Consider the following 72,089-nt stretch of genomic DNA (forward strand, 5'->3'; position numbering starts at 1 on the left):
TCATGAGCAATGAAAAGGGCGGAAATTATGTTTATGTTGATATCTACTCCAATTTTCTGTACAGGTTCTGGAACTCTCGGAGTCGAGCTGATGCAAAACTCTTGTTGATGTGTGTAGAAGCTATTGCTAAAGACGTTAAGTGTAAGAAAAATGTGTTAGACTCAACGGCGGCATGAACCTCGAATATTTTGGTATACAGTGTGAGACTCATCCACTGAGTTCCCAAACCACACGAAGGGAAAGACTGAAAAATATGAACTAGATGTTTTGATCCGAATTCATCAACCAAAGTACGAGGAGCGTTCAGTTATAGGACACCGAGTAACATTCCAGCTTCAGCCCCTATAGTTTCATGAAGTTCCTATAGGTGGTAGTGCTATATGTAGCTTTCAGAACAGTGTATCTAACGGAGGTGCATTCCATACAGAGAGCTGTCGCTGAGGTTCTTTTAGCAGAAAAGCAGAGCATCGCATATATTCACTGGTGCTTGTACAATGAGATCTGGTAGTGAACAAAAGCAAGTCAGTCGTTGGTTGAGGTGTCTTCCATCATCGCAACAAGGCCGCACAGGCCTGTTCGATCTCCAACGTGCCGGCCGGCCGTACACAGCTGTGTCTCTTCCAACGTTGCAACGTCCAGACACTCATTCGAGGTGATCGAAGGATCACAATCAAACACCTCGCTGCTCAACTGGACGCCTGTGTGTTGGGTAGTGCTGACTAGTCCTGACACTCGTCCACCCGTTGGAGTACTCAAAGGTATTGCCCACTGAGTTCTTCGTCACCTAACAGAAGACCATGAAGTGCTACAAAGCACCGTCTTTGCAGAGTTGCTTGTGCATTACGAGGCTGATCGTGACAATTTTTTGTCGAACATCGTCACAGGCGATGAAAGTTGATTCCTCACTTCTATCCGGAAACAAAACGGCAATCTGTGGAGTGTCACGTCCAAAGAAAAGCTCAAAACCATGCCCTCAGCCGATAAAGCCATGGCGATGGTCCTCTGGGACTCTGAGGGGTTATTCGGTTTGATTTCCTCCCTGATGGTGCAGCTGTCAGCTCGAAAGTGAACTGTGCTACCCTCGCCACAAAAATGCAAACTAACTTCTCCTTCTCCATGACAAAACAAGGCCTCGCACCAATCTGCACACCCGAGAGGAGATCACAAAACTTTGTTGGACTGTCCTTCCTCATCCACCATAAAGTCCAGATCTCGTGCCTTCTGACTTCCGTCTTTTTGGACTCATGAAGGCTGCGCTCCACAGGAAGCAGTACGTGGATTGTGAGGACGTTACTGAGGCAGCAAGCCGTTGGCTCTGACGTCTACCAGTAGAGTGGTACCATGATGGCATACAGGCGCTCCCAGTAATGTGGCATTCAACGGAGGTTCTCTTGAAATAACGATTTTGTTGCCAAAAGAGTGGGAAATAATAAGGTGTGCTGGAGTTCTGAATAGAACGAATCTGCTTTCCGAAAAAGGTGTTGCATTACTTACTGAACGCCTCTGGGGTGGCGTCTACGTGTTCATCACAGAGTGCGGCCAGGAGCCGGCAGCGCTGAGGGGCGCGTAATTTGGGTGCAGCGGCTACTGGCGAGAGTGGACGTGTGCTGGCTAGCTGGGAGAGGACAGCTGTCCCGCCGGGCGCGGCCTTGTGCTGCCGGCGGCGCAGCCTTTGTGGCGGGATCTAATTACATCACGGCGCGGGAAGAGACACAATGGGGGCTGGCTCTTCGTCGCTGCGCATTACGCCCGCCCAGACTGGTCTAGCGCGCTCTAAAGTCACATGGCGACAGCCCTGGATCTCCCCACCATTGTGGAGCTTGCACTATCCCTGGCAACTAGCTAGTCGCACGTGGGGCCTCCATAGACACACCTCAGAACTGACACGGCAGTACCTACTAATTAGAACTATGGAGCGTCACAGACTCATATCTTCCCGTAACTCTTTCTTCTGTTCTTTCCCCTACAAACACATTCAAATCCCCAATGACAATATGAGTTTCATCTCCCTTTATGTACTAAATTACCAGTTCAGTCTTGAAATTTGGAGGGAATGTGTATTTTATACTGTATCTTTCAAGAAGGAATTATTCGAAATTTTACTCCTAAGGGGTTGAAATAGGGGATGAAACGCATTTTGAAAAACGTCTACTGATACTGGTATCCGGTTTCTCAGTCGGAAAAAAACACAGTACGTTTTCCAGCGTTTTTTTTCTTTTTTTTTTTTTTAAGTCAGCCACTAAGGGCGTAAAATATTGGGTCAAAGTTTTGTTCAAAATAAGTCATCATTAAAGAACTACAAAAGCATTTTTAAAGCTACGTCGATGAATATTGGTATTTGACTTCTCGGTTGGAAATAAAAATAATAAATGTTTCAGTGTTTTTGGAAACACAATATCGTATGGTTGTGAATAGGGGACGAAAAGTTTAATAAAATTATTTCATTATGAAGGCATTTTCAAAGAAATAATAAAACTCGTTTTTCACTGTTTTTGAAAACTCAACCGCTGAGGGGGTGAAATAGGGCTGACAATTTTAAAAAAATGTTTAGTTACATTAAAAGACTTTTGAAGCTAAATCTATGAAAACTGCTATTTCACTTCTCCGTTAGATATGAAGATATGTGTTAAGGGGTGAAAGTTACTATGCAAATATCTCCACAAGAACTCAAAAGGCATGATTAACAAAAACCTTGGACTCCAGCTAGTAGAATCACAAGTACATTCGGATAAGACCATGCTTCGATACCCTTAATTAGCCTAAAAAGTTTAGAAGGTGTTGCAATTTGTGAACAACATAAAAATTCAATTAAAGAAAACCTATAACAGTCTTTAGAGACTATATAGTCGATTCGAACGAAGCAGGTGGCGCTGAGTTAGTATCCTCATACACAAGGCTGTTGACAAAGAAGGAACAGATTTCAGACATTTATTGCTTCCAAAGTACAGAGATAGAAAAACACAGTCCCAACGGCCCTCAAAAGAAAAAGTTCAAATTCAATGCGAGCACTATGTGTTACGTGACAAATATCAAAACGGCGGCTCATTTCCTACCACAAACGAAGCAGTTATCTGTCATTATCGAATTCACAGCTTCAACAATGCGATGTCGCAGATTTTCAAGACTGCCAGGGATAGGGGGCATAGATAAAAACGCGGTCTTTTACGTAACCCCACACGTAAAGGTGAAAGGCGTGCGGTCAGGAAACATGGGAGGCCACCGGCGATGCAGTTCCTCTCCTGCTCCTACCAGGCCTCCAGACCTCACACCTTGTCATTTTTATCTTTGGGGTTACGTAAAAGACTGCATTTTTATTCCCCATATGCCTCACTCTCTAGAAAGTCTGCGACATCGCACTGTTGAAGCTGTGAATTCGATAACGAGAGACCGGCTGCTACGTGTGTGTTGGGAAATGAGACACAGTTATGATACACTACTGGCCATTGAAATTGTTACACCACGAAGATGACGTGCTACAGACGCGAAATTTAACCGACACGAAGAAGATGCTGTGATATGCAAATAATTAGCTTTTCAGAGCATTCATACAAGGTTGGCGCCGGTGGCGACACCTACAACGTGTTGACATGAGGAAAGTTTCTAACCGATTTCTCATTCACAAACAGCAGTTGACCGGCGTTGCCTGGTGAAACGTTGTTGTGATGTCTCGTGTAAGGAGGAGAAATGCCTACCATCACGTTTCCGACTTTGATAAAGATCGGGTTGTAGCCTATCGCGTCCGCGGTTTATCGTATCGCGACATTGCTGCTCGCGTTGGTCCAGATCCATTGACTGCTAGCAGAATTTGGAATCAGTGGGTTCAGTAGGGTAATACGGAACGCCGTGCTGAATCCCAACGGCCTCGTTTCACTGGCAGTCGAGATGACAGGCATCTTATCTGCATGGCTGTAACGGATCGTGCAGCCACGTCTCGATCCCTGAGTCAACAGGTGGGGACGTTTACAAGACAACAACCATCTGCACGAACAGTTCGACGACGTTTGCAGCAGCATGGACTATCAGCTAGGGGACCATTGCTGCGGTTACCCTTGACGCTGCATCACAGACAGGAGCGCCTGCGATGGTGTACTCAACGACAAACTTGACTGCACGAAAGGCAAAACGTCATTTTTTCGGATGAATTCAGGTTCTCTTTACAGTATCATGATGGTCGCATCCGTGTTTGACAACATCGCGGTGAACGCACATTGGAAGCGTGTATTCGTCATCGACATACTGGCGTATCACCCGGCGTTATGGTATTGGGTGGTATTGGTTACACGTCTCGGTCACGTCTTGTTCGCATTGACGGCACTTCGAACGGTGGACGTTACATTTCAGATGTGTTACGACCCGTGGCTCTACCCGTCATCCGATCCCTGCGAAACCCTACATTTCAGCAGGATAATGCACGACCGCATGTTGCAGGTCCTGTACGGGCCTTTCTGGATACAGAAAATGTTCGACTGCTGTCCTGGCCAGCACATTCTCCAGATCTCTCACCAAGTGACTCTGGTCAATGCTGGCCGAGCAACTGGCTCGTCACAATGCGCCAGTCACCACTCTTGATGAACTGTGGTATAGTGTTGAAACTGCATGGGCAGCTTTACCTGTGCACGCCATCCAAGTTCTGTTTGACTCAATGCCCAGGCGTATCAAGGCCGCTATTACGGGCAGAGGTGGTTGTTCTGGGTACTGATTTGTCAGGATCTATGCACCCAAATTGCGTGAAAATGTAATCGCATTTCAGTTCTAGTATAATATATTTGTTCAATGAATGCCCGTTTATCATCTGCATTTCTTCCTGGTGTAGCAATTTTAATGGCCACTAGTGTATTTGTCGTGTACATGGTGCTCACATAGAATGCATGAAGATTTGAACTTTTCACTTTCCAGGAACGTTGTAAATGTGTTTCTATCTTTTGAAGTTAGGAAGCGATAAATGCGTTGAAATCTGTCCCTTTGTTTTGGTTAGCCCTGCACTTTCTTTGCCTATTCATCTTCTGTTTGCGACGTCGGCATGTATACGTGAACTATTGTTGTCGTTGCTGGTTTGCTATCGATTGTGATGAGAACAACCATATCACTGAACTGTTCGCAGTAACTCAGTCTCTGCCCTACCTTCCCATTCCATGGAACCGTGCTCCCGTTATATCATTTTCTACTGCTGTTGATACTACGCTATATTCTTCTGAGCAGAAATCTTATCTTTCTTCCATTTCACTTCACTGATATCCAGTAAACTAGACTGAGCCTTTCTACTTTCCTTTTCAGATTTTGTAGCTTCGTTACAACATTCAAACTTCTGGCAGTCCATGCTCCGACTTGTAGTATTGTTATCCCTTCGTTGGTTAAATCTTTTTCTCAGTGTCTCCTCCCTCTTGGCAATCGCCTCCTGGAGATCCGAATGGGAGACTAATTCAGAAGCTTTTACAAAGGAGAGACCATCATGACTTTTTTTAACTGCAGTACACATATCCTGTTGTTGCGGTGGTTTCCGTTGGCTTGTGCTTCCTCATTTCGTTGATCGTTTCTTGTTCTTCAGCCATTTAGGGAGCAGTTTCCCACATGAAGTTCTTTCTGCTTCTCCGTCCTCTTTGACAAGGCCTTCGTCAGAACGAGGGTGACTTCATACACCAGAAGCCTTCCACCGCCATTGCTGATGATTCTTATTTAAAAATCAGTAACTAAGATCGAACCTGTGACCCAGGAATTTTGGATCACTAGTCAGAGACGGTACCCCTAGGCCACGGTTGACTTCACTCTGTTTTCCCGTCAAACAATCTGCCATCTAAACTGAGGAATACGACAGCCGACATGCTCACTAGAAACTTGCTTCTAACAATCAAGTTGTGGAAGACGTAGTGCATTGTTTGGATTTAACGTTATGCGGTTAATATTTGATATTCAGGAAAGAGATACCTTCACATATCGGAGTGACAAACATGGCAACAATACACGTAGAAATGGATGTTAACTTTATCCCTCTTCCAATCACAAGGATGGTTATAGAGAGGCTTTTTTTCGCAGTCAGCATCATACTGTGGTATCTTAAATCACATACAACGTGAGAGCAACACTACCATGAATATAGCTGAACTTTCAGAAGAACGATTGGAAAAAATAAGCATCCCACCTTGACAGCCTTGTCAGATGGATCCACCCATAAAAACTACAGTTCGGCACCATTGTTGGTTGGTTGGTTGATTTGGGGAAGGGGATCAAATAGTGAGGTCATCGGTTCCATCGGAGTAGAGAAGTATAGGGAAGAAAGACAGTTGTATCCTTTCAAAGAAACCATCCTAGAATTTTAGAGTGAAGGCTTTCACGACCTTCTTTTTATCTCTGCTCATCACGTCTCACTTTGACCACGCCCCCTTTCGTACAGTATTTACTGTATGTCGCTCTCGGGCGTCCGACGGGTCAGTCGGCAAGACACAGCGAAGGAGTGCCCCTGAGGACGTCCAGTGCATTCCTGGACGAAACGTCAGTAACAGAAGAGTTTCTTGGACCATTACCTCACATCCAGAAAGGTTTACCAACAGCCATCCCAGAATTTGCCTGAAGCGATTTAGGGAAATCACGGAAAACCTAAATCTGGATTGGCGGACACGGGTTTGAAAAGTCGTCCTCCCTCATGCGAGTCTAGTGTGCTAACCGCTGCGTCACCTCGCTCGGTCTGGCACATATGTGAAAACCACTCTCTTAACACGGAGTTTGTGCTGTGTCGTGGTGAGATGCTATGCTAACCTGTCAATAAGACTCCAGCCTTGCGTTTATAATTAGCAATACTTGTCAACAGTACGGGAGAAGTTAAATTTTAATCGAGGATTATTTATTGCGTTTACCTCCTGGTGGCTGCACGCAATTAACCCATATGCTATTGCTACACAGAAGAACATGGGCGCGAGCCAACAGTACATGGATGCCTGTCAGTAAAATTTAGGCACGTTGGAGGTGGTAAAAAGGTGTTAAGCGTCGGAACCAGTATATTCTCTGATAATAAATATTAATTAAATAAACATTGCACCCCTGGAACTTGTTAACTGAGTCTTGACTACGAACTATAATTCAATCGTATAATTTTAAATGGGCAGCAGTCAGAAATCTGGTGATTTTTAGTTTACTGTTGCTTCAGATACTTCGTGTATTGCTGCACCAACTGAGTTTAAAAGGGCTGCAGTCCGCCAGTTAGTGTGTATTTTATGAGATTCTGAAGAACAGTGTTTTTTTTTAATAGTGGCATCACTCAATGACTCCTACACTTTTAAAAAATGGAGCACCACGTGTTTTGACTTTTGCTCCTTTGAAAATGAAGCTTAGGTGGCGACACAAACTGATGTTGCATACCTGAAATGCTTTCTAGTCACACCACTAGCACTACTGGCAGTGTTGCCAATCGAACAGGATGCTGCAACTGCTTGGACTGCTATTTGTTGTCCTTGTTTTCCATGCTGTTAAACGTGCATTGCATTATATATTGCCATTAGTGTCTATTGACTGTTTTGTTATACAGTGTGTGCTTCCAAAAGGGATATTAAAATTGGAGAGTAAGGCTGTAATTCGAAAAATCGAAAGAAAATTAATCAATCGGAATGTTACAAAGCCAGTAAAGTAAAATCTACAAGGATACGAGATGAGACGTGTGAACCACCGAGGGAAAAGTATTCTAGCAAAAAAGCCTGCATTCACGTGCAAGTAAGTAGCAATTTTTTTATTTTCTTAGTAAATGTATAACATATTATGCCACCCAAATCCTAGACAGTCTTGTTGTGTAACCAGATCACATGATACCTGTAGTAACCAAAACCAACTGCGTTAACGCCTTGGACTGCGGACCGAAGCCGCCGGCGGTGGAGCACGCACCACCGGGTAAACACAGGACGAGTCGGACGACAGACCAACGACAACTGACAACAACAGACCACAACTGACTATGAGCGACACAACAAGAAAGAGATAGACAACGGAGGCTTGTGGAAACCACAACACCAAACACCAACAGTAAATCCACTCGGAACCAGAGCCAAGCAAATGTCAACAACGGGCAACGACCAGAACGCAGTACCGCCGAGATAGAAACGAAATTCAGAGCGAGTGGCAGACTGACTGGACTAGGGCAGAGCGGGTCCCTACATACGAAACCGGAGGGAGCGGCTATTGGCCGCTGTCTGCACGTGGCGTAGCGGTGGCGCCCTCGCTGCGCGAGGCGGAGCGGAGGTGGAGCCCTCTATGGGATGACCACGTCCATTCGTTCTGCCGCGTGTTCGACTTCCGCGGCGGAAGGTACTAGAATACCAGCATTTTTTGATGGTTGGTCGGGTATTGAGACAGCGTGCAGTGTACATTGAATGTGAATCATTCGTTGTTTCTTTGTGATCAGCATCTGTCCTTTATTTTTGTGTGTGCTATGTTTTTATTCACAAGACAGAAATATTTAATGTACAATATATTTTTAAGTCCCATGCTTCTGTGCTGAGTCTGTGCTATCGTGAATACAGACCATTCTTAAACAGTAGAATTTACTCCAACATATGTCAGTAACATTTTGTCACAAAGATGTTCAGCACCAAACACCTGTAGGTAATCAAATGGCTGTCAGAACTATGGGACGTAACTGCTGAGGTCATCAGTCCCCTAGAACTTAGAACTATTTAAACCTAACTAACCTAAGGACACCACACACATCCATGCCCGAGGCAGGATTCGAACCTGCGACCGTAGCGGTCATGCGGTTCCAGACTGAGGCGCCTAGAACCGCACTGCCACACCGGCAGCCCTGTAGGTAATCAAACGCGTTCATTTTATATAGGATTCGGTAAATAATTTGTATTTTTCGTGCATATATTACATTACCTGAAACTGATATTAACAAAATACATGTCTTATTAGTGTGCACAAAATTGCTTGGGAACAATAGGAGAAGAAAACTGCCCGGATATATTTACAAACTTTTACAATATTAAAGCAAAAAAAAAAAAAAAAAAAAAAAGAAATCAAGATGTACACTGATCAGTCAGAACATTATTACCAGTGACCTACTATCGACATAAACCTGTCCAGGCGATACCAGCGTCACTTGGCTAGGAATGACTGCTAGTCACACACACGCACGGTGCATGTAGTATCAGTGATCGTCCTGTTCGTGTGTAGAAAGGGGAAGGCGTGCGATCCATCTGAGTTCGACCGAGCGCAGATTGTCATGGCCCAGAGGCTGGACACGAGCATTTGGGAAACTGCATGACTTGTCGCGTGTTCGATGACTGCTGTGGTGAGTGTCTTCAATACGTGCTAAAACCAAGGAGAAACCACGGCTAGACGTCGTGGGTTTGGTGACCAACAGGCTTTATTGCTGGACAGAGTACAAGCACGTATGAACACACAGTGCACCGAAGACTTATAACGCTGGGTCTCTGGAGCCGACAACCCGTGCATGTGTCAGTGTTATCACATCGCCATCGAAAACTACGACTGAAAAGGGACGTGACACTTGGCACTGGACGTTGGTGCTGTGGCAGAGCGTTGCATGGTCTGATGAATCCCGATAATTTCTTCATCATGCTGATGGGAGGGTGCAAATCCGGCTTCTTGCAGGGTGGCAGCTCCTTGCGGAATGAAGACAAGCTGGCGGCGGCTCCATTATGCTCTGGGGAACATTTACGTGGGCACCCATGGATCCAGCAGAGTTATTGCAAGGCACAATGACGACGAAGGAGTATCGTACACTGGTTGCAGACCACGTACACCCCTTCATAAGGCTCAAGTATCCCGACGGCAGTGGCACTCTTCAACAAGAGATTGCACCGTGTTAGTTAGAAGGTCAGGTGTGTGATTAGAGTGGTTCGAGAAACGCAGTGGCGAGTAACAGTTGATGTGGTGGGTCCCCGACTCTCCAGATCTGAGCCAGATCGAACACATCTGGGACGTGATTAACGTGGTGTCAGCAGAGCTCATGCCCCCTCTCCCTCCTCCCCTCTCCCCCCCCCCCCCCCAGATGTGGTACCAACTCCCTCAAGCGGCCTACCAAGGCCTCATTGCTTCGACGCGTCGCCGTTGTTTTCCGTGCCAAAGGTGAAGATACAGGCCATTAGGTAGGTGGTCCTTATGTTCTGACTGATCCGTGTATATCTCCAATGACTGATGTGTATGATGTGCTTTAAGTATCATGAATACAACTGCAAGAGAGAGAGAGTATATTTTGTTGCATTCATTGGAGTTTTCAGCGTCAGCGTGAAGAGAATAAGAAGACCACGAGCACTGAAAAATGCGGGCGGAACGCCAGAAAACAAGAGAGGAAGGCATATTTCCCACAGCTTACCAACACCAGTGCATGATTTAATGTGAGATCGTATCTCATCTTTTCTGTAGAAATAATTCCATTACGTAGGTGGGCCAAAACGGTTACTTAAGTGCTAGCCTCAACATCAAACTGATGGAGAAATTATTGCTTGATAAACACGGTCAAGAAAAAGTACGTTATTACTTTTAGTGGACATACTCCATTAATTATCAATTAGGGAAGGCCACAAACAGCCACATGTTGCACGCGTGAGGAGCTAAACGTTCAGCTGGTAACTGCTCGACTAAATGATACAGCGAAGCGCGGAGTTGTGATTGAGCTACTTCCGCGTAAGTATAGGAACAGAAAATTTTATACTGCTCTTCAACGTGAGAAATGGGAAGCAGGGATTAGAAGACCACATTCTTTCTCTGTCTTTAGATTTTGCGCAGAACGTCTTCCTACCAATTTATTTAAGACAAATTACCGTTAATGTATTTTGCATACTCTATATAGGCTCAAGAAACACAGTATACGTCTACCACGAAGATTAAGGCAACAAAAATCCAAATGAATTGCGCTCATTTATAAATGATTATATAACGGATATACCACAAAAATACCCCGAACGTCATCTCTTTTCAGACAAATGCTCAGCTAAAAGTAAGAATCACACCCTCAAAAGATTTCTGTCGTACCTGACCGATTCTGGGAGATTCAGCAGAATTCAGCAATACTTCCCAGTGAGTGGGAACAGTTTTCTGCCATGTGATAGGAATTTTGGCATTTTAAAAAAGAAACTAAGAAAACAGGTCAGATGGATCATTGTGCATGGTGTTAGAGAGGTGATTCCTACAAGGTCTAAGGAAGGTAAATTTCTTGTTAAAGAAGCTGGTGCCACTGCGATATTAGTTTACAGGTCATGGTGGCCGCTGTATTACAGGAAGACCAGAATTTCTCAAGAAACTCACAACAGTGGAAGACACTGAAATGTAACTTATTCTGTCATCAATTTTTCACATTTTATTTTTGATTGTACCAGAGTGGGTTGTGTTGGAGGTTCTACAACGATCAATGGATACGCTTTTCTTCTGGGGCTTCCTCATCGTCCACTGAATGCTCCAAATAAAAACTAGCTCTCCCATCAGAAAGCAAAGTCCAATAGAACGAAAGACTTGGAAAAACTGCAACGTTATCTGTTGTAGAATTGTGCATAACTGTGGGAAAATGTAGAACTGTACATGTTATATTGTCTGTGTTAAAGGTAACGATAATATGAATAAAAAGGAGTATATGATTTCAGAATCTTTTCGTTTTTCTTCTGTTTTTGTTTTTTTATCGTCAGTTTTCTACTTTTAACGATTAATTGTTCTACCTTAATTAATCCAGTATTTCGTCAAACAATCACATTTGCATCATATTACACAAAAAAGTGAATACATATACCAATAAAAGGTATTTTAAGATTTCAACAGTTTTTATCGATTTCCCACAAATGTGTCCACTTAATAATGTACGATCCTGCTATACAGGACGTTGCTACGGTAATCTTCGTATCAACAACTCGTAGTGCAATTATTTTTGTGCAATATTATGTAAACTATGATACTGTCAAACAGAACAACTGAAGTTTCTATTATCTAAAGACATTTCTCAAGTTCTCTACGCCAGATAACTTCGGCTACTGCTGGTCTCTTATCAGAAATAAATGCTATCAATCGGTGAGATTACAATGGAGCAACTCAAATTACTTCATTAAACTCAGCATACTTTTACACACTTTATAAACGTTAATCGTAGTTGCTGCTAATATTACTTACGGTTACTACTGGGTAAATAGTATTCTCAAACATTAATTTCAATACTCGCATTTTATTACGCGAATTCCGAGCGATGCAGTCAAAGTTATAATATTACTGCGGACTAGCCATAAAGCATCAGCTACCTCTGACATAATATTTAACGCTATGATTTCTGATGTTTTTTTTATATTTTTACTCTCATTATCTTTATTTCCTTAAACCTTTGATATGACTTGTTACTTAGGGAAGTTATTATTTTACTTACTTATATCAATTGAAATTCTTGTTAAAACCTTTTCCAGTATTTAGTTAACTTTTCTGTAATTGAATACAACTACGATAAATAATTTTCCTTGTTTACTTATCTCTGACACTACTGAAAAAACTTCTTTTGCGATTTTCGCTTTTGAATACCTTGCGAATCCGAATAATATCATTTCCTTTAAAAACTACTTGCGTGTGTAACTTTAGCAGGCATTCCATCCTTTCCACTAAATGAATGTTCGTAACGCAAATTTTATTTTTACTTATTTCTTCTTCTTCAGGTGTTGGCTCACGCGTTCCGAGTAACAGCACCTATTTGAAAAGTCACTCGTCACCCTAACAAGCAATGGAATATCGTCGGCTTTTCTGTTTATTGGTTTTGCTAAGTTACTAAACTATCCACACTATTTGCAGTCATACATTGCACACTGCATTTCTGGTTGGGGGCTGCACTTCCCTGCCAGACTTTGGAATGATCTCCTACTCGACCATGGGTGAGGATCAATAGGCAATCTAACCGTACAGTAGGCTTAAGCACCTGGTGGAACGACCGACGTCGGTCGAGTTTCGCCTATTGTAAGCAGGGCGAAACGACCTGCGAGATGTCTGAGTGTCGCTGCAGTTTATTTGTTTACTGTTCCGGCGCGTCCTGAACGAAGACTCCTGGCACCGACTGACTGCAGTTGTCTTCTCGGTTCTGAGAATACTTGTGGACTGTGCCCTGCTGGGTGCGACTGTCTGGCGCTGGATGGCCGGTGGTCTAGGCAGGTTGTTTTCGTAGCCAGTCAAACGGCTAGTTCAGTGCTTTCAGCTGAATAGCAGAGGCTAGTTGACGTCATAAAGCCCTGCTCGAAATTGGAGGGGATGGTCGCTATTGGCGCGTATGATGTTCTGAGACAGTGTGGGGGAATTTTGGAATCAGACCTGAATGCTGATTCGCGGTTTTCGAGGAGAGTAGGGAGTTGAGCAATGTTGGCTTCACTCTTGCGTTGCGCGGGCAGGGGGATTTTCGAGATCTGATCTTCATCAGAGTCGGGCGGTCTTGTGACTTGGTCGCTCTTTTTCGGAAGAACTTATAATTCTTTGGACAGCCTTCGAGGCCAGGGGTTGACACAGAGCTGCTGCACGGCAGGAGTCGTCCCCTACATAATTAGGACACTGCCTACTGACGACGTGCTGCAGATTTCAGTACTGGTACAGTATTTTGCGGCTCCGGTATTGTAGGACCTTATCAATCTTATACTGAATCCTCAGCAGCATGTGCGCTCGCTTTGCTACAAGTCCACCTAACTTGTTTCTCCATGTGATCCCATTTGAACTCTCACTACTAATTGCGATACTGCTATCTACTCGGGAGATTAATATCTGATTCATTAGGACCTCCAGTCATTATCGTCAGTCTATTGCTTCACAGAGAGTAGGAGCCCCTTGTTCTCGAGCCAACTCCTGTACTCATAATATTTTAATATACCCTATTGTTTAACCTACTGTTTGTGTCGATAATCATGTGCATTTATGTTCTGATGTATAATAAATTTCATTGTAATATTCAATCCGCATATCATTTCGTAGATATATGCAGAATCCCATTTCTTGTTGTTTATTATGATAAAGTACTCTTTCTTCTGAGTAGATTATGATTTTTATTAAATTATTATGAGTGTGCACTCCTGATTTTACCAACTAGCAGGGTCCATCATCATTTTCTTCCGTTACCATTGTGCGCATAATTAATTAGTTGGTAGATAAGGAGGGAGTCGAGTGGATGTCTCGTTTTCATGCAAAATTCGTCTGAATTAAAGAGGTACAAACTCTTCTCCACGCCGGCACCTCGCAGAGTAGTCGTGGTCCTGGGTCTGTGGCCTAAAAGCACCGTACTCCTCCTCCATATCCTTTTCACCACCCTTCTGTCCATTGTACGGGTTTAGTTGCCGTATATTGCTGCTGATAGACACTCTGTAGCTAGTACGGTCTTAACTTTGTTCCTTCTTATAATATGATATGATTAAGTTTTTCTTCCATTTCTCTGAGATACTATTCTCCTGCCAAACTATTCGGAAAAGCTTAAAAATTACGATATTCCAGTGCCTGTGTTATTCAGAAGTACGATGCAATGTTCCTTTGGATACGAATGCATGTCCGAAGGAACAGGCACTGCGGCGACTAACGCCGTTATGAAATACGTGAAACGTATTCGAAGTTGCGAGTATGGACAACTATCAGTTACGTAATGGCGTGACGAGAAGGGAAATTTCTGTCGGATCGGGACTCAAACATGGGTTTTCCGCTTATCGCGAACGGTCGCTTTACCATTAGGCTAACCAAGTACGGCTCACGGCCAGACCCAAACTTCCAGTGTCTCCAGCCTGCCTCGTATATCTATTATGCATACCCCAGTACAGGGGAGACATTTTCATTGAGAGTCTCTTGCTGGGTCAGTGGATAAATACGATATTGTAGTAGCTGTGTTGTTCAGAGGTACGATACAGTGTTCCCTCGAACATGCAGGCACGACAACAGACGTAAGTTTTTGTTGGGCCATGAGTCGTGTTCTGATAGCTTATTGGTAAGGCGACCTCACACGATAAGCAGGACATCCCTGTCCAGCACAAATTTTCATTGTCGTCATTCCATTATACAGCTGATGCTTGTCGGTATTCGCGACTGTGAATACGTTTCATATACAGGGTGTTACAAAAAATTACGGCCAAACTTTCGGGAAACATTCCTCACACAAATAAAGAAAAGATGTTACGTTGACATGTGTCCGGAAACGCTTAATTTCCATATTAGAGCTCATTTTAGTTTCGTCAGTATGTACTGTACTTCCTCGATTCACCGCCAGTTGGCCCAACTGAAGGAAGGTAATGTTGACTTCGGTGCTTGTGTTGACATGCGACTCATTGCTCTACAGTACTAGCATCAAGCACATCAGTATGTTTCATCAACAGGTTAGTGTTCATCACGAACGTGGTTTTGCAGTCAGTGCAATGTAAACAAATGCGGAGTTGGCAGATGACCATTTGATGTATGGATTAGCACGGGGCATCGAGACAGATTTCCAGAACGAATGTGTCCCGACAGGAAGACGTTCGAAGCAATTGATCGGCATCTTAGGGAGCACGGAACATTCCAGCCTATGACTCGCGACTGGGGAAGACCTAGAACGACGAGGACACCTGCAGTGGACGAGGCAATTCTTCGTGCAGTTGACGATAACCCTAATGTCAGCGTCAGAGAAGTTTCTGTTGTACAAGGTAACGTTGACCACGTCACTGTATGGAGAGTGCTACGGGAGAACCAGTTGTTTCCGTACCATGTACAGCGTGTGCAGGCACTATCATCAGCTGATTGGCCTCCATGGGTACACTTGTGCGAATGGTTCATCCAACAATGTGTCAATCCTCATTTCAGTGCAAATGTTCTCTTTACGGATGAGGCTTCATTCCAACGTGATCAAATTGTAAATTTTCACAATCAACATGTGTGGGCTGACGAGAATCCGCACGCAATTGTGCAATCACGTCATCAACACAGATTTTCTGTGAACGTTTGGGCAGGCATTGTTGGTAATGCCTTGATTGGGCCCCATGTTCTTCCACCTACGCTCAATGGAGCACGTTATCATGATTTCATACTGGATACTCTACCTGTGCTGCTAGAACATGTGCCTTTACAAGTACGACACAACAAGTGGTTCATGCACGATGGAGCTCTTGCACATTTCAGTCGAAGTGTTCGTACGCTTCTCAACAACAGATTCGGTGACCGATGGATTGGTAAGGCGGTCCAATTCCATGGCCTCCACGCTCTGCTGACCTCAACCCTCTTGACTTTCATTTATGGGGGCATTTGAAAGCCCTCGTCTGCGCAACCCCGGTACCAAATGTAGAGACTCTTCGTGCTCGTATTGTGGACGGCTGTGATACAATACGCCATTCTCCAGGGATGCATCAGCGCATCAGGGATTCCATGCGACGGAGGGTGGATGCATGTATCCTCGCTAACGGAGGACATTTTGAACATTTCCTGCAACAAAGCGTTTGAAGTCACGCTGGTACGTTCTGTTACTGCGTGTTACCATTCCATGATTAATGTGATTTGAAGAGAAGTAATAAAATGAGATCTAACATGGGAAGTAAGCGTTTCCGGACACATGTCCACGTAACGTATTTTATTTCTTTGTGTGTGAGGAATGTCTCCTGAAAGTTTGGCCGTACCTTTTTGTTACACCCTGTATAACTTAATAAGTTCAATTACCACCTCTGCTCCACTATAGTTGATTAGTCCCGAAGTTATCCCATCAGGTTCTGCAGCCTTCCCTATTATAACTTGGTCAACCGCCATTTCTGTATCCTGTTGTTTTATCTCTCCTTCAGAGTCTTGCAAAGTTGTAAACCTTCCCCTCTTCTTTGTTTTTTATTAATTAATTCAGTTTCGAAACATTTTGGGCTGGCGAGGTATGTGTTGGTATGGCAAAATTAGAACTGCGAGTCACGTGTAGAACGGGCTACATGAAGTTTGCTATCTGACATCGCACATGAAACTGATTGCCCATTTTTTAGGCGAGTGTACAAAGTTTTCCCGAAAGAGAGGAGATTAAGAACAATCTATAAGAATATAGCGTATAGCATTGTTCGAAAATGAATAACTGCTCGTTCTAAAATAAAATTCCGTGTACCTGACTGCGAACGGGCACTGATAGTAAAACGTAAAACAGCGGAGAAGGCGCCCGTCGCTTCTGGTGACAATCTCCGCCGTGTTGTGCGATTTTAAAACACGTAAACACTGGTGACAGAGCAGGTCCCACGAGCGCTGAAATATTCATATATTTCATTTGCTGTTCGTCCCGTTTGTTGCGCGCTTGCGTGAATTTTTCCGCCACGTATATTTTTTTCGCGAACCAATAGCGATTCCAGAATTTACATAGGAAAACACGATTAGAGGCAACGGGAAAAAGTGACAAACTGCTCCTACGTGGTGGAAAATGGGTGAGAGAAGCTCAGTGGTGTGGTGGTAGGGGTGGAAGAGGAGAGGGTGGTGGTGGGGAGGGGGTAGGGGGGGTGGCGACGTGCTGTGCTGCAGTCAGTTGTCTAATCATGAATTCATCGTACGTTGCGCGAAAAATGCGAGTAATTTTGTTTCTGCGCGACCCCCATTCCCTGCTCACACGGCTTGTCCGCGGAAATGTGCTAAAGCTTTTGGCGCTGCAACGTGGAGGCAATAAAGCGGGGACACCAGAGAAGTGGGAGTGGAGGAGGGGTGGGTGTCGCATTATGATTAGCATTTAGAACGGCTGTGCAGTGTGCCGCCTGGCGGGGCCGAGAACTTTTCAGACTGCACGGTGAAGCGCTCGCGAAACTCGGCATGTTGTGCTGGAGAACCGAGTCTTCTTGTACCAGCCTACTTCAGCGTGGTACACAGGGGCAAACGTCGTGTCCAAGGCGGCTAAGGTCGGAACGAGACACGGCCTCTTCTGGTGAGTGTTCTGTTGATATTGCAAACAGTTGCTCTTTCCCATAGTGTTTGCGTGATACACAAATTCGCTATTGCAATGCGGGAAGCCTCTTACATAAACACTACTGGCCATTAAAATTGCTACATCAAGAACAAATGCAGGTGATAACGGGTATTCATTGAACAAATATATTATACTAAAACTGACATGTGATTACATTTTTACGCAATTTGGGTGCATAGATCCTGACAAATCAGTACCCAGAACAACCACCTCTGGCCGAAATAAAGGCCTTGATACGCCTGGGCGTTGAGTCAAACAGAGCTTGGATGGCGTGTGCAGGTACAGCTGCCCATGCAGATTCAACACGATACCACAGTTCATCAAGAGTAGTGACTGGCATATTGTGACGAGCCAGTTGCTCGGCCACCATTGACCAGAGTCACTTGGTGAGAGATCTGGAGAATGTGCTGGTCAGGGCAGCAATCGAACATTTTCTGTATCCAGAAAGGCCCGTACAGGACCTGGAATATGCGGTCGTGCATTATTCTGCTGAAATGTAGGGTTTCCCAGGGATCGAATGAAGGGTAGAGCCACGGGTCGTAACACATTTCAAATGTAAAGTTCACTGTTCAAATTGCCGTCAATGCGAACAAGACGTGACCGAGACGTGTAACCAATGGCACCCCATACCATCACGTTGGGTGATACGCCAGTATGTCGATGACGAATACACGCTTCCAATGTGCGTTCACTGCTATGCCGCCAAACACGGAAGCGACCATCACGATGCTGTAAACAGAACCTGGATTCATCCGAAAAAACGACGTTTTGCCATTCGTGCACCCAGGTTCGTCGTTGAGTACACCATCGCAGGCGCTCCTGTCTGTGATGCAGCGTCTAGGGTAACCGCAGCCATGGTCTCCGAGCTGATAGTCCATGCTGCTGCAAACGTCGTCGAACTGTTCGTGCAGATGGTTATTGTCTTGCAGACGTCCCCATCTGTTGACTCAGGGATCGAGACGTGGCTGCACGATCCGTTGCAGCCATGCGGATAAGATGCCTGTCATCTCGACTGCTAGTGATACGAGGCCGTTGGGATCCAGCACGGCGTTCCGTATTACCCTCCTGGACCCACAGATTCCATTATCTGATAACAGTCACTGGATCTCGACCAACGCGAGCAGCAGTGTCGCGATACGATAAGCCGCAATCGCGATAGGCTGCAATCCGACCTTTATCAAAGTCGGAAACGTGATGGTAGGCATTTTTCCTCCTTACACGAGGCATCACAACAACGTTTCACCAGGCAACGCCGGTCAACTGCTGTTTGTGTATGAGAAATCGGTTGGAAACATTCCTCATGTCAGCACGTTGTTAGGTGTCGCCACCGGCGCCAACCTTGTGTGAATGCTTTGAAAAGCTAGCCATTTGCATATCACAGCATCTTCTTCCTGTCGGTTAAATTTCGCGTCTGTAGCACTTCATCTTCGTGATGTAGCAATTTTAATGGCCAGTAGTGTATGAACTATGCCATACTCGTGTACGACAATACGTCTTCTTAACTACAGGTTGCCAGGTGTTCCTTATACAATTGAAGATCTAATGACAAAATTAGGCCTTACCAAAACTTAACATTTTCAGGAAAGTGAGAAAACTGTAAGTCATTGTACAGGCTGTTTATAAGTTAGTTATACAAATATGTAATAAGGACATGCCGTTCTGCCTTGATCAAATACAATTCGTCTTGTTTTACTACCCATACATGTTTCGGATAAGTTTCTCCATCTTCAGCGGGTTTTATTTATTATCTGTGGAACAATATGCAAAGGATTTATGTATTATGATTGTTGTGTACATAGTTCCGCGTAGTCAGCGCGTACACAACTTTCCCACTAGAGCGCGCCCCGCTAAGCACAACAGCGCAGGCGCTGCGCTCGTCCGTCTCCGCTCTACGAGATGGCGCTGTCTTAGAGACGGACTAAATTCTGCTTCCACCGATCCGCGTATTAATATGTCACGCAGCCAATGAGATTGCTGCTAACGTAGAACCTTTTCTCCTCGCGGATCACACTCGCGCAGTGACACCTGAACGCGCGAGGTATTATAACGAGTGTACAGACCTCCGATTAGTCAGTCTGCATTAGTCTGCATGTGTTTGTACCAGTCTGCGCCTAATAAGATAATCATATTCCTGTACATAGCCATGGAGAGAAATTTATAGACACTTTGTCAAGTTACGTAATGTCTATATTTTTATTATTTTAATAAATGTGTGAGAAAATTAATCAAGTTCTGTTTTAAGTTGGTCACCGTCAATCTGCTACCGTAAGCGTGCAAGTGGCATTTCTATCGACTGACCTAACGGTAGAAGATAAACACGCCACGATAAGACCACGAGACATATTGCTGACACTCGCCTACTTCGTTAGAGCGACAAGTCAAATAATCTGATGGTGTGTGTACCGAAGGTCTTACAGTGAGCACACCATAATGATATTTATCAGTTTTTTGTGGTTATAGTATTTACGCTACTGTAAGTAATGACAGAAATATTAACATGAAGGATAAATACATACCTTATTATTACATATTGCTATTCACAAATTTGTTTGGTATTCGCAGCACAGCTACAATTATTGCCTTCCATTATGTCATCTACAATTAATAAGCGTTTATCATTGTTTTGTTACATAATTTCTCACAACTTGTTAAGGCCTAAATTGTCATTTTATTCTTATTTCTATAGCACTTCTGTCGTTATAATCTCACAGTGTAATAAATACAGTTGCGACACTCTATGGTCCGAAAACTGTTACCGTTTGAGCGAAGGAGCGACACTAGCGCTCCAAGCGGTGAGAAAGTAGACATTCACGTGCATCGCAAGAATGATGGTTTTCACTATTTTCCGCTTAAGTGAGGAAATAATTGCTGAATTTTTGTGTTCCAGGCGTTAGTAAATGACCAAGAGACAATAATTATCGTCAAATTCATGTAAAACAGCTGAATTACACTGATTCAGTGACATAAACTATAACTTACTTGCGAAGAAGTACTTTATAATATGTGCTTAATTGCATATTACTCCGCTGAAAGCAAGAGAATGTAAACGTATATTTCATACATGAGACGGATATACTTCTGTTGTCTGGTTGTTATTGTCATAAACATTTCAAAATTTTTGATGGAGTCTAATGATTCGCCCGTCCTTCACTCGACTTCCTAATGCACGAACGTTTTTGTGAATGTAATTACTTTTGCTTCAAGAGGGAATGTGCTGAAGATTCTTGTCCTTTGTCGGTCAGATTTAGCAAAACAGTGAAATCGGTTTCTTCATGTGTTAGGAAACACTTTTATTGCTTTTGACGATTTATTATCACGTCTGTGTTACTTGGCCTTAAGCTACAAGAGTGGTGGTTTATTTGGTACCTTAAGTAATGTAGGTATTATATTCCAAAGAAGTTTCATACGTTCCACATTCACTGATTCGGCTGAAAGTGTAGCGAGAAAAACTTCGCTTCGTTGGGTAGATATACGATGTCTTTCTGCAAAAGATCGGCTGTTATTGTGTTTACTAGCAGTTTTCTGTTATTAGAGGAAAACATTAGTCAGTAAATACCTGTACGCTACAAGATAACCGTAAATAAACTATCGTATAGTGTAATGTTTCGTACATCCCAAAAGTCCTTCGGAAACTAGAAAATGACAAACGAGGTATCATTTTCTACTTATTGTCGATTTTCGTAGCACTAGATACGCTCTCAATTGCAGAAACTATGTTACAAATCAATATAAGCGATAGTACTTGCACTCATCCGATGTCGTACTCCGAGGTGTCACTTGCTGGCTGCTTGGGGCGCTGCTATCGCGACTATTATGTTAGACTGTGATAATACGTTGTTTTGTAGCCAAAGAATCTCTATTTTACTCTTTGACTAGCACTTTTAGGTTACAGTAATATTTTTGGAAAGTGTGTTGAAATGTATGCTGATTGTGATAAGGCTTTCTGAAATGTTGACAGGGATGGGAAGCAGACTATGTATGTAAATGTGTGTACTTACTTTTTGTAGATATCGCGATTTAGTGCTTGTACAAGGTGTGTGAGTGGAGCTTCCTAACACCCACTGTTTGACTGTGTGTATGATGTTCATATGTTGCGCCATCTTGTTCCGGATGTTCTGGGCGAGAATTTTGAGTTTTGCTGTGACTTTTGGCTGTGGTTCTCTCTCTCTCTCTCTCTCTCTTACTCTCTCTCTCTCTCTCTCTCTCTCTCTCTCTCTCTCTCTGTGTGTGTGTGTGTGTGTGTGTGTGTGTGTGTGTGTGTGTGTGTGTGTGTGCGTAATATCTGTTGGTTTCCGGATAATTCCTTTAGAGCTGAGAGCAGATTCCACTGCATAGTGCTATGAATTCATTCATTACTTCTTTTCCTGTGCAGGTGAAGATAAATTAATTAAGTTTTGTTTTCAGGACAAAATGTCTCGATGACAAAGCTATTCGTTAATGGTCGAACAAGTTTCGAAATTCAGAATGCGTGTTGAAAGGACAATTACAGGCCGGCCGAGAACGTGTGAAGACGAAATAGAAGTTCACTCCTCCCGAGTGCGAGTCCAGTGTCCTAACCACTGCGCCACCTCGCTCGGGACTGGGACCTTTAAATTACTAATATTAACGAAATAAAAAAATAAAATAATCTGACTGACTATTCTGATAGCGTAAGACGGCGACAGGATATTCAAAACGTCGCGCGACGCACATGCGACGTAGTTTAGGTGGTTTTAGTCGTTCAGTTAGGGGTACTTAGGCTGCTTCATAGACGGTAAGTCTTCTGCATCTTCATTTTGACTCACCCTACACTACTGTGATAAGTTCTAAACAGTCCTCGTTTATGCCGCATATATTGAGGGTTTCTGCTGTGCACGACACGCCTCCTTCTTTGGAAACACACACACACACACACACACACACATATACACACACGCAGGGGGAGAGAGAGAGAGAGAGAGAAAGAGATATGAAGAGAGGGGAATATCGACTAGGGCTGGACGTCAAACAGAAGTGTGCGTAAGCGACGCGAATCAATGTTTTAACCGGCACAAACGAATAAGTGGGTGAGGCGGTCCTTTTTGTTCAGGAATAGCCCCGGAAGACGTAAAACAGAAGGCGCGCTCGTGCGATCCGGAGTTATTTCGCAGCAGCAGTAGCAGCTAATGCGTGCGTTTGTTTCTATTTAAACAGCGACTGGGCACGATTAACCGCGTCTCGGCGACTGGAAAGTGTTTACGAGGCAAGCCGTCCGCACTGCACTGAGTCACGGCACTCTTTAGCAGTTCGAGTGTAAACACTAATCGTTTTACTTGTGGTAGGACAGAAACGTTTTCTCGTCTCCCATTGGATATCCTCCAAAAGGAATCGTTACATTTCCTGGCCCCTGATTAGCTGACACAAGAACTGAGGGTCCAGAATAGCTGGACACTAGGATCGTGGTGTCACTTTGAAATACGACTAGTACTTTTCATATATATTGACGAAATGTGTCACCTGTGTGACATGCCGATGGCACTGTATAATGTCTGCCATGCTAAGCTTTACCTTGGCGAGACTGTAAAGCCTGCTGAAAGGAAGATGGGGCCAGTAAGTGTTTTATTTCATTTAAATTTTTTTCATTCCTTACTCTACATCCGACAGCAGTTGGGCAATTGTGTGGCTAGTTGGAAATTAACAGATGATTGTAGCACAGTAAGCGAAAATGGTAACGAAAATTTCCCCCACTCCAAAACAGAACCTTATCTCCAGTGTGACAATGACGTGACTCGTTTGAAGAAGAAGGCAGACTTTAACGAAAATCTCTCCCCACCTCCTGAAAGGTAATGTTACTTTGGAAGTAAGAAAGAGGTCATTGCTTGAGGGAAGTGGCCAAACCAGAGAACCAGTGGCGGGTTCAAATTCTAACGTGTGTGTGTGTGTGTGTGTGTGTGTGTGTGTGTGTGTGTGAGAGAGAGAGAGAGAGAGAGAGAGAGAGAGAGAGAGAGAGAGACAGAGACAGTTTTGGACGTGAGAGAAATATGCACGACCGGAAAGAGCCATGCACGGCCCATGATAGGAGTGATTCAAATCCACCGTACACCTCCCTCTCTCTGCTTGCGACCGAGTGCCATTTAAAGGGGGAGTGAATAGAAAATTAATGCTTTTTCAAGTAACATAAAGCACATAACATATAAAAATTTCTCTAAGGTTACAGAGAATTGAATGCCTAACAACTGTGTTGTTAATAAAATAAAAATAAGTTAATAAATTAGTGAAAAAATCTCTTGGAAGTGTGAGCTCAACGGGAGAGGGCTATTATGGGGGAGAGGGGGGGGGGCTATGTAAACTGTTGACTGATTCTACTAATGATTCAATAGAAGGGTAGAAGGTTCAAAGATGCCTGAGCATCAACGTGTAATAGAAAAAATGAAGGAATATATCCCATGGACTGTAGGATGATTGGAAACTATCTGTTATTTAAAAAGAGATTTGCGCCACGGAATTGTCAAAAGAAACAGAGTCCCTCAGTTATAAGTGTAGCTGATGGCCTTAGTTAATCTATATTCAAGTGCCATGACTGACTACCGAAATGAAATCAAGACGAATTCGGTTACTGCACATTTATTTCACAAAGGCCTACACACAAGGCAAAAATTAAATACAACGTACGTCTCCTTTCAAAACAACAAGAAACACATAAAGCGTTAAACTATCTTAGTTAGTAGTATTTTGGATCAGCAGAGTACTGGGAAACGTCGAGAGATCACTGGTAAATCGACTTTAAATTATGGGCAGAAATAATTGTTTTATTGTTCATCTATCTGGAGCCACTACCATTTCGGAATGATAGAAGAGTTAAAGAAGATCCAAAGAAGAGCGGCGCGTTTCGTCACGGGATCGCTTAGCCGACGCGAGAGCGTTATGGAGGTTCTAAAAAAACTCCATTGGCAGATTTACAAGAGAGACGTTGTACATCACGGTGAGATTTACTACTGAAATTTCGAAGCAGTACTTTCCGGGAAGAGGCGGACAACATATTACTTCCCCCAGTTACGTCTCGCGTAATGACTACGAGGAGAACATTCATCTACGCGCTGTTGGCAAGTGAAATGGGGTTGGAGTAGTGAGTTAGTAGTACGAAGACTACCCTCCGCCACACACCATGAGGTAAGAGTATGACGTAGATGTACCCATGGTATTAAGGAGAGTTTAGACATACACCGGAATCAACATGCGCACTTGGCAAGTTAACGAGCAAGTCATGGTAACTCAAGATTCATTGTAATAAACATTGAGACCCACATCACGAATACTGAAATGATAAGCTAAAAATCATGACTGTAGCTGTAAAACGACTCTAACGCGATTGCAGCTCGGTTCTCCAACGAACACTAACTGTTCTCCATAGAACTTGGAGCCGGAAAGCTGGTGTCCTGCACCATCTGCGGAACCAGAGTACTTTCCCCATCGATCCCCGGGCCGGAACCCAATTTTCCTTTCCCTACCTCCAGCGTCTCACCGAAATTAATTCCACCAAAAACCTCCGTTAGCCATCCAGGGCTCGTAATTATTAGCTGGCCTATCGGAAGAGACAAAGCTGACCACGTGACTCCCCTCCACCCATCTTATGAGTCTCAGAAATATATTCGCCACACATTAGCGGCCGATGAGAGCTCTAGTTTCAGCTTTAGCTTATGGGACAGAGAAAATTCTCGCATCTTCCCCCTACCATTCACACTACTTTGGAAAGCATCTCAACTCAGCCACGAAAGTTTTCACGGTTCTTGTAAACATCCTTTTCATCGGTATATCTCACGGGGCGTAAATTCACACTGTCAACTCTCGGTTGGTGCGGGCAAGCCTGTCGTGGGCATAACCCATCGCCAGTTTCAAAGCTGCCTCTTTGCGACTGGTGCCAATGTGTCTGCAGGAGGCATCACTATGGTATTAATCAGAAGCGTAACTACCAACGCACATTCCACCAACCTTAAACCATGACGTACTTCTGGCGTATTTGAAAAGAACTCTAAAGGCGCGGTCGCCAGATTATCCTGTATACGTTACGTGAGGGTCTCCATTGACTGAGCCGGCCGCTGTGACCGAGCGGTTTTAGACGCTTCAGTCTGGAACCGCTCGACTGCTATAGTCGCAGGTTCGAATCCTGCCTCGGGCATGGATGTGTGTGATGTCCTTAGGTTAGTTAGGTTTAAGCAGTTCTAAGTATAGCAGACTGATGGCCTCAGATGTTAAGTTCAAAAATGGTTCAAATGGATCTGAGCACTATGGGACTTAACATATATGGTCATCAGTCCCCTAGAACTTAGAACTGCTTAAACCTAACTAAGCTAAGGACATCACACACATCCATGCCCGAGGCAGGATTCGAACCTGCGACCGTAGCAGTCGCGCGGCTCCGGACTGAGCGCCTAGAACCGCTAGACCACCGCGGCCGGCTCAGATGTTAAGTCCCATAGTGCTTAGAGCCAATTTTTTCCATTGACTGAGCCACCCAACAGGCCGCTCTGCATTCAGAGCAGGGATTTGTCAAAGTTAAAACTTTACATGAGAGGAAAAATACTGTTGTTTCAATAGAGTAGTATTGAATTATCTGTGACGATTCTATTATAAGGAGGTAATTACTAGAGTGATTGCAGTTAGTTCTGCCTTATCCATAACTGAAGGAAACCGAGCTTAAATGACAGCAGGCAGATGTCTGACTGAAAATGCACTTTTAGTGAGACGGACGTCAGTATCTTCATACATGTTATCCGTTGTCGGATTTGGATCTCATATTAGCTTCATTAGGAAACTGGTCAGGAGTGAGGATCCATATTATCATTTATCAAACACGCAATCCTAAAGAATACAATGGCACACATCTTTCCGAGAGGCTAGTTATGTCCGAAACCATTTACCAGGTGCCAGATGAATGAATAAAAAAGTAGAAAGACACGGAAGATATCTCTCAAAGGGAGACGGATGCAGCCAAGTGTGAGAGAGACAGGGGGACGTAAAGCTGTAAGCCGTAGGATGAGTTGGCATTTTAAAACCTAATGAGCTTTTACCCTTTCCGTTTGGGTGCGAAAGTAACGCCAGGGAAAGGACAGGGGCTGCGGCAGACAGTATGATTGGTCTCTTTCTACTTTAACGCATTTTGTTGTCCTCCAGTCCTGAGGAGCGCGGAATGACCTGACTTGCGCAGGTGATCCTGAGGCAGAGTGTGTCCAGCCAGAAGCGAGTGTCGGGCGCTGACGGACGGAAGAGAAACAAATGGTGCTGTATAGGCTGACTGTTGTCGGAAAGCCTGTCGAAGCGAGTTTGCGACGTCTCCTGCTGTTCTTAGGAGAACCAAGTTTGAAACATGTTACATCGCGTTTCCGTCATTTCGTTTGTGTCTATTTTATTCAGTCAAACCTGATAGACGTTTCGGGTCTTCCTTACACCTCATAATGACTTTGGTTGAAGCCACAGTGTCCGGATGGTCTGTTCCACGCTAGGCCGTCATTTTTCCTGACTCTGCCACCAGTATTTGAAATAGTAGTTTCTCTTTTTATACTTAAGAATTTCCTTAGTTTAATCCCTGCATGAATGTTTTCTCGATGTCTTTACTGAGTTAACGGGACCATTCTTTGTTGTACATGGTTTTGTGTTCATTCATTGTTAGTGAAATGATGGTCAGATTGTTCATATTTATTGGACTAATTGATCATGTCTTCTGCGAAGAACGATCACTTGTCATGTTAAAGCAAAGTGTCAGCCATCTTCCGCCACCTGCCCAGTAGTATTCATTTGCGTTGAGCGACTTCCGATGATTACTATTTTAATATTTTTTGTGGGATCTGAAATTTAAAAACCTCTCTCACATCGGCCTGATTGAGCTTCACTGATCAGGATAGTAAAAAACATGCGTATATTAAGGGAATTTTCATTCACAAAGCAGGCTTATCACATTCACACAGTTCAGTACTGTTCTATCCTGATTACATTGAGCTTAACTTAAATTCCATAAGGCAGTGAAGCAATTTCGAAGTCTCGGTGCGACGAAAGTTGTCAGTCGATCTCCTGAAAACATTTGTAATAATTATTAACTTTCGGTGATCACATGGGGAAGATCGGAGACCTGCTGGTAAGACCGTGTTAGCCTATTTATTGGAAGTAATAAACTGGATATCTTGAGAATACAAAACAGCAGGTTCGTCCAGTGTAAATCAGACGTTCCCCACTGATCCCGTGCAACACAGCGTAGTAAGCAGACACTGTCAATAATAATCAGTTAAATAATACGCGAACACACTTACTTTAGTTTAGTTCATGTATTAAATTCCTTCTCATACAGAATCTCATCAAGATGGCGACTAGCTCAACAATTTATACATATACATCTTCGTTCTTTCACGGCTAATCGGCAAGATCTCCTTCATTCTTTTCATAAGAGAAAACATAGATAGCAGAGAAGCTATTCCATGGAGTAAATGGACGCTCCAAGGAATAATAAGGCTTGAAACTTCTTTGCATTGATAATCATCGTATTTTAAAGTTTAGGAATCGGTAAGATAAGAAGAGATATTTCGAGATATGTACTGAGTTATATAATTTATAAAATTTCTGAAAATATCGCGGAGAGACCGCTGCAAGAGACAGTACACTATCTGGGCCGTGATTTAATTGCTCATTCTAATTTATAAAGCAACAGGGAAGGAAGCTGGACTGGACGCGCATTTAGCCTATTCCACTGGAAACTATTTTAAACACGTTAGATACTCTGCAGACGTACTTTCAGTTAAGTTTTCCCACCTGCACGAGTATTAAAGACGGAACAGTAAGCTTGAGTTTTAAGTTCACTCTTGGTATAGGTTGCTCTGACAAGTACATAAAGCGGTTTTAATTCATGTGTAATCATTGACTTATGATTGTGAGGAAGTGTTATGGCTCACACTGCACCAGTGCAATAAATTATCCTGGCATCCGAAAAAATTACGAAATAATTTGTACATTAAGAGAATCCATGATTCTCATTACGGTCACGACGCGTGTAATGAACAGACCTACAACTGTGCAATACCGGTAAAGGAAATAATAAATCTTACCCCAATGTAAACACATTTCTGCCTAACGCAATGAAAAAACTGCTGCCTGCCGGACGCAAGACTCGAACACTCAAACCCACGAGCTGAAGCGGCGCACTGTGGCACAGAGCCGCACTGGCGTGAATACTCGACGTGTGTTGCGACGATCAGCTGCGACAGACCGATAGTTTCAAACGCTGCACTTGCGGCGAGGTACGTCATGTGGTAACGTCACATCTTTAACATTTGTCATCCGTTTTTGGGGTATTTCCAGACATTTGCAATACCATGTGACTTTTGTCCCTCCATCGTCTACGTCTCTTCGGGGTTCTTTGAACGTTAATTAGGATCACCCTGTATATGTCTTGAGGCAATGGAACAACAAAATTTACGCTAACTTAAAACCTTTTCCTGTTTACTCCCTTTTTATTTATTTACTGTTCAGGTTTTTACTTTTTACATTGCATTACCACCACACTATTAAAGATGTTATTTACTGCACGTTTCTGCTTCAATGTAGATGTGTAATTTCTCTTCCAATGTTGTTTACAAACATCGTAACTTTTTTAGTGACAATATTCAGAAAAATGTTGGAAGATGGCCTAGTAAGCTGAAAATCGCTTAACGGAATAAAAATAATACTGTAGAACAAAAGCAGACTTTCGCTTATCATTTATTATAATGTTGTTCTACTAAGACCGACGGAAGGTTCAGTTCACATGGTCCTTAAGTCATTTGTTAAGTAATCAGAAGTTTGAAGGTATTTTTTACATGGGAGTTCGATTCTTCAAACAATAGGGGGTTTACTGGTACTTCAAGAAAGTACGTTTCTCTAAAAAATATTTTAGTCAGGGAAATCACTTTAAAATTCTGCAGCTGCCCGGTGTAGCACTGTCATTACATTTGATACCTGAGGTGCTTGTTTATATTAGCAGGAATTTTTCAAGTACCTTTTCATTGGTGTTATATGGTGGACTCAGCACTACATAGAACGGTGTTCCGAACACAACTGAGTTTGCAGTGTGTTAAGGACACTGCGCACGTGGCGTTTGTGGTCAAATACAACAGTGCAACACGCAGGCTTGGCTAGCATCTGCATTTGTGTTCAAGCATGCATTTGTCACGGTGTTTCTATATTTTTTTCCACCCCCTTTATGTTTTCAATATCTCTTCAACTTTGTACATCAACCATCGTCGTGAACCCTAACATGTGGAATAATACGATACATCATAATTCTAAATGTCCTGTATCAGTACAGTCTGTGATAAAATCATTAGCATTAAAGCCTCTGCAAACAATGGATGTGCAGTTAATGTTGCGAGATTTTATTAATACGCTATCTTAGAGCTTACGAAAGTAAATAAATGTGAACTGCTTGCTCACTGTGCACTGTAGCTACTATACTAGCTTGTATGTTTACATGTCAGCTATTATGACACAGAATTGAAAGCTGCTCGTTATTATCTAGGACAGTGAACAAAACTCTGTATTTTGTGCGTTCGGAGTTCCATTCACATTTTACTAGTTTCACGATAATAGGATATCACTTTGTATTATTCTTGGTGTATTTGGGCAATTTCAGTGATTTCCATATAATGTTATGCTAGGTATGGCACATCGGATGATATTCCATTTCTTCTTTCAGTTACAGAAATTCTTTGTGGAAGTTCGTCCAGATGTTTATTTTTATTTCTATAAGGGATGTAATGGAGTCGTTTGAAATACCAGTATAAATGATTACTACAGTCCTGAAAGTAGTTCTCATCAGAAGCATTCAGGAACGAGTCATGTGGTGTTTGATGCGACTGTGAGGGATAAGGAGCTATTCACAGACAGGTTTGAAAACATTGTCTCCTGTGCATCTCCTGAACGACTATGCACGCTGCACAACAAGAAGTTCCTGTCTGAACGATTCAGTGTTGGCACCACTTGAACAGTGACACAGTCTTCACACCAGTGTGATAAGTATTCCAACAGTGATCTCGGCTTAAACACATTAGTTGCCTGGTGTTCTGTACCAAAACAGTAACGCATCAGTTCTTTCATTCACTGCCCATTGTTACCATCTAGCCATTAGCCCAACTTGTCTATCGCATTCGTCTCCTTCCTTGCCTCAGCTTTATTTTTATTTATCTATTTTTTGGATCATCAGTCTTCTGACTGTGTTGATGCCACGACTTTGCCTCTCCTGTTCCTACTAATTCATATCAGAGTATCAGTTGCTCACAACGTCCTCAGTGATTTGTTTGAGTATTCTAATCTCTTTCTTCCCTTACAGTTTTTCCCTTCTACTGCTCTCTCTAGTACTGTGGAAGTTATACCCTGATGTTCTATCATTTTGTCTCTTTTCACTATCAGTGTTCTCCATGATTTATTCCCTAGCCTATTCTGCAGAGAACCTCCTCATTTCTCATATTATTAGTCCACATAATTTTGAAATTCTTCTGTAGTACCACATTTCAAACCTTTAGATTTTCTCCTTTTCCGACATTCCCGAAGTCTATGATCCGCTTCCATACAATGCTGTGATTCAAATATATACTCCCTGAAATTTTATTCCCCGTGTTGAGGCTGATGTAACTGATGATACTTGTTTTGACCTGAGCCAGTTTGATTTTTATATCCTCTTTAATTCGTCTATTATATCTTATTTTTCTTCCAAGATATCATAATTTCTTCACTTTATCTAATTCGTGGTCACTAATTTTTATATATTCTAGGTAATCTCATTTCTGATACTCCTGACTACTTTCGTCTTTCTTCGGTTTACTCTCGATCCATATTTTGTATTCATTGGACTGGTAATTCCGTTCAACATGTCATGCAGTTATCCTTCCCATTCACTGACGATAGCGATGGTATCAGCAAATCTTATCATTAATATTGCTTCACACTAATTTTAATCCCACCCACGAACTTTACTTTTATTTCCATCAATTGAACAGTAAGGGCGAAAGACTGCATCCTTGTGCAGCACTCTTCTTAATCCAAACACTTTCTTCTTGCTCTTCCATTCTTATTGTTCCCTTTTGGTTTTTGTACATATTTTGTATTATTTTTCGTACCCTACAACTCACACTTTTTTCTGAGAATCGAACATTTTGTACCATTTTACACTGTCGAACGCTTTTTCTGGGTGGAAAAATTCTATAAATGTCCCAAGTTTCTAAATCACCGACGGAGGTATACAGAGGTCCAAAAAAGTATCGAATACTTTGAGAGGTGGTAGTACTCATCGAAACAAGAAAAATAAGTAAACATGGGTCCAGAAATGTATACTTTCTGCGATGAACACGTGTTTAAAGAACGTCTTCAGCGTGGCGTCCATTCATAACAATGCGCATCTCTCCCCTCCGACGTAAGGAATGACGCATCCCTGCCGGCACACATTGAAGACGCGACCCTATAGTGTCCACACGTCGTTGATTGGAGTGGCGTAGACCAATTCCTTCATGTGCTCCATAGCCAAAGGTCTAGGGGATTCATGTCTGGGAAAGACACAGGCCAAGCTGTTGGGCCCCCAGCGGTCATGAAATGTCTGCGTCAGATGTTCGCGCACAGTGTGACGAATGTGTGCTGGTGCGCCATCATGCATGAACCAAATTTCTATTCGTTGCTGCAGTGGCACAGCCTCCAACAAAGTAGGCAGTACATTAATGAGAAAGTCCAGATAATTTGCCCCAGTTGACCTTTTTGATAGGACGTATGGCCTTATTAATCTCTTTCCAAATTCGCCTGCCCGTACGTTGATTGACAATCGGTGTTTATGCGTTCTTCCTAGAGTTGCTTGGGGTTTCACATCTGCACATACATGCTCGTTATAGACGTTCACAACACCATCTCTTGTGAACCATGCCTCATAGGTAAATATGCTGTGAACAGTGGATTCGCGGCATACTTCTCTTACAGCTTGTGACAGAACATCCGTCTGCCTTGATGAACCTGTGGCCTTAGGGCCTGAGCGCTAGGTAGATGATATGATTACAGCAAATCTTCATGGAGTTCCCCCAGATAGGAGACACAACTTTTGCTGATGTTAATCGTCACACACTGGTCGCAGGGGTTTCTTCCACCGAACGAGAATACGCTCCTCCACGTCAGGCGTGCGGACTGTGCGTGGTCTACGTCTGTCAGCCTTCCAAAGTGCAAAGGTACCTGTCTGAATGCAGACGCAGGGAAAGTCTGCTGAACAGTTTACCAGAGGGCACTGCGCTGTAAACATTTTTCAGCGTAGAGGGCACGAGCTCGCAAGCTGGGTCCATTTGCTAAATCATAGTAGAATATCATATCCGCCATTTGACTTGTCGAGTAGTAGGCTTCCACCGCTAACAAATGATGTAAGAGAGAAAATGTAACTGTCTACACCATTTGTACGCACAAACTGCACAATAACAGTAAACACAGAAGTGAATATGCGTTTGGAAGAAGGTAAAACACGCTGTTACGTACCCAAGGTACGCACACAAACACAACGAAAGCTAACGTAGCCCATGACACGACTCGGACAACACAATTGACTGCAGAACTTCTAATGGTAGGTAGAGTACTGTGAGTAAGAATACCCTGCCGACACATCTGACGGAGTGCCAATGCAACGACTGTACTAATATCCGCACCGAAGCGTCGCGGAGCCTTTCCTATAAACACGTGTTTATCTCTGAAAGTATGTGTTTTTATTGGATTATTTCTTGTTTCTATTACTACGACCTCTCAAACTATTCGACACTTTTTTTGAACACCCTGTATAACTGGGAAACGCAAGACTGGCGCAGTCACCTCAATCGTTGCTTTGCATCCGAATTTTGGACATTATGAGAGTCTAGTGATCGATCGAACTTTTAGCGTAACAGCTGAAGCGCGCAGTTGTTCCAACCTGTCAGTACAACTACAAATCAAGTTGGAGTTTTACAGTTATTAACTCCTGTTCAATAGTTGTATAGCGATAGCAGCAATCATTAAATCGAAAAAAATATATGAAAATATTCTTCTCTAGAAGTACAGTATGGCATGATGTATGAAAATATGCTGAGTTACATACCTGACGAGATATGCTGCCCATTTTGTCAAAATAAATATTGCTTTAATCGTTTGCTTGGATTTATTTCTCTCAGAAAGCAGTCGTTATGAAAGCGCTAAATGCAGCTTTTTTTTTAAATTTACATTGTCTTGAAGTTCAAATTATTCATTGAAAGATAGTAGTTTACATAATTTCTTAAGATGATTTTTACTTTTAGGCACCTTGTTTACTGAAAGTTATACATGAATTACATTGTTACAATAATTTGTAAATGAAGATTTTTGTGCGTTAACAGTTTGTGAAATAGTAACTCTCCAATAAAAAGTAATATTTCCAGTTTTTTCCAGAGGTTAAGGTCACGTTACTTCAGTGGAAAAACAATTATAAAATCTTATTACATAAATAATATACACTCCTGGAAATTGAAATAAGAACACCGTGAATTCATTGTCCCAGAAAGGGGAAACTTTATTGACACATTCCTGGGGTCAGATACATCACATGATCACACTGACAGAACCACAGGCACATACACACAGGCAACAGAGCATGCACAATGTCGGCACTAGTACAGTGTATATCTACCTTTCGCAGCTATGCAGGCTGCTATTCTCCCATGGAGACGATTGTAGAGATGCTGGATGTAGTCCTGTGGAACGGCTTGCCATGCCATTTCCACCTGGCGCCTCAGTTGGACCAGCGTTCGTGCTGGACGTGCAGACCGCGTGAGACGACGCTTCATCCAGTCCCAAACATGCTCAATGGGGGACAGATCCGGAGATCTTGCTGGCCAGGGTAGTTGACTTACACCTTCTAGAGCACGTTGGGTGGCACGGGATACATGAGGACGTGCATTGTCCTGTTGGAACAGCAAGTTCCCTTGCCGGTCTAGGAATGGTAGAACGATGGGTTCAATGATGTACCGTGCACTATTCAGTGTCCCCTCGACGATCACCAGTGGTGTACGGCCAGTGTAGGAGATCGCTCCCCACACCATGATGCCGGGTGTTGGCCCTGTGTGCCTCGGTCGTATGCAGTCCTGATTGTGGCGCTCACCTGCACGGCGACTCTCATCGCTGAAGACGACACGTCTCCATTCGTCCCTCCATTCACGCCTGTCGCGACACCACTGGAGGCGGGCTGCACGATGTTGGGGCGTGAGCGGAAGACGGCCTAACGGTGTGCGGGACCGTAGCCCAGCTTCATGGAGACGGTTGCGAATGGTCCTCGCCGCTACCCCAGGAGCAACAGTGTCCCTAATTTGCTGGGAAGTGGCGGTGCGGTCCCCTACGGCACTGCGTAGGACCCTACGGTCTTGGCGAGCATCCGTGCGTCGCTGCGGTCCGGTCCCAGGTCGACGGGCACGTGCACCTTCCGCCGACCACTGGCGACAACATCGATGTACTGTGGAGACCTCACGCCCCACGTGTTGAGCAATTCGGCGGTACGTCCACCCGGCCTCCCGCATCCCCACTATACGCCCTCGCTCAAAGTCCGTCAACTGCACATACGGTTCACGTCCCCGCTGTCGCGGCATGCTACCAGTGTTAAAGACTGCGATGGAGCTCCGTATGCCACGGCAAACTGGCGGACACTGACGGCGGCGGTGCACAAATGCTGCGCAGCTAGCGCCATTCGACGGCCAACACCGCGGTTCCTGGTGTGTCCGCTGTGCCGTGCGTGTGATCATTGCTTGTACAGCCCTCTCGCAGTGTCCGGAGCAAGTATGGTGGGTCTGACACACCGGTGTCAATGTGTTCTTTTTTCCATTTCCAGGAGTGTATAATAACTTTATGGACAGTTTTCCTTCCCATCTTCTAATATGATACTTTCTACTGATCTTGATTATGAGAGAATGTTATATTAAAAAATGAAAGGAAAGTTAGAATTTAACAAATACATATCTAGATGCGATTATGCAGCAGAGTCTATAACTACAAATACACCAAAATTAAACATTTGTAATCATTAACAATTATATACTGAAATTTTTGCTGCTTTTAAGGAACTATCCATCACGTGGAAAATGAAAAGCACGAAGAAAGATTTGGGCAACTAAACCACAGCGCCACGTCGTGTTCACAAATTAGAGCCGCAGGGGAAGAGAGCGATGCCAGACGTTGGCAGCGGGGAGCGTATATGAAGAGCCCGCCAGTAATTACATTCCAGTGCTTTCGTGTTTGTGATATTCATCTCTGTGCAGGTCTGACAGAGATAATCAAGAACGTGTTTTGAATACTCCAGAGAATTTCAGAAGCAATCGTACTCACTGTGTGATCAATTACATGAAATTAATGAATCGTTTTTAAAATAATATTTTCCATTTAAAACCAGTTATCAGCGTTGTATGATTTCTTACTGTAATCGGCATTTGTTGTTTCTTTTGCACTGTTCTTGTTTTACCAGAATACACGTGTAACTGTTATTTTTCTAATCCCCGATCTACTCTCTCTGTATTCCTGTGGAAGAAGGCCATTCCTGTAGTTGTATAATGAGGTTAAACCAAAACTGATACGAAGCCGAAGTATGTTATACGACTGGACATCGAGTAAAGTTTGTTGCGTGTTTTCGTATTTTGTTTGGGTGCTGTTTTGCAGGTGTAGAGAAACGGGAACATCATTGTTTCTCCCTTACTGACTGATACCTCCTAAAACCCACCCCCAGGTTGACCAGTCACTAGGCCAACGATGATTAGTCTAGATTCTATCTGTGTATGGCTTTTTTCTTGTCTCGAAAGCTAGCACTCGCTACGTTAAAGTATAAAATTTCCCCTGCAGACTGCCAAAAATTAGTTTGGATTCAGATAAATTAAACGCAGCCAGAGACGAAAACTCCTTACAACTTTGTGTTAGTACACAGATTACAGCGCATATTTTACGTTTCTGTGCTTGTAGATAAATTTGTGGTACTAAAAAGTTGTCGGTTTATTTCCAGTGTCTGAGATAGACAGGTTGAAAAGAAGGATTCTGCAACCAAATCCATATCGTCAGGCAACCTCGAGACCCACAAATCCCACCAGACATCATTGACACTTTACGCGAGGACGCAGCCACATGATGTTCTGGAGTAACGAATATGGGGCCGTGAATCACACTTATTGTGTTTAGTTTCTTTATAGTGCTGATATATAGGATATGAATAAATCATATGTTAACTACCTACAGCAATAAAAGATGCATGGCAGCTCTTAATGTTCTGCATCAATTAACCATCATGGTTTGGGACAAGTCCTCCAATTTCTGGACAAACGCACAATGGTTGTCAGCTATAACATGTATTAATGGTATTATGCTTGCAGTCTTACTGCCTAGAGTCTCCCTCACATGTTCATCCAGATTTAGTGCAGGGAGTGGGGTGACCATTCTAGACACATGCTGTCCTCATTTTGTAAGCACCCATCCACCAGGTCAGTTCTTTGTGGTACAATATTCTTTTATTTTTATTTATTTGTTGCAATGACTTCATGATCTGCCAGCCAGATACTATAACAGACCCTACATTCCATCAGTGACGCAACTGACAATCATAGTCACAACAACAAAATCATATACAATTATTGCATTCAATTACAGTTCATATACACAATTTGGTTTGAAAGTAAAATAATAGTATGAAGAGCAACTGTTATTTTAGAGGTTTGTTCAGATTACTGATATTTCGTTTAAAAGATATAAGCTGTACTGAAAACTGAAGAAATCTAACTAAAAGATTGGGAGGACAGCACGCTAAGCTGCAGCGGGCAGTCCACCACGCCATGGAGTTGCTGCACTAACCACTGATACTGCAATGACTGTGATACGCCCGCTAAACCCGCTGGCCAGAACAGGTAATTAGGATTGTGGAAAGGGCCAAGTAAGGTGGGGGTCAGTTTCACCTTCTAATTGTAATTTATTGTAATTTAATACACTTCTACAACCAAAAAGGCACATAGCCGGACCTTTGCCGAATGCAACTCTTTCTCGGCTGAAGGCCTCCAAACAAGAAATCTTAACAAATTAACAAGATTAAAAAAGTCCAATTAAGTTGCAATAAAATAATTACCAAAAAACATCACATCAAAGTAGATAGAACAAACATAAGCAAGGCGCAATACCATAGGGTGAAGACCACCATTAAGTTTCAAAATTTTAGGATATATTACCATAGACTTTTAAAGGCAGAAGGCCGCAATGTTTAAACTTGAAAGATAAAGTAAAGAATTAATTTTGCAAAATTTTTAAGAAAAAGAAAAAAATAACCATAAGCCTTAAATTTTAAACAGTCGAAAACAGATAATTAAACACTGGTGGCACTCAGAAGCCTCCAGGGAGATCGGTCTACCCTGGTTTACTTACGTGAGACAGGTGGTGAGCCCAACTACACTTGATCCGTCGGAACCCAACCACGGGACAGCCACAGACCGACCGACACAATGACTTGCTTCCCACCAATCAGTACATGAGGTTACAAACGTGATAATCCACAATTGATTAAGTATTAGGCGTCAAAATTACACACGATCTTGGACAACGACAACAAATGAGGAAAGCACGTATACCTGAAATTACGTTAGTGGCCAGGGCAGGTAACCGGAACACTACCGACCACAAGACAGAAGATTCCACTGGTGCACTCGAATTGTACTCAAGCAAAATAGTTAATTGCACCGCATGGAGGCTAAATTTTAGCAGTAGAAACACTCAGTGTTGTTCACAGGAAAACCTCCCCAAAAGCAAGCTACCGAAACGAACCAACATGAATGGACGTGGCTTGGGTAGTTGAAACCACTACTCACAACCTTGACGTCCTGGGTCGGTGAACCACGAAGCTCGTAGCGATCGGACAGCTCCACACACACTCCGACACAGTGCAGGGACTGCCAGCGAACCCAGCCGACTGCACCGCGCGGAGATAACTTCCCCCGTCCACAATAACCGACCGACTCTTCTCAGAATGCCGCCAACATCTAAAATAGCCGTCAGTGGACACAACACCAAATACACACACAAGCTGACAAACACTAGCACGAGACCTGAACGACATGCGACAGTAACTAATCACACTCGAAGACAAATCGGGAGTCGATGCGCGCACACACACAGACACGCACAGCCGACTCATGAACGATCGGCGAGCCAAAACGCGTCGTCCGGAAGGACGACCGACCGACGATCCACCAAGACCGCGGCCCGGCTCAAGTGATGCGTGGCGGCAATGGTCGGGCGAGCCATGTCGACGCAGACCTCACTGCTGCTCCAATCCGACTGCACTAGTGCTACATTGCAACTCCCTAACTGGCAGGTCCGGACTGCACTTCAGATGCGTTCCAACTGACTGGCAGACCCGAACTCGCAACCCGAACTCGCTTGCCGGCCGAAGTGGCCGTGCGGTTAAAGGCGCTGCAGTCTGGAACCGCAAGACCGCTACGTCGCAGGTTCGAATCCTGCCTCGGGCATGGATGTTTGTGATGTCCTTAGGTTAGTTAGGTTTAACTAGTTCTAAGTTCTAGGGGACTAATGACCTCAGCTGTTGAGTCCCATAGTGCTCATAGCCGAACTCGCTTACGACAGACAACGACCGGGAAGCAATAGTAGTCAAGCAAAGATACTACGCGAGGGAAAAAAATGATTCAAATGCCTCTGAGCGCTATTGGACTTAACTTCTGAGGTCATCAGTCCCCTAGAGCTTAGAACTACTTAAACCTAAGGACATCACGCACATCCATGCCCGAGGTAGGATTCGAACCTGCGACCGTAGCGGTTGCGTGGTTCCAGACTGTACCGCCCAGAACCGCTCGGCACGAGAGGGGGTATAGCGATACGCGCTGCTAACGCCCCTCACGGTCAGGCAAAGCAGCAACTCAGTGACAGCAGTAATTTAAATTAACGTAGGGAGATGGAAGTACGTTAAAAACAGGGTGTAAAATACATGATGGCGGGAACACGAACCACGCACGGCTCAGACTGCCTGGTTCGGGATTTATAACTCATAGATCAATTGATCTTACTTGAAATCCTCAATCTGTAGTACGTCTATTACAACCATGTTTGAGAACAGAATCACTTGGAAACAAATAACACTTGAACCTACACGGTAACTAAAAAATGACTTCGAAAAAACAAATTTAGCTTTTTATTTCCTTTCTGTCATGACAGCTCGCTCGCTCCTGCAACCACACTCTGCTACCATTGAAACACAGTAGCTAGCAAGGTGTTGGGAATAAAAGAGGCCTGAAAGACCTGCAAAAAATACTAATCGCTACATCTGGAAAAAATAATTTATTAAAAATTTTCTACAAAGTTTTTATGAATTTCTTTTTGTGACATGAAATTAGACAGATACAATTAAATACAAGAATATTACCAATGAATCATTAATATTTGTACGAGGGTTGGAACTTTAATAGTGGCAACTATTTATTTACAGATAGTACAAAATAGATACGTGTTTCAAAGTTTTACTGACCTTCAGAGTAGTCACCGGCATTGCGTATAACCCGTTGCCAGCAATGTGGAAGTCGCAGGATACTTTAGAAGTTCCAGTTGTGTTGAGAGTTCGAGCGGCGCGGTCTGTTGCCCGACAGTTCTGAAGCGAATGCCATGAAGTGTTTCCTTCGGTTTAGAAATCGAGTTGAACTCACGAAGGCTTAAGTCAGGGGAGTGCAGTAGGTGGTATAGCACTTAGTTGCCCCATCAGTCAAACAAATCAGTAACAGCTTGCACTGTACGTGCTTCAGAATTGTCCGGCATAATGATGGTCAGGTCCTGCAGACCAAGCTGGTCGTAGGTTGTGTTCCAAAAATGAACAGCATAGAGACAGAAGTGATGACACTTTCTGCAGGAACTGACAATCATTTTGCAGGACAATTCTCAAGCACGTACAGTGCAAGCTGTACTGATTTTTTTGATGGGGCTGCTAAGTGCTATACCACCTACTGCTCTCCCCTGACTTAAGTCCTCGTGAGTTCAACTCGACTTCTAAACCGAAGGAAACACTTCACGGCATTCGCTTCAGAACTGCTACAAATTCGTCGGGCAGTAGACCGCGTCACTCGAACTGTCAACACAACTGGCGCTGCTAAGACTATCCTACAACTTCCACATCGCTGGCAACGTGTTATATGCAATGCTGGTGACTAATTTGAAAGTCAGTAAAAACGTGAAACACGTATCTATTTTTTACGAGCTGTAAATAAAAAGTAGCCACTATTAGAGTTCCAACTCTCGTAATTTATACGATTTTCAGTTTAGGTTTGAAAACTTGGCGTTATGTCAACTTTCTGACAAACTAATTTCAACAGGACACAGTCTGAAAATTCAGTCACTACTAGAACACACACAAAATTTTCAGTTAACGCGTACCACAAGTAAAAATACATCTATAATCAACACAACTGAGGCCTGTAAGCCCAACAAATCAAACAAGCAATGGACAACACATAGATCTTCACTAAATTGGAGAATAATTCCTGAACTCTTTAGATAAAATAGATAAGAGAATACACAAATAAAATTTAAACAACAGTACCCACAACTTTCCATTAAAACGACAAGGAATTACGTTAGTTCTGACATAACAAAATATTTTCTCGCTGTATCTGGTTGGGTTCACAATGAAAATTTCTCTAAGTTGTTTTGAGAGAATTTTTTTTTATTATAACAGTGAGGCTTGGAAATAAAAAACCTGAAATGATCGGCACAGCTGGTTTCCATGGTCAGTCATTAAATGGGTGATGTGAGACCATGTACCATTAATAAATTTTTTTTATCTCCAATGGTAGAGAGCATAAAAATGCATTCAAGAAACTGTAATTGGGCTTCGTATGTGATGAAATGATAATGAAGCCAGGTTCTTTGACTGGACATGCAAATATACGTATAGGCCGCTATAATGGCACCTGAACAGTCGCATCAACGTATAAAGACTTCCGCGTCGCCTCGTCTTAGAAATTCTGAAATAAATAAGAAACGGGTTAGGACAAGGAAAATTTGAATGTCAGTAAGCATCATAATTCGATTTTAACATATATACTGTCATAAAATGTACAAGCTTGAAAAACTACCGCACCTCATTGAAACATTGTATTTCTACGAAGAGATAGAAGACGAGACTGAGTATTTGTCACAAAACAGCAGAAAAGAGAGTCACTGCGTAGGAGACAAAAATCCCTTGCTAAAATAATTTGATGTTCATAATTTGTTTCATCCTATCCGTAGGGTTACTGTATCCATTGAATGATGGATAACGCAATTAATTTTGAAAAAGGGGGTATTACACTGAATTCCAAGTTAAATGATGCAAAGGCACCTCAGATAGTAAAGAATTAATACGTGGGTTCAAACCTACTAAACCAGAATGACTGTGTCACTAACAGACAGATAGCTTAAGCAGTGCTTGGTAGCCACGAATAAGGAATCAAATTAACTTAAACCTAAAATACATATTCTAATTCTCCATGTTCGTACAGTCTGCCTCTTACTGACCTCATCACGCCAGTCCAATGGACGCCGATCACTATGTTTCCTATGATTTGATGATTCCACTTTGTCCATGCATTCCGTAGCCATAAACAACAGTTTAATTTCCAGGAGCATCATCCATCAAATCAGGGCGACGTACTTCTCGGGTGTGTAAGTTGATAGAATAGCGTCACCCACTCGCTAGAAATAATATTCACTTCCAGCAATTGCTTCTAGCGTGCATGTCTCTCACGACTGCCAGAACTTACCGTTGGTCGGCCGTCCTCCAATTATCGGTGGTGAACGACAGAGAGCAAGCTGAGGCGGGTAGCAGTTAAGTCAGCGGTGCAGAGCTCTCGGGCACGCCCAGGCGATGCGTGAAGCAGGCAGTAGCTCAGCCACAGGCAAAGAGGTTATATCGCGCTTTCAATTAGATGTAGAAACAGCGCACAGGTCAGACGGCAAGAGAATGGAATGAACAGAAAAGAGGAACAAATGTGGATGAGTGCTCATTACAGCTGCAGGGGCTCCCGCCTAGGGATATCGTACATAGATTCTACACCCCACTGCAACACCTCTACTCGTTACTGCTGTCGAAAACATCATGATGTGAGGTGATTGTAACAGCTGTAAGTAGGGGCTGTTTAGGTTTTTATGTTGGTAACGCCACGTAGCGCTCTGTGTGAAAATCACTGGCTGTGCTGTGTGCAGTCTGTGGCTGGTTGTCATTGTTGGAATATTCGCTATTGTAGCGTTGCGCAGTTGGAGGTGAGCCACCAGCAGTGGCGGATGTGGGGAGAGAGATGGCAGAGTTTTGAGAGCGGACGATCTGGACGTGTGTCCGTCAGAAAAACTAAATTTGTAAGACTGGATGTCATGAACTGATATATATAAAATGACTTTTGGACATTATTAAGGTAGAGACGTTGTTTGTTCTCTATCAAAGTCTTTCATTTGCTAACTATGCCTACCGGTAGTTAGTGCCTTCAGTAGTTAGAATCTTTTATTCAGCTGCCAGTATTGGCGCACGCTGTGTTGCAGTAGTTTGAGTAACGAAGATTTTTGTGAGGTAAGTGATTCATGAAAGGTATAGGTTATTGTTAGTCAGGGCCATATTTTTGTAGGGATTATTGGAAGTCAGAATGCGTTGCGCTAAAAAAAATATTGTGTGTCAGTTTGGTGATGATCAGAATAAGTAAAGAGAGAAATGTCTGAGTACGTTCAGTTTTGGTCAGCGATTTGAAAATCAAATAACGTAGAGGTTGTCCAGCATTGTCATTAATAAAAATTTTCTAGGGGGATGTTTCACACCCAATCATTTAACGTAAACGTTGTAGGTGGACTTGTACACTTCAAGCACACGTCACCATTGTCCTTTCTATTAACGGAGCTTCTTTTGCAGCTGTTTCCATTACGCAGAAGCTATCGCACAGTCGTAGGCCAGTTGATAGCACTCTCCTTGACTGTACTGAGGCTCGGTACAAATGACTGACAGGCTGCTTGGCTATTGGCAACGATTATTCATACATTTTTAGGGATGACAACATACTTTTTTTATACATCACAAGAACTATCCTTGTAATATGTATATCATTTATATTCACTAACACTTTGTCCCCCCCCCCCGGTAGCTGAGTGGTAAGCGCGACAGGATATCAATCCAGAGGTTCCGGGTTCGATTCCTGGCTGGGTCGTAGATTTTCTCCGCTCAGGGACTAGGTGATGTGTTGTCCTAGTCATCATCATTTCATCCCGTGCAAGTCGTCAAAGTGGCATCAAATCGAAAGACTTGCACTTGGCGAACGGTCTACCCGACGGGAGGCCCTAGTCAAACGACATTTACACTTTGAATAATAATAACGCGCGCCTGAATTAAAACGTTAATAAAATCAGTACTGTTTATAGCGCGCGTTTGTATTACGTACATCTTTCTCCTTGCAGCACCACGCTCACGCTGCCTAGCCCTTCCTTCATCTTAGGCTGTTCTGGAGTCTGCATTCTCGAATGCTCATCAGTCAGAGGACAGAAAAGGCAACGCTTCCAAATAAGGGACGCCGTGGTGACGAGACACGAGTGTCCCAGTTGTTTCACGTGTTCGACTACACACAATACGTAATCACGACACAATAGGAGTCGCTCGGTTTAGTTGATCCTATACTGCACAACATAAAAAAAAACATATTTCAGATTTAGCAGGTGATGGCATAGGGATATCAGGCAAAAATATTAAACCACGACTAGTTGCTGTCCCACTTGTGTGTGGTGCCGCAGGTGGCTTAGGATCTGATAGCGTCTTTCCTCCCCTTTCATGGCCGTTGTTAGTTGTTCAAATGGCTCTGAGCACTATGCGACTTAACTTCTGATGTCATCACACACATCCATGCCCGAGGCAGGATTCGAACCTGCGACCGTAGCGGGAGCTCGGCTCCAGGCTGTAGCGCGTAGAACCGCACGGCCACTCCGGTTGGCGCCGTTGTTAGTACTAAGAAATATCACACTATAGTATAAAGTTACAACTGCACTTTACAATGTAAATATGCTGTAGCTACAGTTATTCTATCTGTAACATTACATCTGATTTTAGTGACTATGCCGCGCGGGGTGGCCGCACGGTCGAGTCCTCCCTCGGGCATGGGTGTGTGTGTTGTCCACAGCGTAAATTAGTTTAAGTTAGGTTAAGTAGTGTGTAGGCTTAGGGACCGATGACCTAAACAGTTTGGTCCCATAAGATCTTACCACAAATTTACAAATTTTCTTTAGTGACTACAAAATCCTCTTTGACCTGTGCCAGTTACTTTTTTCCCATAGTTCAGGTAGTATTATAATTGTGAGTTCGTGAAGGGGCGGGCTTCTAGCTATGAGCTCCGTAAGTGTATTGCAGTCACTGTGCACTTCAATGCCAGTACATGACTCTTCTTGTCCATTCGCTCTCACTTTAGGGTTCGACTCCGTGTTTTGCACATAGAAAATCTTGGAAACGTGCAGTTACAAGCCGCGCGGGATTAGCCGAGCGGTCTAGGGCGCTGCAGCCATGGACTGTGAGGCTGGCCCTGGCGGAGATTCGAGGACTCCCTCGGGCATGGCTGTGTGTGTTTGTCCTTAGGATAATTTAGGTTAAGTAGTGTGTAAGCTCAGGGACTGATGACCCCTAGCAGTTAAGTCCCATAAGATTTCACACATACTTTTTTTTTTTTGCAGTTACAAAATGCCATGTACTTTATTAACTATCCATTTGATCCTCCCAGCAGTGTACAAATCTGATTTAGATGAAACATTCCCTCTAGAGATGTTATAAAAGTACGTTCAATGGAAGACAACGCGTTTCTGAGTTCCTACATCTCCGCACTCGTTGATGCCTCTTTGCCTGTCCTTGAATCGTGCAAGAGAAGCGGTATAAAGATTGTCTGCTGTCAGAAGATGCACCATTCTCTGACTGAGCATTTTCAGCAGCATTAGCAAACATCAGATGGCATCCACGTCCACGTGCGCCATGAACAAGGCGCAGGCACCTTTGCATAGCGTCAGGTCTGCAGGCTGCAGCAGCCACCGCAGTACCCTAGGAAATATCTTTCCACAATCCTGTAGTAACGTCTGCCAGGGACCGCGCAGCATGTACAGAAGCCGAGAATTACTCTTCAAGAAAAACATTGTGTCACCTACGAACAGGTCACAATCCTGTTCTGTGGCCACTCACATCGGACAACAAATCACACTTGCAAAATCACGCATCGCCACGAGGGGATACCATACGTCAGCAACTGACCGTACAAAAAAACTCTTGAAGAAGTCATTGCTACAGAGTGTGATAGGAATTGTACGACCCAGAGATCACCACGACGTCTTAAAAAACTTGTTGCGACGACTGGATGTCTTAGCAAGACAGTGAATCATTGCCCAAGGTTGTGCCATGTGATGGATATTTTTCATACTGCCGACGGGATCATCTTCTTAGTAGCAAAATGCTGCTGCTGGAGACATTAACTCTGTATAGTAGTGGTTAGCACACTGGACTCACACTCGGGAGTACGGCGGCTCAAGTCCGCCTCCGGCCTTCCAGATACAGATTTTCCGTGATTTCCCTACATCGTTCCAGGCAAACGCCGGGATTTTCCGTGATGTATTCTTTGAAATGGTACTGCCGATTTCCTTCCCCATCCTCAACAAAACAATCCAAGATGTCTAACAACCTCGTAGTCGATGGTACGTTAAACGCTAATCTTCCCTCCTTCACTCTGTATGCCCAGGGCGCTAATCTGCCAGTGACCGACCCAAACTATGAGTAATTTCATCCACTTGTTGTCAGCGTGCCGTCCTCCTCGGTTATGAAGATGCAGTCAAAACCACTGTACCCAACACAGTTGTTTCCATGCATTGTTGCAGACGCACTAAACCGTCAAAAATGGAAAAGAAAAACAATACTGCTATCAAACGTAAGTGAAGGTCGAGATAAGTAATTGATAAACACGTAAGAAACTGCTACGTCTCTCTCAGTCAACAGATCGTGTACTTAAGTGTAAACTAAAGGATTTAATTGACACAGTTAGGCATTTGGGAATCCGTCAGAAGACTTGCACCACGGAATTGTCATAAGAAACAAAGTCAAAAAAGTTCGAATATCAGATTACTTTCAAATCTTCCGCTTCGTGGTAAGCATGCAGCAGAGGCAATGGGCTGTGCCCGTGTGCTCTAGAGATGCCCGGCCATGGCATGGGCAATGTTTCGAGTACTCACCATCGGGTTCCCTTCTACGTGGCGAAGAAAGTCCTCTTCAAAGTCGAGAGTGCGGAGCTTTCGTTCAACACCAAAAGCAGTCCTCCGAGCTGAAACGTACCGGTTTCACGCAGCCATTGTTGTAGCCGCACTAAGATTGTATGTGGTATCATAATTAGGCTACAACAGGGACGGAAGGCGGCGTCCCCGTCACCGTTTGTGTGCTTGCTGTCAAGGGGGAGATTTGAGCATGATCCGCTCTTCACACTTAGTTTATGTCCAAACGGCACATTGATGGAGATGGGTTCCTTATACAAATTTAGCCTACTTACTACCCTCTACAACCCATATACCACGATAATAGGAGTTCCGCGAGCCCCTGTGTACATCAGTATTTGCCGTTATTCACACTAGAAACGTAAAAATATAAATTTCACGTGATATTACCGTTGAATGACGCAACAACGTACTATTCCAGATGTGAAGTCCATATTTGAAATGGAAAAAGCGCAACCCTTATGCGGCTCTTGCCATTGTACCACCATAAAAAATGGTTCAAATGGCTGTGAACACTATGGGACTTACCATCTGAAGTCATCAGTCCCCTAGAACTTAGAACTACTTAAACCTAACTAACCTAAGGACACCACACACATCCATGCCCGAGGCAGGATTCGAGCCTGCGACCGTAGCGGTCTCGCGGTTCCAGACTAAAGCGCCTAGAACCGCACGGCCACTTCGGCCGGCGTTACGATAGAGAAAGAGCCTGTGACCACTGGAGACATTGCCACAAGTTATCCAAAAATCGTAACACAACACACACATATATCATACTAACACACGTAAATCCATCTGGTGATGGAGATTTAAACCTTCGATACGCGTAGTACATATAAACAAACATCTACATCTACATTTATACTCCGCAAGCCACCCAACGGTGTGTGGCGGAGGGCACTTTACGTACCACGGTCATTACCTCCCTTTTCTGTTCCAGTCGCGTATGGTTCGCGGGAAGAACGACTGTCTGAAAGCCTCCGTACGCGCTCGAATCTCTCTACTTTTACATTCGTGATCTCCTCGGGAGGTATAAGTGGGGGGAAGCAATATATTCTATACCTCATCCAGAAACGCACCCTCTCGAAACATGGACAGCAAGCTACACCGCGATGCAGAGCGCCTCTCTTGCAGAGTCTGCCACTTGAGTTTGCTAAACATCTCCGTAACGCTATCACGGTTACCAAATAACCCTGTGACGAAACGCGCCGCTCTTCTTTGGATCTTCTCTATCTCCTCTGTCAACCCGATCTCGTACGGATCCCACACTGATGAGCAATACTCAAGTATAGGCCGAACGAGTGTTTTGTAAGCCACCTCCTTTGTTGATGGACTACATTTTCTAAGGACTCTCCCAATGAATCTCAACCTGGCACCCGCCTTACCAACAATTAATTTTATATGATCATTCCACTTCAAATCGTTCCGCACGCATATTCCCAGATATTTTACAGAAGTAACTGCTACCAGTGTTTGTTCCGCTATCATATAATCATACAATAAAGGATCCTTCTTTCTATGTATTCGCAATACATTACATTTGTCTATGTTAAGGGTCAGTTGCCACTACCTGCACCAAGTGCCTATCCGCTGCAGATCTTCCTGCAGGTAACAGTAAACTTGTTGTTTCATGCGAGACATTACTACATAAACGTGCTCAATATAAAAAATGTACATGAAGTGACTTAAGCGACAGCAAAATTATACCAATGCACGAGAATCTATAATGATGCAGGAGAATGGCAGTGTGTTAACTTTTTTATTGTGTACGTAGAAAGCAAACAGCAAGTAAACTGCATAAAGACTGAAGTATAATAAAATACTAGAACATGGCTCGGTCACAAAGTTGTTATACATACGGAGCCAAAATATGCTTTTTGTAAGTCGTCTGGCAGCTCGATGAACAAGTGCGTGAAATACTCCTCCGTCCTGTGGCACCACTTCATATATGGGCTTTGCATTGCTATCTTCCGAAATAAGACCAGTTAGAACTCTAGTGCATATTAACAGACTGAAAACTGAAGCAATAATAGAAGTACTAATACTACAATGAAGATTAAAATGATCCCTATAGATTTTAAAAATTGTAAAAGGCAATAAAAGATAAAGTGCTACACTGTTTGTAGCAGGAAGGTCCGTTCCAAACGCAAGGGGAAGAACCATAGTAAAGGTTATAATTGCTTCAATGTTGTACAAAATTGGCAAAAAATTATATTTTACAACTACCTTCGTTTAAAACTTTTTCTGAGTATTTAATGAAGTACTTATAAATCTCAATCTCTTGAAACATATTCATAAGACGTCCCTTAGCAACACATTCAACGGTTCATCAGTATTTTTAATGACACGACTCTCACAACACAGGTGAGGCTTAAATGACAAAGTGTTGTTACTCTCGCAAGTAAGAACATGCTTCAGGAATACGTGTTAAATTATATGCCCATACAAACTGTCACATGTGCCATAGTTGAGTCTATACACTAAGGTGACGAACATACACATGTATTACAAACATATACATGTACTGTCACATACACAAGGTATAAGAGGGCAGTGCATTGGCGGAGCTGTCATTTGTAGTCAGGTGATTCATTTGAAAAGGCTTCCGATGTGATTATGGCCGCACGATGGGAAATAGCAGACTGTTACTCCCCAGGATAGGGATAGTATTCCCGGCTTCGTTCAAGTTTTACCTCGGGACCTCCCAGAAGTCGAATTGCCTGTTTCAGTGACTAGTATACTGCCAGATAGGGAGAAATGCTGAGTGAATTGCGGCAAATACGGAAGCTATCGCAGCATCGGAGAACAACCAAGCGCCCACGTCTCCTAGCGAAGAATGAAGATATCATGGAAGCCGAGAGATAGTGTCATACTAGAGAGAAACCAGAGTTTCACAAGGAAGCCTAGATACAACTAACACTATGTATTTAAGTGCCCAGGCGAACCCCTGAAGATGAAGCTACGAACGTTTGAAGACACTTGGAGAGCTGACAACAAGGACATACGATGTCATAACCAGTCCCGCAGCGTCAGAGCCCACAGGATGTGCCAACATACATACCTCAGTTTCCTTAACAAGTGACTGAGGGCCGACTGCCGATTGTACAGTGTTTAGTCTCAGCCCTTGTGTCAGTTGCAGCTGTCCAGTGGGACAAGATGCGTGTCCAACCAAGCATCTGGATGGAAGGACGCTGCTGCTATCAGATGCACTGCCAACTCCTGAGTCAAAACTAATCGGGGGTGGAGGTCGCTATCACCCTGCATGCAGGAGGCGTGACCTGCGTGACCTCAATACTGTCCATCTCCCGCCTTCGAGAGGGGGAGCACTGCTGCTGCTCATCCCATTACTGAGGCTGACACCGAAGCTGCTGGGTCCTGTTTCCAAACGGGGGCTGAGAATTGACACCTGTTAGCTAGCGAGTACTTCAGGTGGACCTGGGGCGTAACTTCTCAGATCAAACGTTCGATCTCGACGAAAGTACTTTGGATGTCGATATGTAAAGCTGGAGGCTACCGGAGGCCATGGGTCGATGGACTCCCTGTGACGTAGAAACCATCACCCGACGCTTCACTGCACTGGCCGTACTACAAGTCGAGCACACTCCAGTTTCCACCGCTGACGAGGCGCTGCTGAGTCACGGTGCTTTGGAAAACAGTTCTGTATCACTGCCAAATAGATGTGTTATTGTCAGTGAGGTTTTCTAGGGGCTCTCGAATATAACTAGGTCCGTACCTCCACATCTCCTTACGACTGGAGGAGTCTGCCAATAATAGAGAGGTCTGCAGCTTGTGACACACCCACACACCTAGGACAACAGCAACCGACCATCTACCCAACTCAGACATGAGGTCAACAACTACAAGTCTGTAACAATGTAGTGCAGTGAAGGACTGATATTTGTTTGCTTTCTTGCTTTGTATTTTCTTACAGCCTTGTTGAGATACAGGGCCTTCACAGTCCTTCGTAAGTGTCGTTTGTTAGAGCGAAGGAAACTATAGACTTGTCTCAGTTCCTGGGAATACCAGAGAAGTTTACTTGCAGCCAGTGAGGTGTCTGCTGTGCTGGCCCAGATGAGGCGTGGCACTTTGGAAGACAATCCTTTATCACTGCCAAATAAATGAGCTATCGTTAATGGTGTTTTCTTGGCGCTATAGAGTTTAACTGTGTCTTCACAAGCTTTGTCCTCCAGATTGTAGAAGTCTTGGACTAGAATCCTACAAGACTCTGTACGTGGAATGGTAGTTGAGCCAGACACATGGAACATCCCATTTCGGAAATCGTTGCGGATTTCAATTTTGCGAGAGCTATAGTGTCAAGAGAGTGCCGAAAAACCCAATTTTCAGGCATACTTCTCACCGCAGATAATGCAGTGGTTGACGGCCTTCACTTAACGATAGAGAGCAGCTCCGATTGCGTAGTCGTAAGGAGATGTAGGGTGGTAAGGACGTAGTTATACTCGAGAGCCCCTAGAAAACGTCATTGACAATAACACATCTATTAGGCGGTGATAAAGAACTGTTTTCCAAAGCACCGTGACTCAGCCGGGTCGGGTCGGTAACAAAAATTTTAAGCTTAATAAAAGAAAAAAAAAACCTTCATTCATGTGTGCATTTCTTATGCACTTGACACGTTCAACATCATAACGGTTTCCGTGAGATTGATCAATGGAACACGTAACTAACTAATGCTAACAGATATGCAACATCGGGCGAAATAACCAGGGAAATCGATGTGGGACTTATGTCGAAGGTATCAGTTAAGACAGTGCGTCGAAATGGGGCGTAATTTGGCTATGGCAGCAGAAGACGAACACGAGTACATTTTCTAACACCACGACATCACCTGCATCGCCTCTCCTGGGCTCTTGGCCATATTGGTTGGACCCTATATGGCTGGAAAACCGTGGGCTGGTCAAATGAGCCGCGATTCAGCTGATAAGAGCTGCTGATAGGGTTCAAGTGTGGCGCAGTCCTCATGAAGCCATGAATACGAGTTGGAAAGCTGGACTGGATTTAGACAACTGAAAAATCGCGCACTGGTCAGATGAGTCTCGATTTCAGTTGGTAAGACTATTCAAGTTGGTATGTAGAATATATCAGTCTGGCGACAAACCATCTGCCTTTCGGTAAAATATCATCCACACAATTCCGAAGACTACAAGAGCTGACAAGTGCGGGAATTATCGCATTTTCAACTTAACAGCTCATGCATCCACGTTGGTGACAAGAGTAATATACAGAAGAACGCTAAACAAAATTTAGGTTGTATTAAATGACGATCATTTTGCCTTTAGGAAAGCCGAGGCACCAGAGAGGCAATTCTGACGTTGCGGCTGAAAATGGAAGCAGGATTAGAGAAAAATCAAGCTACGTTCATAGGATTTTTCGACCTGGAAAAAGCTATCGGCAGGGTAAAATGGTACAAGATGTTCGACATTCTGAAAAATAGGGGTAAGTTATAGGGAGAGAGACGGGTGATACACAATATCTACACGAACCAAGACGGAATAATAAGAGTGGACGACCAACAAAGGAGTGTTCGGTTTAAAAATGGTATAAGACAGGAACGTAGTCTTTCGCCCCTACTGTGGGCGATGGAAATAAAAGAAGGGTTGAGGAGTGGGATTAAAATCAATGATATGATTCGCTGATGAAATTGCTATCCAGAGTGAAAGTGAAGAAGAATTACATGATCTCACGAATGGATTGGGAGTAAATCGAAGAAAGAGGAAAGTAATGAGAAGTAGCAGAAATGAGAACAGTGAGAATCTTAACATCGAAGAAGATGAAGTTAAGGAATTTTACTACCTGCGCAGGAAAATAACCAACGACGGACGGAGAAAGGAGGGTATCAAAAGCAGACTAGCACTGGCATAAAGGGCATTCCTGGCCAAGAGAAGTCTACTAGTATCAAACATAGGCTTAATTTGAGGAAGAAATTTTTGAGAATGTACTTTTGGAGCACAACATCGTGTGGTAGTGAAAAATGGACTGTGAGAAAACCGGAATAGAAGAGAATCGAAGCATTTGAGATGTGGTGCTACAGATGAAAGTTGAAAATTAGGTGTACTGAGAAGGTGAGGAATGAGGAGGTAATGCGCAGAATGTGGAAAACACTGACAAGGAGAAGGGATAGGATGATAAGTCATCTGTAAAGACATCAGGGAACGACTTCCACGGTATTAGAGAGAGCGGTAGAGAGCAAAAACTGTAGAGGAAGACAGATAATGGAAGAAATCAAGCAAATAATTGTGGACGTAGGTTGCAAGTTCTACGCTGAGTTCAGTTTGACACAGGAGATAAATCTGCAGTGAACTGCATCAACCCAGTTAGAAGACTGATGATTTAAAAAAGAGCTGATTTCGAATGTGGTGCAGAACCCTCGAATCCATGGACCCAGGTTGTTAACAAGGCACTGTGCAACCTGTTGGTGGCTCCATAACGGTGTCAGTTGTGTTTATATGAAGTGGACTGAGTCGTGGTTATGTTGAGCTTCTTGGAGACCGTTTTTAGGTATTCATAGATCTCATTTCGCAAACATTGATGGAATTTTTACTGATGTAATGTGCCACGTCACGGCGTCACAACTGTTCATGATTGGTTTGAAGAACATTCTGGGCAATTAGAGCCAATGACATGGAAACCCAGATCGCGCGACGTGAATCCGATAGAACATTCATGGGACATAATCGAGAGGTCAGTTCGAGAACAAAATCCTGCTCTGGCTACACCTTCGGAAGTATGGATTGCTATAGAAGCAGCATGGCTCAATATTTCTGCAGGGGACAGCCCATGCCACGTCGAGCTGGTGCACAGTGCCGGGTAAAAAGAGGTCCGCCACGATATTAGGAGCTATCCCAAAACGTTTATCGTCTCAGTGTATTATTTACAATTTTCTCTTTGATGCACGTCAGTATGGATGCATGATACTGCCTGTGTCATCTGAAGAGAGAAATAATTTTCCTTGATGTTTGTAAGTAGGCTGTTTATGTTTTCTTATTGGCAACGTTACGTAAAAAAAAAAAAAGAAAAAAAAATTACGTAACGTTGCCAGTAAGAAAACATAAACAGCAAACTTACATGTTTATTAAACTGAAGGTTAGTTACATACATGAGAAACAACAGTTGGCCTCGTGTTGTATCTTGTGGAGCTCCATCAATGATTTCTCCACCACCCTTCCACCCTCAGCCCTACTTCTATAGCTGTGTATGTGTGGGGCACAGAAAGAAATGCGATGGGGAGCGTGGATGGTGGAACAGTTAAGAAAACAAAGGATAACACAACGCCACGTGCATATGCGGCTGGAGGCACCCTTAAAGATAAGTCGTGTAGCCGCCTCTGTTCGCGGCGCGCCGTACAGCGCTGTGGCAGCTCCCTGATGCAGAGTAGGTAGGGGCCTGTTTGGCCCCCGATCGACCAACTCCAGCCCCGGAGGAAAGTTTGGCCAAGTCACGCCCGGCTGCCACCCGCCGAAACTCAATTACAAGTTCAACAGTTGACGTCTTAACACAATAACTAGAGATTTTCATAGCCGATTAGCGCGGCATATTCGGAATAATGCTATTACATTATCCGCGTGTAACTTGGCTCTTGTTTCGAGCCAGCAGCGCGCGCACATCGTAACGAAGTGACGCGAAGAATGGAGAGGCAGGCGGTGTCGACCAGACGAGTGGAGCGCTCGCAGGCAGACATCGGCAGCTGCAGCTGCTGGCGACGGCCGTACAATGGCGCCAGACACGGGGGAGCCGAATCTCATTTCTCCTCTCCCTCAGCGGCGATCTGCAGAGTCCGTCTCAGAGCTACGTATTCCTCTGTCTGCGAACCGAACAATGGCGCCCTGTGCAGAGTTCTGCCACTCCTGCGACGATATACGCTTCCGCCCACTGAACTAGCAACACCGCTATGGCGACGGGTAGAAAACGTTACCCAGGCGAGAAATACCTATTTTTGGCTTGCTTGGATATACAACTCATTGTTGTCTCGGCAGAAATACATTACGTGATGAAATGTGTCCTGGCACACCCATGAAATGCGGATTTGACCACCAAATTTCAAGGGAAGCGGACCCGAAAGTACGCACTGAGGTGAAGAAAGCCACTAGATACCTCCTAAAATCATGTCGAACCTCCTTTTCCCTGGCGTAGAGTAGCATCTCGGCGTAGCATAGTCACAACAAGTCCCCTACAGAAATATTGAGTCTCCCTGCGTCTATAGCCGTCCATAAGTGCGAAAGTGTTGCTGGTGCACGATTTTATACGCGAACTGACCTCTAGATTACGTCCCATAAATATTCGATAGGACTCATGTTCAAATGGTTCATATCGCTCTAAGCACTATGGGAATTAACATCTGAGGTTCAAAATGTTCAGATGTGTGTGACATTTTATGGGGCTTAAGTGCTAAGGTCATCAGTCCCTAAGCTTACACACTACTTAACCTAAATTATTCTAAGGACAAACACACATACCCATGCCCGAGGGGGGACTCGAACCTCCGCCGGTACCAGCCGCACAGCCCATGACAGCAGCGCCTTAGACCGACATCTGCTAGAATAAGTACACATAACTAACCTAAGGACGTCACACACATCCATGCTCGAGGCAGGATTCTAACCTGCAACCGTAGCAGCTGCGTGGTTCCGCACTGAAGCGCCTAGAACTGCTCGTCCACAGTGGCCAGCTTAGGAATCATGTCGGGCGCACGAATTGTCCAGAATGTTTTTCAAACCAATCGCGAACAATTGTGGCCTGATGACAAGGCGTAATGTCATCTATAACAATTCGAGCGTTATTTGGGAACACGAAGTCCATGAGTGGATGAAAATAGTCTCCAAGAGGCTCCAGTCAATAATCGGTTCAGCTGGACCAGAGGACCCAGCCCAATCCAAGTAAACACAGTCCACACCGTTATGGAGCCACCACCAGCTTACACAGTCCCTTGTTGAGAACTTGGGTCCATGGATTCCTGGGGCCTGTGCCACACTCGAACGCTAATATCAGCTCTTACCAACTGAAATCATGACTCACCTGACAAGGTCACGGTTTTCCAGTTGTCTAGGGTCCCACCTACACGGTCACGAGCCCAGGAAAGGCGCTGCAGGCGTTAGCAAAGGCACTCGCGTGTTCGCCTGCTGCCATATCCGATTAATGGCACGCCGCACTGTCCTATCAGATACGTTTGTCGTACATTGATTTCTGCGGTTATTTCAAGCAGTGTTGCTTGTTTGTTAGCATTGACAGCCTACGTATACACCGTTGCCTTCGGTCGTCAAGTGAAGGCTGTCGGGCACTGGGATGTCCATGGTAAGAGGTAATGCCCGAAATTTGGTGTCCTCAGCACGCTCTAGACACTGCTGATCTCGGAATATTGAATTCCCTAACGATTACCGAAATGGAATGTTCCATGCATCTAACTCCAATTGCCATTCAGCATTCAAAGTCTGTTAATTCCCACCGTGTGACCGCAATCACATCGGAAAAGGAAATCTTTTGCATGAGTCACCTAAGTACAAATGACACCTCCGCCAATGCACTACACTTTTACACCTTGTGTACAGGATACTATCGCCATCTGTATATGTGCTTATCGCTATCTCATTACTGTTGTCACCTCAACGTAAAGGGAGACGGGAAGTACTGTCTTGGCAACAGAAAAGTAGTAGCAGCGGAATGGGTCGATCAACAGAGCTTCGAACGCTGATCAGTTCTTGGATGTTTCCTGAGCAACAAATATTTCAGAGAAATTTGAACCGTCTTGCAGCTGCCCAACTCGACTTTACTGATCTGACAGTGAAGTGGAAACGCGGATGAAGAACAACCGCGGAGCCAAGACCACGCACACGCCACGTGCCGACAGACAGGGACCTCTAATATTGCGGACGGTGGTTGTAAAAAATCACCTGGAATTAGCGAGAGGAAGCACTCTCGAGCTCCAAAGTGCTACCAGAGGTCCAGCTAGTACATTTACTCTGCGTAGAGAGTTAGAATGAATAGTGTACAAACGTGGAGAAGCTCCTCATAAGACACATTTCTGTAGTCCGTACTAAGTGACACTTTAGATGGTCTATTAAGGGACGTGGATGACAGGAAATGAGTAATTTAGACTCATGAATCACAGAACATATCCTGTGGCAATCCAATGGAAGAGTTTGCGTTTGGTGAATGTCTAGAGAACGTCACGTTTCAGTCCGGAACCGCGCTGCTGCTACGGTCGCAGGTTCGAATCCTGCCTCGGGCATGGATGTGTGTACTATCCTTAGGTTAGTTAGGTTTAAGTAGTTCTAAGTCTAGGGGACTGATGACCTCAGATATTAAGTCCCATAGCGCTCAGCACCACTTGACCCATTTGGAGAACGTCAGCTGGCATCACGTGTAATGCAAACAGGAAAAGTACAGAGAAGATAGTGTTGTGATATAGGCGTGTTTTTTTGGTTAGAGTGCGGTCTTCTTATGGCGCTTAAGAAAAGACTGAAATCGGAAGGGTACGAACAGGTTTCACGACATTATGTGCGGATACAGTAGAGAAACAGTCCGGTGACTCTGTTTATATCAGCATGACAGTGCACGCTGTTATAAAGCATCATATGTGAGACAGTGGTTTGTTGTTAATACCATTCCTGAAATGGACTGGTCTGCCAATAGTCCTGATCTGAACCCAGTACAGCACGTTTGGGATGAGTTAGATCTTACACTTAGTTCCAGAGGGCAGCATCCAACACCACTACTTTCTCTGGTTTCCGCTCTTGAGGAAAAAATAGTCTGCCATTTCTCCTCAGACATTCAGAAACCTGACAAGTGTCCCAAACGACGTTCAATACGTCACGAGAGTGGAGGGTGGATACGCACTGTAGCTGTACAGATACTTTTGATCAGATGGCTTACACATTTTCTATGTAAGAAGTTTTGCCTCTTTGTAAGAATATGGTGTTACGCCTCATCTAAGAGGGAGACACGTCTACCAGCACGTGTCTAATTCGACAACAGCGGCATCGAGATACATCGAGACAGATCCATCTTTCTGTTCTGTAACTGCTCGTGTATGTCGGAATCCGACGACTGTCATGCAGAAATGGAATCGATAGTTACAGGAATGCCATAATCAACGCCATGTAGGATTTGGATAGCCCCACGCGACTAGCGCTTGAAAAGGTAAACATTGTTTGATCCGCTGTGCAGATTCGTACAGCCACACCCTATGTAAGGTTCTCATATGTTTTCTGGTTTTGTAAAAAATTCAGCTTTACTATACTGGGCAGGATGAATGCGGTCACAGCAGGAGTGGTCATTAAGATCCTTGACTTTGTGATGATTTCACGAAAGGTAGCGTGGAGTTGAGTTGTTCAGAGAAATAGATCCGTTACTTGTGAATCTGGGAGAAATTACCTGAAGTACTTTGCTATCGAGATTAATACACATTTAAAAGGTTTTGGAGGAATTTTAAAGGTGTGTTTGTAATTTTGTAATGAGAGAATTTGGTAGTTGTTAGAGTCTTCTTACGATGTGCTGTCTTTTCTCAATTATTCAGAGTCTTATTTCTCGAAAAAGATTTTCTTTAAACTAAAACCAGTCTGCATGATTCACAGTGAAGCTTTGAGTTTTTGTCATGTGTGTATTGTACCTTACGCCACACGAAGCAATAGGTTGTTTCTGACAATTTAAAGTAGATTACTTATCTTTAGCTGCAGCATCTGCTGATTTGAACACACATCAAAAAAGTTTTGCATTACCTCGCTTCCGAAAGTTCCGGAACCTGTACAGAAAATTGGAATAGGGATCAACATGAACATCATTTCCGGCCTTTTTACTGCTCATGAAAACCACACATTGCATGTTGTACCACCATGCATGACGGCGTTACTGTCAGGCTTCCTCCGAGGCATAATCCGTAGGTAGCGGTCATCCACTGCAGTAGTAGCCCTTGGGCGGCCTGAGAGAGGCATGTCATCGACAGTTCCTGTCTCTGTGTATCTCCTCCATCTCCGAACAACATCGCTTTGGTTCACTCCGAGACGCCTGGACACTTCCCTTGTTGAGAGCCCTTCCTGGCACAAAGCAACAACGCGGACGTGATCGAACCGCGGTACTGACCGTCTAGGCAAGGGTGAACCACAGACGAGTCGTGTACCTTCTTCCTGGCGGAATGACTGGAACTGATCGGCTGTCGGACCCTCTATGTCTAATAGGCGCTGCTCATGCATGGTTGCTTATATCTTTGCGTGGGTTTAGTGACATCTTTGAATAGTCAAAAGGATCTCTATCCTCAGGAGTTCTGGGAACGGGGGTGATGCAAAACTTTTTTTATGAGTGTATTTGCTTTCGAGAACGTTAATACTCCAGACAAAAATAGCATCCTGAGCAAGAGGTAAGACTTTTAATTCAGGGCAGATGTCACCTTGCACAGTTTGCACAAGAATGCGATGTCAGGATTTTCAGGTGTCGTACTAGCTAGTACATTAATTTTCTGTGAACAGTGTTAGAAATTTCAAACAGTTATTTTCTTCCGAGTAGAGCAGCAATTTGTTTTTATGGATATTCTTAGTCTAACACTTCATATAATGCACCGTTCATAATGTGCTTCAGTACAGAGTTTTAGTTATGTAGTTTTCAATGAGCGCACAATTAGTTTCCCTTGGCTTTTAATTGGATTCATTTTCTTTGTTTCAAATTTTGTATTTCATGAAGTTTAAAGTTTTTATTTGACGACACTGTTAACATGCGCAACACAGGGCCAACTAAGAGTCAGTTTTGCTGAACAACTGAATGCGATATACAAAGTACACGTTTTCTATATCAATGCATTCAGTCTTCGCTTACAGTCACACAAAATTTTAATGGAAAGCTTACATACGCCGACCCTTTTCCCTTAGGATAGTCCACTGGATTTTCTGGGATTATGTAGTTAGTTTGAAACATAGGTTCACGGAAGCAAATCAGCACTATGCGTATATATACTGACACTTGCATTTCCTATTTCCGCTGTTGTAATGGCATTGTCGTATTTCTGTGGGATTTATTGTGAAACTTTTTCCTTCTCCTTTTTGGAAAAACATTGAGTGTGAATATCTTTGTTGCGTAGGCAGACAGTAGTACAAATCGTGTGAAGGATTTCAGTGTTACATACATTTTAGCAAAATTTCAGTTGCGTAAAATAATTTATCACTTTATTTAAATACAAATAGAAATTTTATTTTGTAATTCAATTTTCACATTCCAAAAAAATGGTTCAGATGGCTCTGAGCACTATGGGACTTAACATCTATGGTCATCAGTCCCCTAGAACTTAGAACTACTTAAACCTAACTAACCTAAGGACATCACACACATCCATGCCCGAGGCAGGATTCGAACCTGTGACCGTAGCGGTCACGGGGTTCCAGACTGAAGCGCCTAGAACCGCACGGCCACACCAGCCGCGCTTTTACATTTCAAGATTACGGCTAGCAACACAGTATTTTGTCATCCTACAAGATCGCAAGCCATGTCACGAAGTAATGAAGTAATTATTAATGGTTCAAAAATGTTTCAAATGGCTCTAAGCACTATGGGACTTAATATCTGAGGTCATCAGTCTCCTAGACTTAGAACTACTTAAACCTAACTAACCTAAGGACATCACACACATCCATGCCCGAGGCGGGATTCGAACCTGCGACCGTAGCAGGTCACAGCGGTCGGCTATTATTAATGGAACAGTACATTCACAATAGTAATTTATTTGAAATTTCAGAGTATGCAAACAACTGTCCAACACGGATGAGATGTTTATTAGGAGTTGCAACAGTGAACAAAAAATTTCAGAAGACGAAAGGGCAGGCGGCACGTCGTTTCAGCTGTGAGAAATTTCAGAACAACCAGGTACTGAGAAAGTTGACTCACATTTTGCTTCCATTTCTTTTAATCAAACAGTACATGAGCCATCATCTATTACTGACAATACACACTCAATCGTTGCAAATCCAGTAAACGTGAATGGGGAAATTAGTAATCCAACTTTGTTAGGATTGCTACTAAAGATGAATAAAGCACTTGAACAATTTCAGAAAATAGACGAAACACTTGAACAAAACGCAGAACAAAATGCAAAATAAAAAGAAGACACAAGTACAGATATCAAGGGTACGAGAAATGAACTAACGTCACACATTCAGAGACTTGAGAAAAAAATTAAAAACATGTAAAAAAATTAGAAAAACCTTTCTGTATAAATTCTAGAATAGATTAGAAGTGACTTGCAATCTATTATTACGAGGCTATAGGTCGGTCTGCTCAGCCTTGAAACTGAACAAAATAATTTAAAAACTACACAAGAGAACGACAAAGAACAACTTCTCGCAAAATTAGTCTTTAGGTCAGAAACTGGAATTCGTGCACGGATAAATCGAGAGCGAGCCAGCAGTGGAATGCAGTCTGTAATGAGGGTTAGTCAAAGTGAAGCTGATTTTTACCACGCTTTCTTGTCTGTGTATTGGTCGCAAGCTACTCAGGATCGAGTGAAACATAGAATAATAATGATGAAAAATGTTGATCAGAATCCAAGGCCGGTTAAGTATTTTGAGGAGATATACGTAAGAACCACAAGCTGACAAATCTGTATAGTCCATCAGAGTTGATGCGCATTTACATAACAAAATTACCTTCATGTTTGCGTCTCCCTAATATTGGCAGGAAGATCCAAGGACGATCTTGATGCTTTCCAAGGTTTGTTACAAGGACTGTTCCGACAACCGTATCACTCTAAAATGTGACAACAGACATCGTGATTGCCGACATCCATTTCCAACGTACGCTCATAGAAATGACGGACGCTCTCGCAAAACTCATTATCACAGAGACAATTAAAGACAACAAAACTAGCATGTCCGTGTCGTTCACAGTGGGAAAACCAAAACCACTATCGTGACAGGAGCCATTTCCGTAGTGTTGATCATAACCGTGGAAATCGACAGCACAAACGCTTTAAGAACGAGCACAGGCACTATCACAGTAACCAGAACAACTACAGGCGCAACTCGCATCCTAATGGATATAATTCTGATAGACCAGACCCACAGAACGCTTGTAAAAAAAGAAATTACAGAGACAGTCAACTAAATAGGGTATATTACCACAATAATAAGAGACAACAAAACACTCAACATTAACAAAACGCAGGTAGGTGAAGCACGCCGCGACATTTTGAGATAGTTAAAGAGAGATCCCCTATGCTGGACAACAATCAGAGGCACTGAAATAATACACAGCAATGACTCGCAACTCCGGCAGCTGACGATATTATGGACAGAACTGAAAACATCGCTGCCGAAAGAGTAACTTTCGTACATCTTGAAGACATAAGATATACAGGGTGTACATAAAGTCTGCGATCACATTCAATTATTTATTGCACAAGAACCAAACATTGTACAGATATCATACATATGTCATTTTGAAGAAAAACCCCGAAAGCTTTTTTTTTTTTTTTCGTGTATGCCGCCACAGTGTAGTTTGGTAATTTGCCGATAGTCAGAGTTAGTTGCAAACATGGCGCCGTGCTACAGAAGGGGAGAGCTGTTCCATGAAATGGCTTCCCCGATCACCAGATCTCACTCCGTGTGATTTTTTTCTGTGGGGACACATTAAAGATCCGGTATATGTACCGCCTCTACCACGTGATGTAGCAGAGTTCCGGGAGAGAATACGGGAAGCGACTGCCGCAGTCGACGATGCCATGTTTGGACGGGTATGGCAAGAATTCGACCGTATTGACGTCTGCCGCGTCACTCATGGTTTGCATATCGAATGTTAGAAAAAAAAAAAACAAAAAAAAACAACAACAACAACCTTTCTGAGTTTCTCTTCAAAATAAAATATGTATGGCATCTTTATAATGTTTAGTTCTTGTGCAATAAATAATGGAAAGTGTTCCCGGACTTTATATACACCCTGTATTTTAATAGAGGAATCAGGTAGTACACACAACGCTATCGCACATCCAGTGATACATTTTTCTTTAGGTAATATCACACTGTCTGCTGTTCTTGATTCAGGTAGTCCCATACATGTGATCAGTGAAATCATTTTCAGCAGATGTACAAAGATGACACTGCCCTACATTATTTTTACGCAAATTAAAACTTCAAGGTGCTATTTCAGGCAAAAGTGTTGATGTACGACATCAGACTTGTCAAAATAAATCCGTAATTTTGTAATGAGTTTCTTAATTGTAGTGCTTTCGTCGACAGAAATGGTATTGTAAGTAGCCGTTTTAAATGAAAGCAAATCAATTTTTAATATTAATGATGCTGAGATAATCATAGAAGCTGAAGGTAACTACTCTGAAAATTAAAGACTGGATTTCAAGACACGATGAGGACGTGAATCGCTTATGTTTTTTGTCATACCGTGCAACACGTTTTCATCTGAATTATTTTATTATGACAGATGTTGTCTACGTAATTCTTGTGATGACATTGATCACAAACCTGATATACACAAAGTACAGATACAGATACAGATTGGAAGAATTATTTGACATTTTGCATTCACTCTCAGTTGTTTTACGCACCATACTGAAACTATAAAAGGTTTTCAGTACAGATTTCAAGTCAAAGATCACAATAAGTTTTGTGTTAAGCCACAGAGAGAAAGTGAAAGCGAAAGCAAGTGAAAGCTGAAATTCATGGCACGATGTCAAAGAAACGGCAGTTAGTTCATACAATAGCCCATTGCACTTAGTAGAGAAAAAGGATGGATCGATCAGACACGCATTACATTCAAGACAAATTAACATCACTATCTTACCTCAGACATACAGACCCCAGACCAGAAACATATTACTGTAGAATTTTTTTGGTGTACTGAAATAAACACATTTCTTTCATGTTTTAATCATATAAAAATGGTTCAAATGGCTCTGAGCACTATGGGACTCAACTGCTGAGGTCATTAGTCCCCTAGAACTTAGAACTAGTTAAACCTAACGACATCACAAACATCCATGCCCGAGGCAGGATTCGAACCTGCGACCGTAGCGGTCTCGCGGTTCCAGACTGCAGCGCTTTTAACCGCACGGCCACTTCGGCCAGCTTAATCATATAAGAAATCTGATCCATTCATACATCAACCCCATACTCTCATAATCTTTTGTGTTTGTTTTTATTTAGCTATTGATGTCAATTATTGCCTCCCAACGCTGGGAAATCTCATTAGTTCTACATGTCGTTTCATGTGAGACAGCAGAGAAGAATTCTCAGTTCACTACGCCTTTGGCGTTCAGTGTGGGGCGATCTCATTAATAATTTGCATTATATGTGATATCATAATTTCTCGATTCACTACAGTAATATGGAAAAACGAAATGCAATTGTGGTTACAATACCTTGCAGACCTTAGTTGCAGACTGAACCGTACATTTTACCTCCCTAAATATCCGAAAATGCTTAGATATGTACCATACTTCCGACTGATCGGGGAGAGAAGCCATCACACAGATTATATTTTCAAGTAGGGGACTCTGTCGAAAAATGTTTGACCCATAGACGACACTGTGGTTGTAAGGTGTGTGTATGTGTTGAAATCTGACTTACTATAGTTATGAGTAGTTAGACAAAGACCTGAGAATGAATGTCCCTGATTACAAATTGAGCCGTGGGTGGCTCATGTTATGAATTGGATTAAACCCATTTCTACGAGGCCCGTGGCTCACCGATCCTGGACACGAAAGTTGAGTTTTGACTTAATCTACCAGCAAGTCACGACTGTTCACATTGTGTCATTCGGATTTCGTTCTCGGCTGTTGGGATATTCCCGCAAGCAACAACGTGTGTTTTCAAGTTGGCAAATTTTAGCCACCCTCCAGTGGGGTTTAAATGTACTTGGTTATTTTGAATTGAAGTGCACCAGCTTTCCCTTTACCTGCCCTGGTCGTTGATGTAAATTCAGGCAATGTATTTTCCTCATTGTGTTGTCGCTGTCCAGCACAGTGTGTAGTTTGACAGCTCAATGTATAATTGCTTGTGGGCGCCAATAATTTCTACGTTGTTCCACTGAACTCCCTGTTGTGTGGTGGTCGGGTGGAGTGGAAGTTATCTTGTCAGTGGGTCCGTTGACTGTCTGTCGGTTGGGTTGTCGTCGGATCGAGAATGGTTGGGCCGATTGGCTGTCTCACCTAAGCGAGCGTTAGAGTTTGAATTCCAGGCCGACCCTCGGAAACTTCTGAGCGCCGTTGGGTGTACTGCCTTTTCTTATTTGTTTTGATGTCTGTATTTGTGTGGCTTCTACCCGATTTTTTAATTAAGGTTGTTTTGGCCTAAAGGCATAAGTTTGTTTGGGCCTTCAGTCTAATTTAAAGAACTGCTTTAAGTAAGGCCTTTGGCCTTTTTAAAAATTTAATTTTGTTGAGTCTTAAGTGATGGGCCTTCAGCCGATTTTAAATTAAAGTGGTCTTGCCCTTAAGGCATGAGATTGTATGGCGTATTCAGCCAGTTATTAAGTTCCAAAAATTAATGCTGTGTTTATTTTAAATTTTCTTGGCTCTTGTAATGTTTGGTCAAATTAATAAAGTTGCATGTTCGAGCGTAACTGACAGCCGCTTATTTTGGCCCGTTTCCACAATTTAAACTACCTATCGTGTCCTGCGGGTTCAGCAGGGCGTCTCACTGGTAGCAGAGCGTGGTTATGATTGTGCTTGCATTCTAGTTGCTGTCAGTTTCAGTCTTGTTTCGTTTCTGTTCTGTGGCACCATATTGTTTTGGTTGTTACTTGTTTCAGGTGCTTATCGTAATGGCAGTCAGACAGTGTCCGGCAATCAGCCTGCTCAGAAAGGACCACCTTGTTTACAAGTTGGCAATAAAGCCGTCGGCACACGGACCGTGCATTAGAACGTTGAGATTTGAACGTGCCGAGTTTCTGACGTCATAGCGTGGAATAGCACGTGCCAGAGTCTTCCTGAACGTGCAGAGCAATATCTAGCATGTCAGATATTCTGAGCGTGCGTCCGAGCGTTGATCAATGAGATGGCACAACGCCGCCTACGTCACATGCACGCCATCTCCCTTCAGCACGGAGTTGTGAGGCGCCATATTGGCATTCAGTTCAAGCCTATATATACATTTACATGCGCGTCTGAGCACCAGAAAATTGAGAATCACTCGAAGACCCCTCGTTAACTGTGTGATTCTTGCAATAAAATAATGAGAGGGATCATATTCGTGGCAGAAGAATTATTGTAACTTCTACATCTGCTTATGCTTCCCCAACATCTCTTTTACCTAAAGATCAGAGGCGTGATTTCAGACCTGTGGTCGACTACCGCCGTTTAAACGCTAAGGCTGCCCTTGAATCGGTACCCCTACCTGATGTGCACAATTCTTTTACTTGATTTGCCGGGGTTAATTCACTTAGGGTCGTTGATGTGAATCAGGTCTATTATCAGATTCCATTGGCTGAAGAATGTAAACATGTTACCTTATTTTGTACTGATTGGAACTTGTTTGAGTTTAACAGAGTTCCTTTTGGGCTAGCAACTGGAGCGGCCGTGCTTACTCGTTTGTTGGATAATATCCTTGGCGACTTGAAGTTAGTCTGTGTGTATAATTATTTGGACGACTTGGTTATCTACAGTCGTTCGTTTGAGGATAATTTGGTGCATATCCAGCAAGTTCTTTTGAGATTACAGGGAGCCGGGCTGACCGTTAAGCCTGGTACGATGACGCTATCCAAGCAGCAGGTATCATTCTTAGGTCATATAGTGTTAGGTTAGAGTATTCGCATTGACCAACAGCGAACTAAAGCCTTATGGGCTTTGCCTCCGCCGACTGATAAATGGGGAATTGCTAAATTAATAGTAATGGCAAATTACATTAGGCGTTTCGTTCCCAATTTTGCTCAGTTGTCGGCACCCTTAAATCAGTTACGCCCCGGAAGGGAGCGCGTTTTGGATGCGGACCCGCCCAGGAGGCTGCCTTTGAGCATATTAAGGCAGCAATAGCCAATCCTCCGGTTCTTGGGGTACCCAATTTTAATAAAAGGTTTGTTGTTCAAACTGACGCTTCTAATGCTGGTATTTCAGCTGTTCTCCTCCAGGATTTTGAGGGGCAGTGACAGCCATTAGCCTACGCGTATCGTCGGTTAACTGACGCCGAACTCAAGTACTCCGTCTACTAGTGCGAGGGTTTCACCGTTTTGTTTGCATTAGAGAAATACCACTTCTACCTTGAACATCGGATTTTCCAATTACAAACCGACAATCAGGCTTTGAGCTGGGTGTTGGCTAGGCCGCGTAAAACTGGCCATATTGCCAGGTGGGCAGTACGCATTTCGGCATTTCAGTTTGAAGTTAAACATGTGAAAGGCTCTGAAAATATCCTTGCGGATGTCCTCAGCCGGATGTTTGCCGAAACTATACCTAGCGAGAGAAACCAGCAGGTAGAGGGTGACAGTCTTAATTGCATGGTGTTGTTTGAAGATGTGGATCAGCATCAGTATCAGGACCCTGTTTGGGCCCCCATTAAGCAACGTGTGTTGGCAGGAGAGCTGTCGGATGAGTATGTTGTTAAGAGTGGTATTCCCTGTAAGAGGGTGGGCGATGCTAAGCAGTGCAAGATCTGTTTGCCTGTAACTTTGGTGCACCCGGTTTTTCGTTATTTTCATGATTCGTTAGTTGGTGGCCATTTAGGGACTTATAAGACTCTCCAAAAAGTCAAGGAGCATTTAACTTGGCCCTACATGGATCGGGATGTGAGAGAGATGGTATCCCAATGCCGCTTGTGTAATTTAGCCAAACCCAAGAATGCTCTTCAAAAGGATTTTTTAAGTTCTGAACGAGGGTCCTGTCCTATGCACAAGCTCTATATTGATTATTTAGGACCTTTACCTCGTACTAGGAAGGGTCATCGATATGTACTAGTTATTATCGATGCGTTCTCCAGATTTACTTGGCTCCTCCCAAGCCGTAACATTACCGCTGCCACCACTATTAATCATTTAACTAATGTCTTCAGTGTTTTTGTCCCACCCGAGCAGCTTGTTAGCGATAATGTTCCTGTTTTTCTTTCGACTCCTTTCAAGACCTTTTCAGAACGGTGTCAAGCATATCACGACCACCCCATATTATCCCCAGGGGGTCCTTTGCGGAGAGAGTTAACCGAAATCTTAAGATCGCGTTGATTATTTAGATTATTTATCATCAGAAAACCCCCAATAAATGCGATTCCAGTCTTTCCTGGATTAGTTTTGCATCTCCTTGATCCATTCCTATCCGGTTAATTCCCCTCTTTCCAACTTGTGGGGAAATGAGGATTTAATTCCAGCCGATATTAGTCCTCATGTTATCAAGGAAAACTGGAACCGGCCAGGCGTGAAGCACTCAGAGCCCATAATAAACAAGCTGAGCGTTATAATCGTAATAGAGAAAACTTTAAGGGGAGGCCAGGGGATCAAGTTTATTTCCGCAATTTCCCGAGGAGGCAGGTGCGTGGCGGGAATCTTAGTAAATTTCCTCCTCGTTTTCTAGGGCCTTGCACTATCGTGCGTATTTTAGGCCCGGTAAATCTGTTGGTCAAGGAGAACAGTTCAGGTAAGAAGTATCTGGTTCACCTTAGCCAATAGTCCAGTGAAACTGTCAGAATAAAAGCCTGTACCTTGCAAAAGGTGGGGTAGAAGATTTTATTTTTTTAACTCGTTCATATTGTTGGAAAGGTTAGAAAACCAAGTTTTGCCAACAAAATTTCTCTTGGGAAAACTTTATGCAGTCAAAAAACTTCGAAAATTTCGGACTTTTTTCAGTTTTTTCAAAATATCTCAGTTTCATTTGCTCCTATCGCTTTGACGTCTATTTTCTTTTTTAAAGAGCGCAAAATTCTCTACAAATTTGATTTCTACAATTTTTTCTACTCCCAATATCTAAGGCGCTACAGCGCATCAAAAAATATCAATTTTTCAAATTTCGAGCAAAGTGGCAAATTACCTAATCTTTGAACACTATTTTTTCAGTTTTTATTTGTGTGGTATAAGAATATTACTCATCATGTTATTCATTGGAATTTACCATCTCACTCTGCTGCAGGGCCAGGACAAACAACATTATATTCAGTAACTACGAACACATTCACGTCGGATTACGTGAAGTTTATTTGTGTTACAATATGTAATACGATTGCATGAAGGTGCCGTACATTTTATATAGTTGACTGACGTTAATGATCAGTTATAAGAAAAAGTATGTAGGAATTGTTCTTTAGCGGACAAAGCGTATTTATTCTTTGGCGGGCGGAAGGAAATTATCTCTAGTGATTGTTCACAGCGCGCTGACAGCTACTAGCACACAACAATAAGGGTCCTACAGTTTGGAGTCGCTTCCATTATCGATTGTAGTGCTAAACGCAGGGAGTCTGCTCACACCCGTTTTTTGAAAACGCTCAGTGAAGTGATGGTGCATGAAGCGTGCTACAAGAAGTACATTAATGAGAGAATGATAGCAGCTAGCCTTCGACATCCTCAGGAACCAACAGGCGTGCTACGTCGGTCGCAGGAAAAACCTTCCCACTAGAAATTATTAATACCCGACAATTACTCGCAGGGGCCTGTAATTTCGTGGACCACACGAATTTGTTAAACCATTAGTACAGAGGATAGCTTGCAGGAGCTGTAGGACATGATAAGCGACAGTAATCCTCCTACCTGGTCGAGTTTTAACATTAATTGTATCACCCGCTAATATGATGCAGTGGTTTTCCACTGCATCTTACAAATTTGACAGTGAATATATTCTGTTCACTCACGCCTTTAGCGAATGTGATACGACATCCGCTTTTTTTGGTCAAGGAAAAATTAAGTGTTGCAATATTGTCGCGAAAAATGAACATATAACCTCAGCGCTTTTCACACCTGAAGCACTTCTTCGCATTGTTTCATGCTCATGCAAGCTGAACTGCGGCGGAGCGTGCTCCTGCAGATAAGCAGGTTTGAAATGTTCTTCAATTTGCAAGAAATGTGAAAACATGCCAAAATTTTTCTATGAAGACAGTGAAGAAGATGTTATGGAGGATGTTGAGGAAACCGCTGACGAAATCAACGAACTTGCTGAGGCTGACTCGCTGTTTAAAGAAGAGGTCAATCTGGGATCAACTCTAGGTACAGACCCTGAATCCGTAACTCAAGGTATTTCTGGTGACACTGAGGAACCTGGCCCATCAAAACGTTGGAAGTGATGCTCATATCTGTCTCAAGTGCGCTATAGTGCGATATTACAAGTATTACACACCCAGAACTTTCAACATTTTTTAGTAACTGACAATGCATTTTAATTGTAATAAAGCTACTTATTTTTAATGTCAACTGTGTGGCTTTTATACACAAGAATAATTACCTACCTAATTAGGTTGCCTATTGCAGCTAATAATAGTTCAGTTTCCTGAGACAATTTATTTTGTGTGTGTGTGTGTGTGTGTGTGTGTGTGTGTCTGTCGGTCTGTCTCTTAATGATATATTTTTATATTTATAGTTTTACAAATACCAAGGCTGAGGTGGCCCATATGAACGAGTTGAAAAAATAAACTCTTCTACCCCACCATTTGCAAGGTATTTCTGCAATTTGACGGGACTACAAGATAAGTTCAGGTAGCTCAGAGGTTGAATCACCCCCTCCCTGTTAAGTTTGAGCGGGGAGGTGGAGATTGAGCCATGGCTGGCTTATGTTATATGTTATGCGTTGGATTAAACCTCGGTTGTTATTCTGTGTTTAGTCTCCCGCGGTTATCGCGATTATGCTGTTATCCTCTCTCTCCGCGAGTGGAAGTAGAGCTGTGTATCGATATTCGTCTCACAAATGTTCTTTGTAAACGCATTCTGACTGTAAGTAAATAAGTGATTCGACCACAGTACATACACGTAAATAAATCTGCCAAACGGTAAACAAGGGAAACACATAGCGTCAAGCAGTAGGTTGTTGTTGTTGTGGCCTTCAGTCCTGAGACTGGTTTGATGCAGCTCCCCATGCTACTCTATCCTGTGCAAGCTTCTTCATCTCCCAGTACCTACCGCAACCTACATCCTTCTGAATCTGGTTAGTGTATTCATCTCTTGGCCTCCCTCTACGATTTTTACTCTCCACGCTGCCCTCCAATACTAAATTGGTGATCCCTTGATGCCTCAACACATGTCCTACCAACAGATCCCTTCTACGAGTCAAGTTGCGCCACAAATTTATCTTCTCCTCAATTCTATTCAATACTTCCTCATTAGTTATGTGATCTACAAATCTCATCTTCAGCATTCTTCTGTAGCACCACATTTCGATAGCTTCTATTCTCTTCTTGTCCAAACTATTTATCGTCCATGTTTCACTTCCATACATGGCTGCACTCCATACAAATACTTTCAGAAAAGACTTCCTGACACTTAAGTCTATACTCGATGTTAACAAATTTCTCTTCTTCAGAAACGCTTTCCCTGCTATTGCCAGCCTACATTTTATATCCTCTCTACTTCGACCATCATCAGTTATTTTGCTCCCCAAACAGCAAAACTCCTTTACTACTTTAAGTGTCTCCTTTCCTAATCTAATTCCCTCAGCATCACCTGACTTAATTCGACTACATTCCATTATCCTCCTTGTTGATGTTCATCTTATATCCTCCTTTCAAGACACTATCCATTCCGTTCAACTGCTCTTCCAAGTCCTTTGCTGTCTCTGGCAGAATTACAATGTCGTCGGCGAACCTCAATGTTTTTATTTCTTCTTCATGGATTTTAATACCTACTCCGAATTTTTCGTTTGTTTCCTTCACTGATTGCTCAATATACAGATTGAATAACATCGGAGAAAAGAGAACCACATGTATGAATATCAAAAGACTGTCTCACTCCCTTCCCAACCACTGCTTCCATTTCATGTCCCTCGACTCATATAACTGCCACCTGGTTTCTGCACAAATTGTAAATAGCCTTTCGTTCCCTGTATTTTACCGCTGCCACCTTCAGGACCGGGCGTGAGTCG

This window comes from Schistocerca serialis, chromosome 5 (assembly GCF_023864345.2).
Source record: "Schistocerca serialis cubense isolate TAMUIC-IGC-003099 chromosome 5, iqSchSeri2.2, whole genome shotgun sequence".
NCBI classification, from domain to species: Eukaryota; Metazoa; Arthropoda; class Insecta; order Orthoptera; family Acrididae; genus Schistocerca; species Schistocerca serialis.